Here is a 72,089-nt window from a genome sequence, read left to right on the forward strand (position 1 = left end):
GTGCCATGCTTTTGGTACTTCGATCGGTCGGATCGTGAAGACGTATGACTACATCAACCGCGTTGATATAACGCTTCCGCGAACGGTCTACGAGGGTACGTAGACAACACTCTCCCCTCTCGTTGCTATGCATCACCATGATCTTGCGTGTGCGTAGGAAATTTTTGAAATTACTACATTCCCCAACATCAACTGCTATACCTGTCGGTATTTGTGAGGATGTGCCTGTTGTGGTTGCCAAAGTTATTATTTTAACGGACTTTGTTATTCTTGATATTCCCGAGGATGATAGTATGTCCATTATTCTTGGAATACCCTTCTTGAATACTGCAGGGGCTGTTATTGATTGCAACAAAGGCAATGCCACTTTTCATGTTAATGGTAATGAGCATACAGTACACTTTCCGAGGAAACAACCTCAAGTCCACAATATCAATTCTATTGGAAAATTTTCAACAATTACTATTGGAGGTTTTGAATTTCCTATCCCTACTGTCAAGAAGAAATATGATATTCTTATTGTTGGGGACGTGCATATCCCATTGAGGTAACCTAGTGTTATTCAAAATTTCTCTGGTTTCATGTTATTTGAAATGAGTTTGTTAACAAGACTTGATCAACCTTGTTATTGGATTCCTTTTGATGAGCATGAGATGGATGAAGTTAGAAAAAACATCTCTCTGTACCCTCTTTTTACTTTCTGTTATTTATATTAAATAAAAGCAAAAATATTATTTTCTGTCTATTTTCTGAATTATCCATGCAATAAAAAATACCACGAAAATAAAAGTTCTCCAAATGCCCTGAAAATGAAATATGATTTTTTCTAGAATATTTGAGGATTTTAGGAACTGAGAACACAACCGGGGGAGCAGCCACGTGCCCACGAGGGTGGAGGGCGTGCCCCCCTGCCTCGTGGACCCCACGTGGGTCCCCTCCACTTATCCTTGCACCCAGACTCTTCGTGGCTTTGGATCTATTTATACTTTTCGAGTATATTGACAATTCTAAAAAACTGCTCATGCTATGATTATATTATAATCAAGAGCGGTTGTATATGGCCCTATCTTCTAGTGATGCCCCTATCATCTAGTTGTTCAGGACATCTCTCTTTCAAGGAGGCAGCGGGGATTCGACTTCCCCTGGGGGTAGGGAGTATTATGAAAGGAGGTTAATCATATATTAGCAAAAACCCTAGAATAAATTCTTCCTGGGTCGATGCCCGAGTGGTTAATGGGGACGGACTGTAAATTCGTTGACAATGTCTATGCTGGTTCAAATCCAGTTCGGCCCAAACCAAAAATCTAGGGCTTCGTGAGTATGAACTAAATCCTTTTGTTTTTCTTCCATAAAATAAAATGTCTAATCTATAGAAATAAAAGATAAAGAAAAAAGGGAATTTTTTTCTAATCCATATCTCTCTCGTTCCTTTCTTACAAACAAAAGAGTTTTTCTTATCGAAGGCTGGATTATTATCCATTTTTAGTGATAAAAAATCATGACATACTAGCTCCAGAAAAAAATCACTAGCCAGCTCAAACCCAAGTTCTTGCTCATCTTGCTGCCATTTTCGATCTCCTTGCTCAAAGCTCCTCTCACAAAACTGCTTTGGGGGATTGTTCTTTGGTATGTGACTCCTCCAATGGTCCAATTAGTTTTTGTTCTAGTGCTTTATTTATTGCAATTTTTTGCTGCTTAGGTGGCCCTGTTCTTGAGCTTGCATGTCAAGTTTATGTGGTCAAAAGTAGTTTGGATGCATGATATAGCCTCTAGAAACTTGTAGGAGTAGTTGCTATCAATTTTTTTGAGTTTGGATTACTTTTATTTTGAGTTACTAAAAATTTCAGGAATTTTCAAAAATATGAAGAGATTTTTGAGGGGCTCATCGAGTCGAAGATCGAAGGATAAGCAAAGTGAAGAGAACAACAAGCCCAAGTATAATCTCCCTCGTACTGCGAAGGTTCGGCCATGTGAATGGCCTTGTGATGACTTCTTGAGAGAAGCCGAGATTCATGAAGATTTTTATCATTTGGCTGAGAATGCAGGCCTCACCGCCTTCCTCCATGACCAGCGTGAACAGTACCTCTTACTCACCAATATCTTTGTGCAAATTTTTCATTTCCATGCTAGGAGATCACCACCTTCGGTAGAATTTTATTTACATGATGAGCATAATGAGATGTCACTTTATGGATTTTGCAGGGTCTGTTTGATACCCTTTGAGGGCAGCATAGAGGAACCACGTCATAATGATGTGGAGGGATTTATTGATATGATTGTTGTAGGGGAAACGAGGGAAGTTTCCGATGCGAGAATCACTAGCATACATTATCCTGTTCTACCTTACTTCGCAATATTTGCTAGTAGATGCTTAATTGGTCGCAGGAACTGTGGAAACCTTAGTGCCCCTATATTGTTATTTTGCACCATGCCTTGTTTCAGGATACTACTTTCAGTTTAGGTGCTATTGTTGCTAAATGGTTAAATCTGAACCGTACTAAGGGCCTCGTCCTAGGAGGCATCTTTGCCTCGCGCCTTGTTGCACACTTTAACATACCCATCAGGCATTATGAGGAAGAGGAAAACTTGTTGCCTCCTATTACTCTAGGTTATAAGAGTATGGTAGCACATGAGTTTATTGTTAAGGATAAGAATAAGACACTCAAATACAAATTGATATTTAAATAAAATTATTGTGAGTTTATTACCTTGCCTGCGCCCCTCATTGTTCAACATATTTTCAGGCATATACCTTATTCTGCCGGAGGCCATTCATGCCTACCGGAGCCAGATGTCAGCTGCAGAGCCGAAGCCACCATCTGACCCTCACCATGGCAATCCGGAAGAGATCGCCAGCCAGTGGCAATCTGAGGACCCTTCTCAGTACGACCCCAATTACAGTTTTGATCCATGGGCATAGACCAACTTAGGCCAAAAGCCTAAGCTTGGGGGAGTACCTATTTCTCACAGACATTACATTCATGTTCACACACACATGCCAGTTGCCGGTGCTCATACTTTTTCATTGTTTCATCGAGCTAGTTTATTTTAATTTTCACGCTTTCTCTGTGTGTCTGAAAAACCTAAAGAAAAAACAAAAAAATAGTGGTAGCATTTAGTTAGTTTACTTTTCATGCATGTAGTAGTAGTAATTAAAAAGAAAACCCAAAAAGATTTATCGTTCTTCTTTTGCTTGTTGGGAGCTTTCCCGTGTAAATAGTTTGCTTTATTTCTTTCGTTTGGGGGTCAAGAGGAGAAGACCATAATGAAAATGTTGAGTGGCTCTCATATGCATTATTGCTGATTTAACAAGAAGCCCATATTACCTTGTCTTCTCCCATGAATTGAATGCTTGCAGGTTCCAATTTAGTCCAATGCACGTGCACTATTATTATTATCCACACTATTCAGTTGTTCAAGTGAAAGGCAATAATGACAATATATGATGAACTGATTGAGATGAGAAAAGCTGGTATGAACTCGACCTCTCTTGTTTTTGTAAATATGACTGGTTCATCGTTCCTGATTTAGCCTATTATGAAGGAAACATGTTTGCAATGACAATTAGATATTATAGTTTCTTATGACATGCTTAATTGGCTAGGAGTTTATAATGGTTTACCTTGCATGCCAACATGCTATTAAAATGGTTGTGATGTGGTATGATGGGGTGGTTTCCTCCATTGAACGATTCGAGTGGCTTGACTAGGCACATGTCCACGCATGTAGTTGAAACAAAATCAACATAGCCTCTACGATATTTATGTTCATGGTGAATTATATCCTACTCATGCTTGCATTCGGTGTTGATTAATTTTAATGCATGTTCATGACTATTGTCACTCTCTAGCTAGTCGCTTCCCAGTCTTTTTCTAGCCTTCACTTGTACTAAGCGGGAATACTGCTTGTGCATCCAACTCCATAAACCCCAAAAGTTATTCCATATGAGTCCACCATACCTTCCTATTTACGGTATCTACCTGCCGTTCTAAGTAAATTTGTATGTGCCAAACTCTAAACCTTCAAATAAACATTCTGTTTTGTATGATCGAATAGCTCATGTATCAACTAGGGCTGTCTGTATCTTCCATGCTAGGCAGGTTATTCTCAATAGGAGTGGACTCCGCTCCTCACTCACGAGAAAATGGCTGGTCGCCAGGCTGCCCAGTCCCATTCTCAAATCAAATCAAAATAATTGCAAACAAAACTCCCCTAGGATTGTTGTTAGTTGGAGGCACCCATTGTTTCGAGCAAGCCACGGATTGATGCTTGTTGGTGGTGGGGGAGTATTAAACTTTACCATTCTGCTTTGGAACCGCCTATAATGTGTGTAGCATGGAAGATATCGAGATCTCTCAGTTGTTATGTTGACAATGAAAGTATACCACTCAAAATATTATTCATCTCTATTCCAAAATCGAGCTTTGGCACCTCTACAAATCCCTGCTTCCCTCTGCGAAGGGCCTATCTTTTTACTTTTATGTTGAGTCATCATCCTCTTATTTAAAAGCACCAGTTGGAGAGCATCACTGTCATTTGCATGTATTATCGTTAGTTTACATTGAGTATGACTTGACTGGATCTCTTTTACCATGAATTACAATGTCTAGTCAGTCCTTGATCTTTAAAGGTGCTCTGCATTTATGTTTTGCGGTCTCAGAATGGGCTAGCGAGATACCATCTTGTTATATCATATTATGATTGTTTTGAGAAAGTGTTGTCATCCGAGATTTATTATTATTGCTCGCTAGTTGATTATGACATTGATATGAGTAAACATGAGACCTAAATGTTATTATGAATATGGTTAGTTCATAATCTTTGCTGAAAACTTGAATGCTGGCTTTACATATTTACAACAACAAGAGCAAATAGAGTTTGTAAAAGTTTTTCCTTATCACTTTCAGTTTATCAACTGAATTGCTTGAGGACAAGCAAAGGTTTAAGCTTGGGGGAGTTGATATGTCTCCGTCGTATCTACTTTTGCAAACACATTTGCCCTTCTTTTGGACTCTAACTTGCATGATTTGAATGGAACTAACCCGGACTGACGTTGTTTTCAGCAGAATTGCCATGGTGTTATTTTTGTGCAGAAATAAAAGTTCTTGGAATGACCTGAAAATCAACGGAGATTATTTTTGGAATATATAAAAAATGCTGGCGAAAGAATCAAGGCCAGGGGCCCACACCCTACTCACGAGGGTAGGAGCGCGCCTAACCCCCTGGGCATGCCCCCTGCCTCGTGGGCCCCCTAGTGCTCCTCCGACCTCAACTCCAACTCTATATATTCGTGTTCAGGGAGAAAAAAATAAGAGAGAATGTTTCATCGCGTCTTATGATACGGAGCCGCCACCAAGCCCTAAACTCTCTCGAGAGGGCTGATCTGGAGTCCGTTCGGGGATCCGGAGAGGGGAATCTGTCGCCACCGTCATCATCAACCTTCCTCCATCACCAATTTCATGATGCTCCCGCCGTGCATGAGTAATTCCATCATTGGCTTGCTGGACGATGATGGGTTGGATGAGATTTATCATGTAATCGAGTTAGTTTTTTAGTGTTTGATCCCTAGTATCCACTATGTTCTGAGATTGATGTTGCTATGGCTTTGCTATGCTTAATGCTTGTCACTAGGGCCAGAGTGCCATGATTTTGGAATACATGCCTACATTACATTGATGAACCGGAGCTAGTTCTGTGTCACCCTATGTATTGCATGATTGATCGCATCCGACATAATTCTCCATCACCAATCCAATGCCTACGAGCTTTTCATATATTGTTCTTCGCTTATTCACTTTTCCATTGTTACTGTTACAATCACTATAAAACAAAAAATATTACTTTTGCTACCATTACCACTACTATCATATTACCTTGCTACTATATACAATGCTACAGATATTAAGTTTCCACGTGTGGTTGAATTGACAACTCAGCTGCTAATACTTGAGAATATTCTTTGGCTCCCCTTATGTCGAATCAATAAATTTGGGTTGAATACTCTACCATTGAAAACTGTTGCGACCCCTACACTTGTGGGTTATCACTGAGCTACTTGGTTAAGCTAAACAACAACTTGGAGAGTTGGAAGACAAAGCTTTGGCTTACTTAGTTCATTCTAAAGGGATATCTTTGGGTGTGTGTATTGACGAAAAATGATATCTCCATCGATTTGTCCTCGTGATCAGTTATTGGATATATTGTCTTGTCTAAACTTTGGTTTGAGTGTGGGCTATATCCTCAAATCAAATCAGAACCAACGATGTTCGTAATGTTGCCCTACTCCTGGTTGTTTCCTCGAGCATACACCATTATATCTTTTGGGTCTGACCAATGCTATCAGCTTGCTCACATAATTGTGGAATTCCATTTTTATGGAAACCTGGATGAATTGTTGTTGAGCCCATCGACAACATCCTTATCTTCTCCATAATTTTGTTGAACATTAGCTAGTGTTGGAAACTTTTGAAGGCATTTCTTCATGCTAGCTCATGAAGCATATGTCTGGATGAAATAAGTGACTTCCTCTAATTCATGTGCATTTGATGCAAGTTGCCGCCGTGAATTTGAGAAAGCTTGTTTTAGCTTCCTATGGAATCGTCCCAAGTTAGTCACGCATGTGCGAAGTACTCTATGGTTTGATAGGTTAGCCGCCTCCATTCCATATGTGTCTCCTAGCAGACCAAGCCACTCATTGACTTGTTCAAGTAGAGGAAGTTCCTTCTTAAGAGCATTCCTTATGCAAGGACTTTGATATCCTCGATGATGGTTCCCCACCTGAACTCGGTAGTGTTTTATTGCAAGACTACTACGTGGTCATGCTTGTCCGGGACAACGTGTTCACATGTATGTAGCAGAACCAACTCATGTTTTGGAGCTTGCTATCATAGTTCATTTCCCGAGAATCTTGCAATGTCATCTTGTCGGTTTGTGTTGCAAACTTTCTTTTCCAGACATGACATATGAAATATGCTGTTACCAACCAGATCTGAATCTCAGGCAGATATGATGGCTAAAAAAATTCCCAACATTTGCATTTTGTTCCCAGCTTACACCGCCATTGTGCCAATTTCGCATGGGCTGCCCCTCTCAGTAATTGTTGTTCATGATCATCTTCAAAAGTGGTCCTACCATGGGTCCCTTCGATTTCTAATGATAAGCAAAATTCATCCATTGCGTTGTCTTCAATAAGGTAGTCCACATCATCCATTCTACTCTAAGTAGGTAATTCTCTTGGATTCCTTCAAACGATCATTTCTAAATTGCCTTAGGCTGGTATGAAGAGTTTCAATGATCTATGGATTAAAAGTAATTCTTTCTGCCACTTAAGGGGACAATCCAACGAGTCACCTCTTCTAAGGTGCCTCGTTATGGAACCATGGCAATTATCTCCTCACTACTTTGAAACCATGCACCATCTTACTTACGCGTGGAGTTATTGCCTACCAAATTGAACCCTTGTCATCTGCTTCTTTCATTGCCCATGATGTGTGTTTTGTGTCTCAGCTCAAGAGATGTTTCAACATCCCATTCCGTGAGTTGAGCATGAGTTGCTCGATCCTCGAGAAGATTGATTCTTCTAGAGTTTTCCCTTTCTTCTCGTTGTCATGTTGGATGGGTTCTCAGAGCAAGACGTCAAGACAAAAATGATGAACAAATCAACGTTCTTATGAAGTGCAACCTGGCTCGTGAAGGTTGTGTTGGCTTTGTGTCCCCTTTGTCTTCTTAACTCACGTCTTTAATCTCGGGACGAGATTCTTGTTTTAGTGGGGGTGAGTTGTCACGTCACTAGCCTTGCTATGCACTTGGACTATCTTGGTTGTTGCATCATGTCTATTTTTATTTGAAACTTGAAATGGGGATGTTCAAACCCTAGCACCAAATGGAATTCAACTAGGTTCAATCTAAAATCTTTTTCAAAGAACCCAAAATGCCCTTTGAAAATTTTAATGATTTTTGATAGAGGTGAAAACCTCTGCAAAAAATGATGAATATGTTTCTAGGACATTCTGGATCTTTGAATTAACTCATATAGTATTTGAATTGGAGCATTTAAATCCTATAAATATTTTTAAATGCTCTAATAATTCTGAAACTAGTTTTGGGTTGTTGGAAATAATCCAAAAACTGCCCACAATTATTTTCAGGATTTTACAAAATGGATTAGTATTTTTACTAATTCAAAATAGAATAAAAGAAATAGAAAACTGAAACAAAAGGAAAAGAGAGCTTACCTATAACTTACCTGGACCTATCTGCCTGTGCAGCCCGCTTGGCAGCCCAGCTAACTGGCCCAGCCCACTAGGGGCCCCACCGTCTTCAACCTCTGCCAGTAGGCAGAGGCGTGTCGACGCACGCGCGCCCGAGCTCCACCTCCTGCTTCCACCTCTTACTTCCCCCTCGCACTGTCTCCGCGCGCACATGAATGGCCTCGACTCCCTCTGCATCTCCCTCACTCTAGAGCTCTATCCCTCTCCTCTAGCTCCCTCCCCGCAGCACCACCGAACACGCCATCGCCGCTGCTTGCTGCTGCCGTGGCCACCGCCACTGTATCACCTCGCCGACATGTCCAAGGGGTCCGCGTCGATGTCCTCAACCTACTCACCAAGTAAAGCATCGTTGGATGCCTTGCATCGCTGGCTACCTCGTCGTCTTCTTCCTTCGGCCACCGAGATCACCGACGACCTTGCGCCCTCTCCGACGCCTCCCCGAGCCTGCTGAGCATCTCCTCGCATCCGCCGTGAGCTCCTCCTCCTAACCCCCTATCCTTTGCCTCGTTTGCATGCCGTAGCCGCCATCTTGCCTATGACCGAATGCGCTACCACGCGCGCTTGTCGCCGGTGATGCTCCGGTGACCATATAGTCCCTGGCATGCGTCCAACATGCTTACCGCCGCGCATAGAGCCTCCCTAGCTCCTCGCTGCGCTCGTTTGCGCACCACAGCAATCGCGCCCGTGTGTCCCAAGCTCCGGCCGCCGCCCGACTCGTCGCCACCGCCTTTGCACGCCATCCCAGCACACACCGCGGCCACCATTAGATGCGCCGCATCGCGGGCTTTCTCGCGCGCCCAGCCGCGCGTCTAGCCTACACCGGAGATGGCCGGGCGAGGAGCGTCGCCTCGTCTGCTTACCGCTGGTGATTAGTCGCCGGAGTAGATGACGTGGCATAGTCTTAATTAGCGCTAACCATCGATTAGTTAAACCCCATGGGTCATTGACAGACGGGCCCAACCCCTTAATTAACCACAGGGTTATTCCCCGTTTAAATTAAGCTAATGCCCGTGGCCCACCGGTCAGTTTGACCATGCCACCTCAGCATTGACCTGGCCCCACTGGTCAGCCTCTGCTGCTGATGCTGTTACACTGACATGCGGGTCCCACTGGTCAGGATTGACCAGGGGCAGCCCAGTTGACCTGCTGATGCCAGGCTTACGTCATGCTGACCTCATAATCATTTTCTGGCGATTTTATATTTCAGAAATGAATTATAAAATCTAGAAAATTGTTTAAACATCTAAAAATCATAGAGAATAAATCGTAACTCCAGATGAAATAATTTATATATGAAAAATGATTAGAAAATCCAACCTATCCATATGTACCTTTTTCATGCATGTTAGAAGAACTTATAGCTGCTGTTTAGGACCAATCATATAAATGGCAGTTGAATATCCACATATGGAGTTTGAATTTGAATCTTGGATTCGAAGCAACTCCATTTAACCTGTTGCTAGTTGCATTAGCTGAAATCACAGCATATTGACATGTCATGAACATGCACCATATTGTTGCATTGCATTGATTGTGTTCTTTCTTGTTTGCCGGTATTTGTCCCCTCTCAGTAGAGGTGGTTCCGACGATGAGTTCGATCACACCGATGAAGAGCTATACTATCTTCTGAAGTGCTTGGCAAGCAAAACCCCCTTGTTCATTCCGATACAATCCCACTCTCTTTTACTACATTAGGACAACAACGATTCAACTGTTACATGTTGCGGTAGTTGAACCCCTTTCCTCTGCATGACCTGTCATTGCCACAGTAAGAGATGAAACCCACTAGCATGAGAAGGAGTTGTTTTGTGCCCTGATGTGCCTACACATTGATGCTTGTTTGTCATGCCTGCTAGTGCTTATAGTTGAGTCAGGTCCGATTGATCGGGGATGAATTGGAAACTGGTGAACATGTCCTACTATTGAGAGCTAAGTGTGTGAACATGATTTGGTAAAGGTAGCGGTGAGGGGCCATGTAGGAGTACATGGTGGGTTGTCTCATTGAAACCGGCCTTCGGAACTAAGTTCTGTGTTTGTGATCCATGAACAGCTACTACCACACGTTAGGACCTGAAATATGACCCCGCTCGACTTATTAATCCCCCTGTCCTCTGTCCAGGAGTTGCAAGTAGTTTCTGGTGTTTGTAGTATGCTGGAGGCCGTGCGCAGTGCTGACCCGAGGGGTGGGATGTGATGTGGTAGGCACGTGGCACGGTGTATCGGGATGCCCGTTTGGTGCCTCGGGAACCCTGCACACATCGTTCGGGGTCGTAAGTGGAAACCTCATCCGGACTCCCTTCGGATGGAACCTGAATAGGCGATAAACCTGGACTAGGGACTTGTGTGGTTAGTCAGGTCGTGGTCTACACCCGCGTCGGATTTCGCTTGAAGTCTGCCGAGCACATGTCGTGTGCAAACGCTAATTGGTGGAAACATGTGTGAAGAAGTACACCCCTGCTGGGTTATAAATGATCTATTCGAATAGCCGCATCTACAGTTCATAGACAAGTGAAAGTGGATACCCTAAAATGCGCAAGATACGCATGAGTGCTATGGATGGCGTTCTCGTAGGGAGACGGGAGCGGATCCATAGTGGTGTATTGATTGGTGAATATGTGGACTCATGTGCGCCACCTCAAAAGAGTTACTTGCAGTCGCAGTACAGGATAGCCACTGAGTCAAAGCTGGCTTGCTGCAGTTAAACTCCACCACCCACTCTGTTGATACTGATGCATATGTAGCTAGTTCTGATGTAAGTCTTGCTGGGTACATTTGTACTCAGATTTGCTTAATTTATGTTTTTGCAGAGAGACTTCACTCTCACTAGTAGTTCTGCGTGGACTTCGACGTTTAGCTTGTTACCTCAGCTACGATCTTGGGCCCTCGGCAGGGTCTTGTAGATAGTCAGGCTTCTCAGCCTTTTTCATTTGTAGTTGTCTGTACTCAGACAAGTTAAGCTTCCGCATGTGCTTATTGCTTCTATGACTTGAATGCTAGTTCATGAAACCCATGTTTGTAATATCTGGCTCCTCGAAGCCTAATGAATAAATACTTTGAGTCGTCGAGTTTTGTTGTGATGCCATGTTGTATTTGCACATATTGAGCATATTGTGTGTATGTTATTGAAATGCTTGGTATGTGTGGGATCCGACAACCTAGTTGTTTATTCTTGGTAGCCTCTCTTATCGGGAAATGTCTCCTAGTGCTTCCACTGAGCCATGGTAGCTTGCTACTACTTCGGAACACTTAGGCTGGCCGGCATCTGTCCTTCTTCGTTCCTGTGTCTGTCCCTTCGGGGAAATGTCACGCATTGTTCGTTTAAGTCCTTGTAGCTTGCTACGACTTGGGTTCATACGTTGATGACCGACACATTCGTTGCTGGGTCATGTATGCCTGTCCCTGTAAGTTATTGCCACTTTGGGTTTATGACTAGTCATGTCGGCCTGGGTTCTCTGTCATATGGATGCTAGAGACACTATCATATACGTGCGCGAAAAGGCACAAACGGTCCCGGGCCAGATAAGGTGGCACCCATGGGAATACCGTGCGTGAGGCCGCAAAGTGATATGATGTGTTACATGCTAGATCAGTGTCATTTAGGATCAGGGTCCTGACAGGGCAGATCCCCCCCCCCCGACGACCCCCAGGTATCCCATCCGGCCATGCTCCACTGCCCGTCTTCCCACGTCGCTGCATGTGGAAAATCTTGCATGTGGATCTAACATAGTTCTTTGCCCAAAACGTAGCTCGTCCAGCGTACTTTCCATATTGCAATCTCGTCCTCACACCATTTTAGACAAACACAACAGGGTTGTTATCTTCCCTTAGGACATGGAATATGCTTCTTTTTTGTCATCGCATGTGTCATCAACTGTTATTGTCCATTAATTGTTTCCTTTCTACCTCTTTTTTGCAAACAGGGCTATCCATTTCACCTCGTTGCTATTGCGACCTTTTGGTGAACTGCACAAATCACTTTTTTTTCTTAAGAGTGTTTTGTGCAGTTGTACTAAAATGTCACACGGGCAACGTCTACATTTCAGTGTGACTGCACACAGGGAGATTGGTTTTGCTCTATCCTCCTCATCCAACTCCGAGCCTAATCTTCTCCAACTAGTTAGTCTTAAGAGAGACTTCAAAGGTGACCGGTTTCTATTTGTGTGTTTATTGTTTCACCAGCAGTTCTCTATTATCGTAATCACACTTAATATCTTTGGAACAGGGACGCTCAACTCTATTTTAGTGGAACTACACAAAATGATCGGAATGTTGCATGCTCCAGACAGCTAGTTTGTTCCCAACATGCCTTGTTGATTTAGACAGAGCTGGGGGACGTTCCTGCCAATGAAAGCATGGATCAATTTTAATTTAACACCTTCTCACAACTTTGTCTTCAGTTGTTATGTAAATATTAGCTCTGATATGCTAATCATTGAGATGCATTAGCAAGGAATTTAGTTTTCTATTGTTTCCGAAAGAGCATCGATGGCAAGACACACGAAACAAAAGCTGAAAGCTGAGAGCATTGTACAATTTCATGTCACTGGAAAATTATTTGTATAGTACGTCAATTATGTAAACAAATGCTGGAATCTTGATAGCATTGCCAGAAGCCTCTTCAGCATCCGGGTCCATGTGCCATGCACAAAATTATACTTCCTCCATTCCTAAATATTTGTCTTTTTACAAATTTCGAATGGACATATTTTAGAGTGTAGATTCACTCGGTTTGCTTCGTATGTAGTCACTCGTTGAAATCTTAAGAAAGACAAATACTTCGTAGTATATTTAAGAACGGAGGGAGTAGTGCACTACCGCATGGGAGACTCAGCCCGGTTGTTGCGCTGCACTAATAGTGAGTAGTAATGAGCAGTCAATTCATAAGACTAGCCAGAGTGGAGAGTAACATACACTAGTAACATACACATATCCCTAGGCTATGTTACTACCTTCATAGTGGGTAGTAACTTAGATGCGGTGTCATGCAAAGCTTCATTTATTAGGTTATAGACTCATATTGCATAGGGAGATGTGATGTTACAGTAACTAGCTAAGTTACTAGAACTACCTCTCTCTTCATTAACTCATTGCCACACATAGACAAATTTGCTGAGTTGGACTCGAAGTTACAGCTGAAGTTACTCCCACTATGGCTAGTCTAAGCCCCACCTTTCCCACTGTAACTTGCTCGGAAGAAGCAACCGTCAATACGCTCTAAAGTCTCTCTGGTGGTGGAAATGCATGGAGAGAAATGCATCAGAATGAAGCGCACCCTGTAAACTGTGACGGATGGAGGAGTAGTATGAGGCCCTGTTTGGATCACCATTTCTCTTTTAAATACACTTGTAAAAAATAAACACCTACACCCGTCGTTTCAATTCCGGCTGGAATTTGCACAGCGGCCAGTAACTTACATGTGTAAGTTATACGCCTCTATATTGAAATACAACCATTCGAAGCATGGCCTGAAGGTGCAAAACCAAGTACGCGTATGGCCAGTCGGTCAATGCACTTCCTCTTGGCATATCACTGACATGTGGGACTGGAGTGTGAGCAAACCAATCTCAATTGACGGCAAAATTGCGAACCTGCCGTTCCTTGCGAGAGACGAGGAGCGAGAACACACAGACGGGCTCGCACGGAGGCCAAGATATATTCGAGCATGGTTGATTGATATCATCATTACATGTTTGATGTTTTTAACACTACCATTGGGCTCTCGTTTTCCGCCCTTCTCCCAAATAAATGTATACTTTATCAGACGCTCCACCATGCAGTTCTAGTAGTAGTACTGCTCATACAACTATAAACCTTGCGCTTGGCTCTTCGCCTCTTCGTGAAGTCGAACAATGATGGTACTCCGCATGTCGGGTACTACTGTGTATGCCTGTGGCAATCTGACACCGAATGAACTGCTACGTGTCGACCGCCTGGGCGAGGGTAGGTTGCATTGGTCAAAAAGTGTAAGCAAGATTCAACTTGTCCTGCAAGCTTCTCCTCGTTCTGCGAGTTGACGGGACACACCAAAAAGTAGTGCTAGTCCATACTCCCTCCTTTCTGGTTAATATGGCTTAATCTTTTTTGCGGGTAAATGAGAGAGCTTTATTCATATATAAGCATTCTTAGGACGATCAGCCAAGAGACTGGTCACTAGGAAGCGAGGTACCCCGCAAAAAACAAGAAGGAAGCGAGGTGTTTCATCAAGCCAGCTCTCGGCCACATTCAAAGTGCTGCAAGCACGGTTCACACAAAGATGCGCCACAAGGTTTGCTAACCTGTTTACATGCTGAATAACAAAAAAAGAGGAAATATTACCGAGAGCTCCTATTTGTAAAAGGATCTGAGCCAGAATTAAGCGAGAATTGTGGCGAGTGTTCCATGCAATCGACTTCCATTATCACATGCGAGAACCCTCGAAGAGAACCAAATGTGTTGAAGATTGCATTATCACATTTTAAAAATATAATAAGAGTGCAGATGCTCCTCCATCCGGTTCCTAGTATAGTATAGTACATACCTCTATCGTACTAGTACTAGTACTAGTAAACATTGCGCTTGGCTGTTCGCCTCTTCGGGAAGTTGAACAATAATACTAGTACTAGTATAGTGTATGCTTCTGGCAATCTAACACCGAATTAAATGTTGCACGTCCATCGCCTGAGCGAGGGAGGGCTTGCATTAGTCAAAAGTTTCTCCATGTCCTGCGAGCCACCGCATGCAAGCTTCTCCCATCCTGCAAGCTTCTCCTCGTTCGACAAGTTGACGGGACACATCAAAGTAATTCTAGTCCATACTGCCTCCTTTTCGGTTAATATGGCTTAATTTCAAACGAGATAAATACACTGTTTGTCACTGTATATTTGTAAAAATATGGTCAGAGGACTTCATAATACGCTCATTGCGCTAAATATATACATTTTCTGGTGTTTATACGGTCACTAGCTCACCCTGGCTAAGTATGTGTGTGCATGCACGTGTAGGTTAAGAACTTGAGCGTGACCGTGTGTGTTCCGTCGTGTGCTTGGACATGCATGCATTAGGGCGTCACGTGCATTTTTGCGTCCATGTGTATGTGTGACTATTGCATGCATGCACGAGGTTGTACTCCCTTACATTCACATGTTCATAAGTCAATGCTTTGTCAAAACGTTGCATGCAATGTTTAATCATGCATTGTTCATCCATGCATTCCCGATATTAATACGTTGGTAATGACAATTTCTTGAGGAAAACGAGCCCATGAATTGAGTACAAAGGGGACCAATAAGCCAGGATGGAGGGAGTACCAGTAGTGAACCGGAAGGAGGGAGTAGGTACTAGTAGTACAGTACTACGTAACAACATGTAGTAACAAAATTCCTCTATGCGCATCCTATCTTCTCACGTGTCATGCAAGAAACTAGAGATAAGTACAAGTGAGACTCAGGAATGGTCATACACGTAGGGGGAGTACGTGTAGGGGCCACTAAGGAGAAGTCAAATCACACAGTAAGTTAGTCGGTAGAAGCAACCATCATTTCACTCTTCAATGACATGTACGCAATATAAAATGGTTGATATGGACAGAAAAATAAAACCACTATATATACACTAGCAGGAGCCTAAGCTACAAGCCTGCTTGCATGGGTTGCTCTCTTCATAAGCAAAGAACGACGGTGGCCACACCGCTAGTCACATATCTGGCCTGATCCTGCCGCTGGGGGAAGGGAACAATGTTTTGTGTAGACGTGGTCGACATCGGCTACAGAGAAAACCCACAGTCGGTGCGTCGCAACCGCCCTTCTAGCTACAGCCCGACGTCCCAAGTAGTAGTACATCTTCATTTTGGAGCCAGCTCGCTCCACTACCGCAGCTCGCCATGTAGCTCCATCTCAATGTCGATCTTTCTCTACTTCTACCAGCTTCTATTTCTCATGAGTTTATGTATCATGAACTAGTGCCCGTACTATTATTCTAATCACACTTCTTCAATATCTTTGCCATCAGGGATGCTCAGCTCGATTTTAGTGGAACTGCACAAAAGCATCGTATGATCCGAGGGTTCCAGCCGTCTTTCCTTTGATAGGTTCTACCTAGCCAGGAAATTAAATCTTGTTTAGGGTTTAGGGTTTAAGTCGTAGTGACCCCATCAGTAGTTTTTCTTTTATACACGCTCTCACAACTTTTGTCTTTAGTTGTGAAGTAAAAATTGGTTATGATCTGTGAATCATTGAGATGCATCAGCATGCGTGTTAGTTTTCCTTTGTATTTGATGGAATGTTGTAATGGGGCAACCTTGGAGTAGGAATGAAAATGGAGTGGAAAGTTTCCGTTTTTCCGAAGAAAAAATGGATGCGGAGAGAAACCAACGTTTCGTTTCGTTGGATCGCGCCATCGAGCAAAACAAACATTTAAATCACGTCTATTGCGTTTGTGTCTCACCCTCCTCCACGGCTCCACCCCACACGGTCACTCGTCATGCCATTCACCGCAAACCGAGTATACGATAACTTTCCCGCCTGCTTGTCGATGGATCGCGCCATGGAGTACTAGCAGTATTGGAAGAGATTTATGAGTTGGGGGAGGACAACTAGCTATAGCACGGACTCCCAAGAACTTTTTACATGCATGTTGTGGCCGTCTATTGCGACATTTGAACACGGAACAGTTGCGTGCAGCGGGAAGCGGCGCGGGCGACACTTCTCTCGGCCAGTGTGCCGCTTCAATGCCGGCGCCAGTGAGATGTCGCGTCCGCTCTGGCCGGGCATGAATGCGACACTGACCGTTTCGGGCAAGAAGCACATGCGGGTGATGAAGAGGGTTCGGGTTGGTCGGGAGCGGGCGTGGCAGCGGTCCGGACGCCCGCAAACAAGAGATGTTGTACGTTAATATTGCTGCGTATATAATTAACAACGTAAATAATGTGCCAGTTGGACAAATATGATTGGAGATGGAGATGGAGATGGAATTTTACGTAAACACAGATATGCTTGTCTATGTTTTTTTTGCGGGAACAAACTTGTATTACTCACGTAGCCAGGCTACACTCGGAGTTATGAAGTTCGACAATGCCATCAGGGCCTAAACCTAGGCAAACAGCGATACGGCCACTAGTCCTACCATAATGAGCTAAAGTATGACCAACAATGTTGTTGTTTTGTCGAACATGAGCAATACAAGTATTTCGGAGTGCCATGAGCGATCTAACCTCACGCACCAAAAAACCAAACCGAGATCTATCAAGATCTTCATTCCTAATCCTCACCATATTTGTAGCTTCAAGGCAGTCGATCTCAATTCTTTTACTCCATTGTATATATAGCCTCTTGTTTGATAGGGTTTCTCACGTCTCGCTCTCTCACCCTCTCCATATCAAAACAAGATGACAGTGTCCACTCTATCTCTCTCCTCATCGGTGGTCACAGATCCGGCCGAATCCCATCCGCTGCGGGAGGTGAGGAGGTGTAGCGTTGACGTTGTCACCTTCGGCGGTGGAGAAAGCCGATGCACACCGTCCTCTCGGAGCCGGCGCTGGCACCGATGAAGGTCCTCCGCAACCTTGTTCGCTGCAGTCGTGTGGGAAGATCCCGCCCGCCTGCCTAAGCCACATCTTGCCCACCTGAGGTATAACTTCTTGTACTGGTCCAGGTCCCCAGGTCGCTGCATGCGGGTTTACTTCTATGCGACTACTCCTCAGCTCCCCATGTATAGTAGCTAGGGTTCGTCGGTTGGTCCAACATCACCTACTATTATAGAGGAAATGCCACTCGAAAAGTTGTCCTGATTTATGCCTCGATGGAGGTATACATGTTGTTTCAACAAAAAGTACGTGGTGGTTGTGCGGTCATTGTCCATATGCTCCTATTGCTGCTGCTAATCTAATACCGTCACTGGTTAAATGAAGAAATGTTTTTTTCTCGGTTATCCTGGTTTAGTTCTCATCAAGATAATCATGATGCTTCGATTGTACTTTTCATTAATTCTTAATGACAATTGAGATGTCGTTGTTAATTTTGTACCACTGCCAAAACAAAGTAACAACACTATATCCCTTTTTTATATTTTTGCAAACAACGATGTGTATCTCCATACCCGGGCATGTCTTCCTCAATTTTAGTGGAACTGCACAAAATTGGATGGCCATTGTTGTTCCGCCTCACTGTCCTCTGCCACGTGGTTCTTCCTTCCTCGAGCTTGATTAACGAGAAGAAATAGACCACGATGAGGATTTGTCGAACTTCATCGGTTCCTCACCCACACTTGATGCCACATGGATGATGCATGACCACGATGACCTATCGATGGTCATGGTTATGCCTCATGGTTGCGTCGGCTGGTGAAGCTGATCGATTTTCGACGAAAAACAAGCTGTCTTCCATCAATGCTCTTTGCTTGTTACCCACAAAGATGATATCCTTAATCGGTTCACCTTGGTTGCGTTGGAGACGCAGTCGTCTTTCACGTTGGTGCAATTTTATCACACAATTGGCTATGAACCAAATGTTTCCTCGAAGAACGATCGGCCTTGGTACTACGAGCATAAGTTTTGTATTGATTTCTAAGCCTTCTCACAACTTTGTCTTCAGCTCACCTGTAATTTTATTTGTCCATGTATTAACTTTGATTAAAAATAAGTGTGGACTAAAAACCCGGATGGACGTAGTAGCCCTCCATTTTTAATTACTCTGCATATTAGATTTGACTGAAGTCAAACTTTGTAAAGTTTGACCAAGTTTAGGCCGAACACAACAAACCATAATAATTGAGAGAGGGCAAACTTTATGTACTGTCAAACCTTTCTGATAATTGAAATTAAAATTCTTTATTTGTACACACTCTCACATGTTTCCGATAATTTGGCGCATGTTTGGTTGTTCACCTAAGGGAGGGTAGTGTACCGCACATGAAACAGGAAGTGCGATCAGGATGTGTGGATCGTTAGTTCATCGGAAGTAGTAGTTTTCTTCACTGGTACGTTAAGGGGCTGTTTGATTTGTGACCATGGTTGCCACATGTTGGCACACCTAAGGTTAGGCAACTTTGACCAACTTAGGAGGGTGTTTGGTTCAAGCCTTACCTTAGGAAATATAATTTTTACCACACTAGGGCACCACATGACATACACTCAAAAAGTGTGGCAAGATTCCCTTAGGCTTGCCAACTTGTGGCTCTCATTTTGAAGAACTAACCTTAGGCTAGTGTGGCAAAATTTGTGTGGCAAAATGTGGCATTCCTAGGCCTAGAACCAAACAGCCCCTAAATAAAGAGTTCCGTTTCGTACTTACACAATTTAAAACGATTGTTATGGAGAGAATAAGAAAACCACTCCGCTATATATTAGTAGTATACACGAGTATTGTATGGACGCAGCTTCCTTGACTTAGTGCACCTGCCGTTGGGTGTATGACAGGTGGGCCCAAAATGTGGCCGGCCCACCTGTCATACAGCCAAAGGCAGGTGCAGTTAAGGCACCATAGCTCAGTCCGTAATATAGTATATATGTAGTACACAATATAAGCTGGAGCCTCAGCGCTTGTTCGCTGGGGTATGCACTCTCCACACGCTGGAGGCTCAACATTCCTTTGCTAGGGTTTTCTATATTCACAGTCTCTCACCCTCTTCACCAGATCTAAACAATACTACGTTGTGGCCTCTGTCTCTCTCACCCCCCTCATAGATGGCGAAGGAGGCGTCTGGATCCCGTCGCACCGGGAAGGAGAGGGGGTGCAGCGTTCACTCTATCGCCTTCTGCAAGGGAGGCAATCCACTTCAGGCTGCGCTTTTCTCTTTCACCCAGCGCCTGTGCGGGAGGGCCACCGACCCCTTCTTCCTCACTGCCGTATGCAGTGTGGACAGATCCGGCCTCCTGCCGCACGCATTGCCACATCCCGACGACCCTAAGGTATAAGTTTCTTTGAAACAGTCATTTCTCTAGCTGGATGCAGATCTTTTTCGATTCTGTAGTCGAATCTAGGTCTTGGTACAAAGAGGAAAGAAGGTTGCGGCGGGTGGAGCATGAATCTAGGACATGGTTCAATGAGGAAAGGAGGGGGGGAAAGTAGTAGAGACTAGCTATCTAGTCACTTCGTTGGTCGAAAGGGGAAAAGGGGGGTGTCGGTGTCAAAACCGACGGATCTCGGGTAGGGGGTCCCGATCTGTGCGTCTAGGCCGGATGGTAACAGCAGACAAGGGACACGAAGTTTTACCCAGGTTCGGTCCCTCTCGATGGAGGTAAAACCCTACGTCCTGCTTGATTCATATTGATGATATGGGTAGTACAAGAGTAGATCTACCACGACATCGAGGAGGCTAAACCCTAGAAGCTAGCCTATGGTATGATTGTTGATGTGTATGTTGTCCTACGGACTAAAACCCTCCGGTTTATATAGACACCGGATAGGGTTAGGGTTACATAGAGACGGTTACAATGGTAGGAGATCTTCATATCCGTATCGCCAAGCTTGCCTTCCACGCCAAGGAAAGTCCCTCCCGGACACGGGACGAAGTCTTCAATCTTGTATCTTCATAGTCCAGGAGTCCGGCTGAAGGTATGGTCCGGCTGTCCGAACACCCCCTAATCCAGGACTCCCTCAGTAGCCCTTGAACCAGGCTTCAATGACGACGAGTCCGGCGCGCATATTGTCTTCGACATTGCAAGGCGGGTTCCTCCTCCAAGTACTTCATACAAGATTTTGAACGCAAAGATAGTGTCTGGCTCTGCAAGATAAGTTTCCACATATTGCCATAGAGAGAATAATATTTACACAAATCTAATCTGCTGACGTATTCCGTAGTGTGACATCACACCACGGCCAAGCTTTTATTCGAACCATTTTACTGTCCCATCTCAGCACGTTATGCGAGGCGGTTTCCTTGGCACGTCTTGTTAAAGCAGAGATCGTGTCCCTTATTCCGGGATTCTCATCAATACGGGCGTGGGTAACCCAACCGCGCCATTGATTACGGCGCTTGGAGATAAGCGAGTCTTACCAGGCTGGTGGGGACATGTAGTTGCGTCCACCCATATAAGGGGATAAGGATCCACCTTTTCACCTACGCCTTCTTCCTCCTTCGCCTATCCATTCTTGCGCACTCGAGCTCCAGCGCCCAAGTCCGCACTCCCCACCTCAACCTTCTCCAGTCATGTCCAGAGCAGGAGGCAAGTGGATGGTCTCCTCCGTCACGGAGGGGAACATAAAAAAACTAAGGAAGGCCGGATACCTGTCTAACAACATTGCGCACCGGCTTCCCGAAGAGGGGCAACTCATCCCTACCCCTAGGCCCCATGAGAGGGTGGTGTTCCTCCCCCATTTCCTTCGCGGACTGGGTTTCCCTCTCCATCCATTTGTCCGGGGGCTCATGTTCTACTATGGCCTGGACTTCCATGATCTGGCCCCGAATTTTGTCCTCAACATCTCGGCGTTTATCATCGTGTGCGAGGCTTTCCTCTGCATCCGCCCCCATTTCGGCCTATGGCTCAAGACTTTCAACGTAAAGCCGAAGGTGGTGCGCGGCAACCAGGCGGAGTGCGGAGGCGCCATGGTGGGCAAGATGCCCAACGTCTTATGGCTCGAGGGCTCCTTTGTGGAGACCCTGAAGGGGTGGCAACCGGGGTGGTTTTACATCACCGAGCCGCGCGGTGCCGAATGGGTCGCACCCCCCGAGTTCCGGTCCGGACCCCCAATGTGGCTCACGTCCTGGAAAGAGACGGGCCTGTCGTGGGGTAAAAAAGGAGAGCTGACTGGACTCCAAACATGCGTCAAAACCCGGGTGGACAAGAAGCTCAAACTTGTCAATGTAGTCCAGGTTATGCTCATCCGCTTGATCCTCCCGTGCCAACAACAAGCTTTCAACCTGTGGGAGTTCGACCCGGCGCGGCACCAAACTCTGAGCAGGCTCTTTGACACGATGTACGAAGATGCTTGGAAGGTGCTTTTCAAGGGCGCCGAGGCTCCCGCACCCGCTACTGAGGATCACGGATTCAGTGCGCAGCGTCACGCTCTCGCGGTAAGCTGTTTTTTCCTTTTACAGGGTATCAATTTTTCACAGTTTGACTCCATGCGGGATCTAAGCTCCCTTTCCTTTCACAGGATTGGCAGGTGAAGTCCGGACAGATCAACTCTCCGGCCCATTTGCCTGAAGGCCCAGCGGACGCTCGCTTGGCGAGGCTGCTGGTTCCGGCACCCTATGTGGTGCCGGAGAAGAAGGTCTAGAAGAAGGCCACGGGGACTCGAAAGAGTGCCCGACGCCCGGAGGTGTCGGATTCATCATCCGACGAATCCAAGACGCACTCCTCCCATGAAGACGAGGAGGAGGAAGAAGAGACCCCTCCCCCTCCAGCGGGGGAAGGGAAGAAAAGGAAGGCTGCCCCAACTGGGGAGGCCGAAGGGTCCAAGAAGGGGAAAACCCTTCCTCCGGACTACTCCACCGACGCCGACGGCGGCGGAGAGGAGTGGGCGCCTAGGGCCAAGCCCCTGGCCAAATCTTAAGTATCTGGATACCAGAGTAATTCATAGTATTCATTTATTGCACAGCTTTCCCTCATGTCGAATATGTTTATGCAGCCCACCCAAAGACCGGCTCGACGCGTCGTCGAGCGGCTCACTGGACTCGTCGGATGTGAACTCGCTTCCGACGGCTTCCTCCCCCCGCCCTACGGACGACACCGATGTGTTGTCCCAACAGGTTCCAAGCCGGGAGGAGGTGGTCCTGGAGGCGCCGCAAGGCGACCTCCCGGACTCCAGGAGCAAAGGGGATGAAACCCCCCAGGGCTCCAAGTCTAGCTCTAGGCCGGACACTGCTCCGGAACCTTCAAAGGTTCCAGATGTTGGGCAACGTAGTAATTTCAAAAAAAATCCTACGCACACACAAGATCATGGTGATGCATAGCAACGAGAGGGGAGAGTGTGATCTACGTACCCTTGTAGATCAACAACGGAAGCGTTAACTTGGTTGATATAGTCGTACGTCTCCACGGCCCGACCGATCAAGCACCGAAACCATGGCACCTCCGAGTTCTAGCACACGTTCAGTTCGATGACGATCCCCGGACTCCGATCCAGCAAAGTGTCAGGGAAGAGTTCCATCAGCACGACGGCGTGGTGACGATCTTGATGTACTACCGTCGCAGGGCTTCGCCTAAGCACCGCTACAATATTATCGAGGACTATGGTGGAAGGGGGCACCGCACACGGCTAAGAATATGATCACGTGGATCAACTTGTGTCTCTAGGGGTGCCCCCTGCCCCCGTATATAAAGGAGCAAGGGGAGGAGGCCGGCCGGCCCTATAGGCGCGCCAAGGAGGAGTCCTCCTCCTAGTAGGAGTAGGACTCCTACTAGGATGGGGAAGGAAGTGGGGAGGGAGAGGGAAAGGGGGCGCCGCCCACCCCCCCTCTCCTAGTCCAATTCGGACCAGGGGGGAGGAGGCGCGTGGCCCACCTTTGGCTGCCCCTCTCTCTCTCCACTAATGCCCATATGGCCCATTACTTCTCCGGGGGGTTCCGGTAACCCTCCGGCTCTCCGGTTTTCTCCGAAATCACCCGGAACACTTCTGGTGTCCGAATATAGCCGTCCAATATATCAATCTTTATGTCTCGACCATTTCGAGACTCCTCGTCATGTCCGTGATCACATCCGGGACTCCGAACTAACTTCGGTACATCAAAACTCATAAACTCATAATATAACTGTCATCGAAACCTTAAGCGTGCGGACCCTACGGGTTTGAGAACAATGTAGACATGACCGAGACACGTCTCCGGTCAATAACCAATAGCGGAACCTGGATGCTCATATTGGCTCCTACATATTCTACGAAGATCTTTATCGGTCAGACCGCATAACAACATACGTCGTTCCCTTTGTCATCGGTATGTTACTTGCCCGAGATTCGATCGTCGGTATCTCAATACCTAGTTCAATCTCATTACCGGCAAGTCTCTTTACTCGTTCTGTAATACATCATCCCGCAACTAACTCATTAGTTGCAATGCTTGCAAGGCTTAAGTGATGTGCATTACCGAGAGGGCCCAGAGATACCTCTCCGACAATCGGAGTGACAAATCCTAATCTCAAAATACGCCAACCCAACATGTACCTTTGGAGACACCTGTAGAGCTCCTTTATAATCACCCAGTTACGTTGTGACGTTTGGTAGCACACAAAGTGTTCCTCTGGCAAACGGGAGTTGCATAATCTCATAGTCATAGGAACATGTATAAGTCATGAAGAAAGCAATAACAACATACTAAACGATCGGGTGCTAAGCTAATGGAATGGGTCATGTCAATCAGATCATTCAACTAATGATGTGATCCCGTTAATCAAATAACAACTCTTTGTCCATGGTTAGGAAACATAACCATCTTTGATTAACGAGCTAGTCAAGTAGAGGCATACTAGTGACACTCTGTTTGTCTATGTATTCACACATGTATTATGTTTCCGGTTAATACAATTCTAGCATGAATAATAAACTTCTATCATGATATAAGGAAATAAATAATAACTTTATTATTGCCTCTAGGGCATATTTCCTTCAGTCTCCCACGTGCACTAGAGTCAATAATCTAGATTACACAGTAATGATTCTAACACCCATGGAGCCTTGGTGCTGATCATGTTTTGCTCGTGGAAGAGGCTTAGTCAACGGGTCTGCAACATTCAGATCCGTATGTATCTTGCAAATCTCTATGTCTCCCACCTAGACTAGATCCCGGATGGAATTGAAGCGTCTCTTGATGTGCTTGCTTCTCTTGTGAAATCTGGATTCCTTCGCCAAGGCAATTGCACCAGTATTGTCACAAAAGATTTTCATTGGACCCGATGTACTAGGTATGACACCTAGATCGGATATGAACTCCTTCATCCAGACTCCTTCATTTGCTGCTTCCGAAGCAGCTATGTATTCCGCTTCACACGTAGATCCCGCCACGACGCTTTGTTTAGAACTGCACCAACTGACAGCTCCACCGTTTAATGTAAACACGTATCCGGTTTGTGATTTAGAATCATCCGGATCAGTGTCAAAGCTTGCATCAACGTAACCGTTTACGATGAGCTCTTTGTCACCTCCATATACGAGAAACATATCCTTAGTCCTTTTCAGATACTTCAGTATGTTGTTGACCGCTGTCAAGTGATCCACTCCTGGATTACTTTGGTACCTCCCTGCTAGACTTATAGCAAGGCACACATCAGGTTTGGTACACAGCATTGCATACATGATAGAGCCTATGGCTGAAGCATAGGGAACATCTTTCATTTTCTCTCTATCTTCTGCAGTGGTCGGGCATTGAGTCTGACTCAACTTCACACCTTGTAACACAGGCAAGAACCCTTTCTTTGCTTGATCCATTTTGAACTTCTTCAAAATCTTGTCAAGGTATGTGCTTTGTGAAAGTCCAATTAAACGCCTTGATCTATCTCTATAGATCTTTATGCCTAATATGTAAGCAGCTTCACCGAGGTCTTTCATTGAAAAACTCTTATTCAAGTATCCCTTTATGCTATCCAGAAATTCTATATCATTTCCGATCAGTAATATGTCATCCACATATAATATCAGAAATGCTACAGAGCTCCCACTCACTTTCTTGTAAATACAGGCTTCTCCAAAAGTCTGTATAAAACCAAATGCTTTGATCACACTATCAAAGCGTTTATTCCAACTCCGAGAGGCTTGCACCAGTCCATAAATGGATCGCTGGAGCTTGCACACTTTGTTAGCTCCCTTTGGATCGACAAAACCTTCCGGTTGTATCATATACAACTCTTCTTCCAGAAATCCATTCAGGAATGCAGTTTTGACATCCATCTGCCAAATTTCATAATCATAAAATGCGGCAATTGCTAACCTGATTCGGACAGACTTAAGCATCGCTACGGGTGAGAAGGTCTCATCGTAGCCATCCCCTTGAACTTGCCGAAACCCTTTTGCGACAAGTCGAGCTTTGTAGACAGTAATATTACCGTCGGCGTTAGTCTTCTTCTTGAAGATCCATTTATTCTCAATTGCTTGCCGATCATTGGGCAAGTCAACCAAAGTCCACACTTTGTTCTCATACATGGATCCCATCTCAGATTTCATGGCTTCAAGCCATTTTGCGGAATCTGGGCTCACCATCGCTTCTTCATAGTTCGTAGGTTCATCATGATCTAGTAGCATGACTTCCAGAACTGGATTACCGTACCACTCTGGCGCAGATCTCACTCTGGTTGATCTACGAGGTTCAGTAGTATCTTGTTCTGAAGTTTCATGATCATTGTCATTAGCTTCCTCACTAATTGGTGTAGGTGTCACAGAAACAGTTTTCTGTGATGCACTACTTTCCAATAAGGGAGCAGGTACGGTTACCTCGTCAAGTTCTACTTTCCTCCCACTCACTTCTTTCGAGAGAAACTCCTTCTCTAGAAAGTTTCCGAACTTAGCAACAAAAGTATTGCCTTCGGATCTGTGATAGAAGGTGTATCCAATAGTCTCCTTTGGATATCCTATGAAGACACATTTCTCCGATTTGGGTTCGAGCTTATCAGGTTGAAGATTTTTCACATAAGCATCGCAGCCCCAAACTTTCAGAAACGACAACTTTGGTTTCTTGCCAAACCATAGTTCATAAGGCGTCGTCTCAACAGATTTTGATGGTGCCCTATTTAACGTGAATGCGGCCGTCTCCAAAGCATAACCCCAAAATGATGGCGGTAAATCAGTAAGAGACATCATAGATCGCACCATATCTAGTAAAGTACGATTACGACGTTCGGACACACCATTACGCTATGGTGTTCCGGTTGGCGTGAGTTGTGAAACTATTCTGTATTGTTTCAAATGTACACCAAACTCGTAACTCAAATATTCTCCTCCACAATGAGATCGTAGAAACTTTATTTTCTTGTTACGATGATTTTCAACTTCACTCTGAAATTCTTTGAACTTCTCAAACGTTTCAGACTTATGTTTCATTAAGTAGATATACCCATATCTGCTTAAGTCATCTGTGAAGGTGAGAAAATAACGATATCCGCCACGAGCCTCAATATTCATCGGACCACATACATCTGTATGTATGATTTCCAACAAATCTGTTGCTCTCTCCATAGTACCGGAGAACGGCGTTTGTCATCTTGCCCATGAGGCACGGTTCGCAAGTACCAAGTGATTCATAATCAAGTGGTTCCAAAAGTCCATCAGTATGGAGTTTCTTCATGCGCTTTACACCGATATGACCTAAACGGCAGTGCCACAAATAAGTTGCACTATCATTATCAACTCTGCATCTTTTGGCTTCAACATTATGAATATGTGTGTTACTACTATCGAGATTCAATAAGAATAGACCACTCTTCAATGGTGCATGACCATAAAAGATATTACTCATATAAATAGAACAAGCATTACTCTCTGATTTAAATGAATAACCGTCTCGCATCAAACAAGATCCAGATATAATGTTCATGCTTAACGCTGGCACCAAATAACAATTATTTAGGTATAATATTAATCCCGAAGGTAGATGTAGAGATAGCGTGCCGACCGCGATCACATCGACTTTGGAACCGTTTCCCACGAGCATCGTCACCTCGTCCTTAGCCAATCTTCGCTTAATTCGTAGTCCCTGTTTCGAGTTGCAAATATTAGCAACAGAACCAGTATCAAATACCCAGGTGCTACTGTGAGCATTAGTAAGGTACACATCAATAACATGTATATCACATATACCTTTGTTCACCTTGCCATCCTTCTTATCCGCCAAATACTTGGGGCAGTTCCGCTTCCAGTGACCAGTCTGCTTGCAGTAGAAGCACTCAGTTTCAGGCTTAGGTCCAAACTTAGGTTTCTTCTCTTGAGCAGCAACTTTCTTGCTGTTCTTCTTGAAGTTCCCCTTCTTCTTCCCTTTGCCCTTTTTCTTGAAACTAGTGGTCTTGTTGACCATCAACACTTGATGCTCCTTTTTGATTTCTACCTCCGCAGCTTTCAGCATTGCGAAGAGCTCGGGAATAGTCTTATTCATCCCTTGCATATTATAGTTCATCACGAAGCTCTTGTAGCTTGGTGGCAGTGATTGGAGAATTCTGTCAATGATGCAATCATCTGGAAGATTAACTCCCATTTGAATCAAGTTATTATTATACCCAGACATTTTGAGTATATGCTCACTGACAGAACTGTTCTCCTCCATCTTGCAGCTATAGAACTTATTGGAGACTTCATATCTCTCAATCCGGGCATTTGCTTGAAATATTAACTTCAACTCCTGGAACATCTCATATGCTCCATGACGTTCAAATCGTCATTGAATTCCCGGTTCTAAGCCGTAAAGCATGGCACACTGAACTATCGAGTAGTCATCAGCTTTGCTCTGCCAGATGTTCACAACATCTGGTGTTGCTCCAGCAGCAGGCCTGGCACCCAGTGGTGCTTCCAGGACGTAATTCTTCTGTGCAGCAATGAGGATAATCCTCAAGTTACAGACCCAGTCCGTGTAATTGCTACCATCATCTTTCAACTTTGCTTTCTCAAGGAACGCATTAAAATTCAACGGAACAACAGCACGGGCCATTTATCTACAATCATACATAAACAAGCAAGATACTATCAGGTACTAAGTTCATGATAAATTTAGGTTCAATTAATCATATTACTTAAAGAACTCCCACTTAGATAGACATCCCTCTAATACTCTAAGTGATTACGTGATCCAAATCAACTAAACCATGTCCGATCATCACGTGAGATGGAGTAGTTTCATTGGTGAACATCACTATGTTGATCATATCTACTATATGATTCACGCTCGACCTTTTGGTCTCCGTGTTCCGAGGCCATATCTGTATATGCTTGGCTCGTCAAGTATAACCTGAGTATTCCGCGTGTGCAACTGTTTTGCACCCGTTGTATTTGAACGTAGAGCCTATCACACCCGATCATCACGTGGTGTCTCAGCACGAAGAACTTTCGCAACGGTGCATACTCAGGGAGAACACTTTCTTGATAATTTAGTGAGAGATCATCTTATAATGCTACCGTCAATCAAAGAAAGATAAGATGCATAAAAAGATAAACATCACATGCAATCAATATAAGTGATATGATATGGCCATCATCATCTTGTGCTTGTGATCTCCAGCTCCGAAGCACCGTCGTGATCACCATCGTCACCGGCGTGACACCTTGATCTCCATCGTAGCATCGTTGTCGTCTCGCCAATCTTATGCTTCCACGACTATCGCTACCGCTTAGTGATAAAGTAAAGCATTACAGCGCGATTGCATTGCATACAATAAAGCGACAACCATATGGCTCCTGCCAGTTGCCGATAACTCGGTTACAAAACATGATCATCTCATATAATAAAATTTAGCATCATGTCTTGACCATATCACATCACAACATGCCCTGCAAAAACAAGTTAGACGTCCTCTACTTTGTTGTTGCAAGTTTTACGTGGCTGCTACGGGCTTAAGCAAGAACCAATCTTACCTACGCATCAAAACCACAACGATAGTTTGTCAAGTTGGTGCTGTTTTAACCTTCGCAAGGACCGGGCGTAGCCACACTCGGTTCAACTAAAGTTGGAGAAACTGTCACCCGCAAGCCACCTATGTGCAAAGCACGCCGAGAGAACCGGTCTCGCGTAAGCGTACGCGTAATGTCGGTCTGGGCCGCTTCGTCCAACAATACCGCCGAACCAAAGTATGACATGCTGGTAAGCAGTATGACTTATATCGCCCACAACTTACTTGTGTTCTACTCGTGCATATAACATCAACATATAAAACCTAGGCTCGGATGCCACTGTTGGGCAACATAGTAGTTTCAAAAAATTTCCTACGCACACGCAAGATCATGGTGATGCATAGCAACGAGAGGGGAGAGTGTGATCTATGTACCCTTGTAGATCAACAACGGAAGCGTTAACTTGGTTGATGTAGTCGTACGTCTCCACGGCCCGACCGATCAAGCACCGAAACCACGGCACCTCCGAGTTCTAGCACACATTCAGCTTGATGACAATCCCCGGACTCCGATCCAGCAAAGTGTCGGGGAAGAGTTCCGTCAGCACGACGGCGTGCTGACGATCTTGATGTACTACCGTCGCAGGGCTTCGCCTAAGCACCGCTACAATATTATCGAGGACTATGGTGGAAGGGGGCACCGCACACGGCTAAGAATATGATCACGTGGATCAACTTGTGTCTCTAGGGGTGCCCCCTGCCCCCATATATACAGGAGCAAGGGGAGGAGGCCGGCCGGCCCTATAGGCGCGCCAAGGAGGAGTCCTCCTCCTAGTAGGAGTAGGACTCCTACTAGGAGGGGGAAGGAAGTGGGGAGGGAGAGGGAAAGGGGGGCGCCGCCCCCCCCCCCCTCTCCTAGTCCAATTCGGACCAGGGGGACGAGGCGCGCGGCCCACCTTTGGCTGCCCCTCTCTCTCTCCACTAAGGCCCATATGGCCCATTACTTCTCCCGGGGGGGTTCCGGTAACCCTCCGGCTCTCCGGTTTTCTCCGAAATCACCCGGAACACTTCCGGTGTCCGAATATAGCCGTCCAATATATCAATCTTTATGTCTCGACCATTTCCAGACTCCTCGTCATGTCCGTGATCACATCCGGGACTTCGAACTAACTTCGGTACATCAAAACTCATAAACTCATAATATAACTGTCATCGAAACCTTAAGCGTGCGGACCCTACGGGTTCGAGAACAATGTAGACATGACCGAGACACGTCTCCGGTCAATAACCAATAGCAGAACCTGGATGCTCATATTGGCTCCTACATATTCTACGAAGATCTTTATCGGTCAGACCGCATAACAACATACGTCGTTCCCTTTGTCAGCGGTATGTTACTTGCCCGAGATTCGATCGTCGGTATCTCAATACCTAGTTCAATCTCGTTACCGGCAAGTCTCTTTACTCGTTCTGTAATACATCATCCTGCAACTAACTCATTAGTTGCAATGCTTGCAAGGCTTAAGTGATGTGCATTACCGAGAGGGCCCAGAGATACCTCTCCGAAAATCGGAGTGACAAATCCTAATCTCGAAATACGCCAATCCAACATGTACCTTTGGAGATACCTGTAGAGCTCCTTTATAATCACCCAGTTACGTTGTGACGTTTGGTAGCACACAAAGTGTTCTCTGGCAAACGGGAGTTGCATAATCTCATAGTCATAGGAACATGTATAAGTCATGAAGAAAGCAATAGCAACATAGTAAACGATCGGGTGCTAAGCTAATGGAATGGGTCATGTCAATCAGATCATTCAACTAATGATGTGATCCCGTTAATCAAATAACAACTCTTTGTCCATGGTTAGGAAACATAACCATCTTTGATTAACGAGCTAGTCAAGTAGAGGCATACTAGTGACACTCTGTTTGTCTATGTATTCACACATGTATTATGTCTCCGGTTAATACAATTCTAGCATGAATAATAAACTTTTATCATGATATAAGGAAATAAATAATAACTTTATTATTGCCTCTAGGGCATATTTCCTTCACCAGAGTCCGGCGGGCGACCTCCTTCCAAGAGGAGCCAGCCCACTGTGCCTGTGGCCCCCGTCCAACCGGAGGCGCCGGATAATATGTTGGAGGCGTGTAACGCCCTCGATGCGGCTATATCTCCCACATGTCGAAGCACGACTTAGAGGCATATTCGCATTGAAAGCAATGTCGCAACTGAGGTAATCTTCACACAACCCATGTAATACATAAGGGAAAGAGATACATAGTTGGCTTACAATCGCCACTTCACACAGTACATGAATACAGCATTACAACAATCAAATACAATCAAGGTCCGACTACGGAACCAAAATAAAAGAAGAACCCCAAAAGCGACAAGGTCCCCCGATCGACCCCAACTGGGCTCCACTACTGATCAACTAGAACGAAACAACACAAAGGACAAGATCTTCATCGAGCTCCTCCTTGAGCTTGGTTGCGTCATCTGCACGGTATCCTCGGCACCTGCAAGCTGGTTTTTGGAAGTATCTGTGAGTCACAGGGACTCAGAAATCTCACACCCTCGCGATCAAGACTATTTAAGCTTATGGGTAAGGTAAAAGGTATGAGGTGGAGCTGCAGCAAGCGACTAGCATATTTGGTGGCTAACATACGCAAATGAGAGCGAGAAGAGAAGGCAAAAGCACGGTCGAACAACTATGATCAAGAAGTGATCCTAGAACAACCTATGTCAAGCATAACTCCAACACCGTGTTCACTTCCCGGACTCTGCCGAGAAGAGACCATCACGGTTACACACACGGTTGATGTATTTTAATTAAGATCAACTTTAGGTTTTCTACAACCGGACGTTAACAAATTCCCATCTGCCCATAACCGCGGGCACGGCTTTCGAAAGTTCAATCCCTGCAGGGGAGTCCCAACTTAGCCTATCACAAGCTCTCACGGTCAACGAAGGATATTCCTTCTAGCGGGAAGACCCGATCAGACTCGGAATCCCGGTTAGAAGACATTTCGACAATGATAAAACAAATCCAGCAACACCGCCCGAATGTGCCGACAAATCCCGATAGGAGCTGCACATATCTCGTTCTCAGGGCACACTCAGATTGTCTAAACTTCCGGTAGGCCAGCCCAGAGTTGCCCCTGGTGGTCACCGACGGCTGATGAGGTGGACCAACACTCAGAGGAGCACTGCCCGGGGGGGTAAAATAATGATGACCCTTGAGTCTGCGAAACCCAAGGGAAAAAGAGGCTAGGTGGCGAATGGTAAAACCAAAGTTGGGCATTGCTGGAAGAGTTTTATTCAAGGCGAACTGTGAAGGGGTTCCCATTTTTTTTGAATATGTACTGCAAGGCAACAGCCTCACAGCTCTTTATTGAAAACAACAAAGAATAAAGTCCTATTACAAGTCCATACAAGTTAAGGAAAGAGGAAGACAGAAATACTTACAAACTTACAACCCAAGCAGGGCAAAGAAAAGCACTACCTAAGGAAGGTTAGAGATCCAAGTTAGAAGGCTATCCTTGTATTTACATTTTATCCTATGAGAAAGAAGGGTTATGTCATGGATGAAGCTATGTCTCCATGCGCTGAAAGAAGGTGTCTCATTCCTGAAAACCTTGCCATTCCTCAAGATCCAAATGTTCCAAGCTGCTGTAAAGACCACTTCAGTGAAGAAAGAATTCCCAAAATCCTTCCTAGCCTTTACTGCCATGTTGTATGTTGTCATCCCAGGCTGAGGGTCCCAGATAATCTGCAAGTAATTCCAGACTCTAATGCTAAAATTACAAGAGAAGAACAGATGTGCACGATCTTCATGGATCAGATATGGACATAGAACGCAAGTATGATCTTCCACATGCCAATGCCTTCTGAGTAGCATGTCTCTGGTGTTTAAACGATCTCTTAGCAGTAACCAACCAAACATTTTGATTTTCAATGTACATGAAGATTTCCAAATCCATTGGAAGATTGGATCAACAACAATATGCTGATGCTCATACACATAGAAGGATTTGGGTCTGAAACAACCCTTATGAAAAGGCCAAATCCATGCGTCATGAGTTGCAGAGCAAGAATAAGCATGAGTCAGCTGTTGAAGACATTCAAGCTCAACAAAGGCTTGTGTAGAGAGGGGCAAATGCAAATTTGACAAAAACTCCTGGGAAAGCACATCAGACACTGAAAGCTTCTCATCAATAACAAAGGAGAAGAGCCTGGGAAATTTTTCACTGAGACAGGAACCCTTAAGCTCAACCATCCATCTGTCAGACCAAAAGAGAATGGACCTGCCATCACCCAATGTTGGAGTAGCCATCTAACAATATTTGTCAGCTAATTTAAACACATCATGCCACCAAAAAGATCCACAGAGTGTGGTAGTATGAGGGACAGAGTTGGCATAGTAGGCATTCCAAATAAGGCCAACCCAGGGGATGTCATGATGATTATAAAATTTGTGCAAGAACTTCATAAGCAAGGCCTCATTCTGCACCCTGAGATTAAGCACACCAAGACCCCCTTTGTTTTTTGGTAAGCATACCAAGTCCCAAGCAGCCAGAGATTGTCTTGGAGTATCAGAGTTCCCTCTCCATAGACATTGTCTCTGAATCCTTTCAATTTGCTTCAAAATTCCAGTTGGGATGACTAGTGTGCACATGAAGTATATGGGCATTGATGTTAAAAAAGACTGGAGCAACTACAACCTGCTACCTTGATTCAGAAAACATGAAGTGGCAGACAATCTTCTTTCAATCCTATGCACAAGGGGCATGAGGTCTTGGATTGAGGGCCTTGTAGTCCCCATGGGTAGACCCAAGTAAGTAAAAGGCATGGTTCCTATACTACATCCAAGAATTGAGGTCAACCTGTTAGCTTCATCAGATGACATGTTCATAGGCACCATAAGGGATTTTGTAAAATTCACAGATAATCCTGTTGTGGCAGCAAAGACATCAAGCATGTCTTTAAGAGCAAGCAGTTGATGATCAATAGCAGGCAACACAATTAGTGTATCATCAGCATACTGAACAATGGGGTAATCCTGGCTGTTGGAAGGGATTGGCAAAGTCAGAATTCCTTTACTGCACATGTCATTGACAACAGACTGAAGCAGGTCAGCAGCAAGGACAAAAAGAAGAGGTGACATTGGGTCTCCTTGCCTGACTCCTCTCTTACATTTAAAACGGTTACCAGGAACACCATTAAGAAGCACAGAAGAAGAACCAGAAGACAAAATAGTTTGCATCCAGGAAATCCATTTGTCATTAAAACCCTTGTATCTTAAGATTCTAAGAATGGCATCATGCTCAATAGTGTCAAAGGCTTCAGTAAAATCCAATTTCAGCAGCACTATTGGTTTCTTTGAAGCATTACACTGGTGGATATACTCAAAGCACCAAGCTAGACAATCCTGAATTGACCTGGATTTAATAAACCCATATTGGTTTTTATGAATACAGGAAAGGATGACCTTCTGCAACCTGTTTGCCAAAAGTTTAGTGAGGAATTTCAAACAGGTATTTGTCAAAGATATTGGCCTGTAATCATTCAAACCCTCAGGTGAAAGCTTTTTTGGAATCAAGGTTATGAGAGAACTGTTGATACACTCCAAATCAAGGTGCCCCTCAGACAACTCTTTGACCAGTTGATGAAAGTCATCTTTAATTATGTGCCAACACTTCTTAAGAAAAAGGCCAGTGAAACCATCTGACCCAGGTGCTCTGTCAGGAGGCATTTCCTTAATAACACAATCAATTTCCTGCTCAGAAAAGGGCTTGGTCAAGTCATCTAGTCCTTGAACCTTCTTGATAATATTTGGCATATCAAAACCCATTTGTGTATTATTTGTGCATCCCATCCTCTGCTTGAACTCCTGCAAAAATAGTCCAGCAATTGATGCATGATCAGAGGTCACTTGCCCATCATCAGAAGTTATACTAGAAATAGAGTTATTCCTGTATCTCTCTGTGGCCATGGCATGGAAAAATTTGGTGTTTTCCTCTCCCACTTTAATGTTTCTAATGGTACATCTCTGCTTCCCGTAGATAAATTGCAACCTTAGAGTTTCCTCCAAATGCAACTTTACAATTTTCCTGAAATTTTCCTCAGGCCCAGACAAAGGCCTTAACTCCTCAAGACCATCCAGACAAAGAATTACTTTATTGCAGTTGGAAATTAGAGCCTTGACGGTGGAAAGGCTAATGTGCCAATGTTTGAGTGCCTGCCTGAGAGCTTTGAACTTTGCAGATATTATAGGAGTAGAAGATCTCTTATGAACTAGCCTACTCCAAGATTCACTGACACAATCAAGAAAACCAGGAAAATTAGTCCAGTAATTTTCAAATCTAAACACTTTGGCCTTGGGAATAGTGGTTTTGATTTGCACCACACATGGCACATGATCTGAAGTGGTTCTAGCCGGAGGTAGGACCATAGTGTTAGGATAAGAACATGTCCATGAAGGGGTTGTAAAAAACCAATCAATCTGTTCAAGCAAAGGAGCAGTTTGCATATTTGTCCAAGTGTACTTTCTGCCCTTGATAGGTAATTCAATTAAGCCCAGATGCCCAATAACCTCATTAAAGATGAACATGTCATTAATATCACCACCTGGTTTATTCCTATTTTCCATTGATCGCATGAAATTGAAATCACCCAATAACAGCCAGTTAGCATCATCAGTGATAATTATATCATGCAACCAATTAATAAAATTATCTCTAGCTGGGTTTTGACAGGGTCCATAGACTGAAACTAGAGTCCAGGTTTGGGAGTTATGAACAGACTTGAACTCCACCATAATACCAAAACTATTGGACTCAATTAGCTTTCCAGCAAACAAAGCAGTATTCCATACTACTAACAACCCACCCGAAGCTCCAGACGAAGGCACATGGATAAACTGATCGAAACGTCGTGGACAACACTTACGGATGAAACGCAGATCAATGACCTCACATTTTGTTTCTTGGAGGCAAGCAATGGAACAAGCACTTTCATCGATTTTCCAATGAATTGCACGCTTTCTGTCATCTGAATTCAGACCTCGCACATTCCAACAAAGAACTTTCCAATCTCTAACATCATTCTGATTCATTACAGACCATAATAAAGTAACAGCAAAAGACTGTCACATAATGATAGTACCAGTTCAGCCAAGGGATAGCATAAAAGTTCAGACAAAGCCTAAAAGATAAGTGTAGATAAATGGTTTTCACAAGGGTTAACCATAAACCCCACCAAATGAAACGATCAGCTATCATTGGAACTAGGAGGAGCAGAAGACTTGCAAGAAGAAGCCTCAAGCTTATCCATAGTGAGCTTCTCCGGCCCAATGCCGAGGCGAAGACCAACCTGCTGCAGCACATTGATTGGCGTGGGCGGCGGCACAGTAGGTTGATCTGCATCGTGAGGAGGAGCCCGTGGTAGTTCGCCATCCACAGTAACCTTGCGCTTCTTCTGAGGCTTTGTTGCAGGTTTCTTCATAGGGGACTTGGCTGGATTAGAATGCCTGAAGCCATCACGTAGGGCTGAGAGCCTGGCACTGCGCCTAACCTCAGACTCAACAATCACAGACTTTGGTTTACGAGCACGAGCTGGACGCTGACTTGGGGCCGTAGAGAAATTGAAGGCATACATCTCAATAGTAGAAAAAGCTGGATCAACCATGGCACAATCCTCAGCAACATTGTCAAAACAAAGTGCACGAGCAACAGGAGGTTTCCTTGGAATATTCACCATCCGACAAACAGGTGAAGGATGAAAAACCAGCTTGTTCTTCATAGCAGAGTAAGAGAAAGATACCTCCCAAGAGCGCTTAGACAGTAGAATTGGTTTAAAAGGACTGTAGAACTGAAACCCTCGAGGAATTTGCATTGTATCAAAGACTGGCATCATACACTGAAAAGATCTTGTCCATTGCATTACCGGAGGAAGCTCTGCTCTGAAAACTGTCAGAACTTGACCAATAACAACATGAGGCTGGATCAGAGGAGGAACATAGGCTGCCACAACACCTTGCTGATTATTGACAGATCCCTCAGCAGAATCAACAGGCCCCGAGTTCTCTAAAACCACTGACTCTTGAGAATCAGGTAGTGCTTCATCCTCATGAATCTCCTCAATAATGACATTGTCATGCTGGTTATGAGGCTGCAGATCATCATTGTGAGCATGAGGGTCTTCATTCCAGCCCAGCTCTGGAAACTCAGGCATGACAAAGTTAACATCATCAAAAGGCATGTTCCCGGGCAGCGGATGAGGGTTTCCATTGAAAGGCATCGGATCTTCATTAGCTGGCATAATGTCAGCAAATTCTGCAGAGAGCACATAGATAGGTGCTGTCCAAGAAAGACGCGTAGCTCCAAAGTCTGCATACTCACGATAGACAACATCCCTAGGTACTTGCTGAGGGCTTGGGAAAGAAACATAAACAAGAGTCCTGACTAGCCGCGGATCATCCTGATGCCAGATATGAAAACGACCAAAGGTGCTAACTGCCTCAGAAATATGCTGTGTTGTGCGGTAATCCAAAGGAACACCTAACATCATAATCCAGCCCCTACGAAAACCCTGAATAGCTCTGTGATTGATGCCTTGATCATGAGGAACAAACCGAACAAAATGACCATTGCCAAGATCATAAGGAGGATGATTTATAATGGCATGCCTAGATGCAGGAGATCGGAACTCAAACAAACCAACACCCTCAATCCATTGCTGATCACTAAGAACGTCACGGTGAAGCTGAGTCATCACAAAATCACTAACCAGTTGCCGGAAGTGATGAATCTGTCCAGGTGGCGGCGGAGGCTCAACAAAGCCAATGGCAAACTGCTCATGGCGACGGTCCGGCGCAATGGCTGGAGAGTAGAAAGTCCGAGGCACGCGGGTTGGCCCTCCATCGATGAACTCGAACCCCGGTGGAAGGAACTCAAGAGGATCCAGGGGAAAGTTTGCCATGTCTTGCTCTGGTGGAGGTGGAGCAGGTTGGTGGTGCACGGGAAGGGGTGAAGACGTGATGGGACTCGTCTGCACCGGCGCGTGGGTCGTCTCTATACTCGAGGAGTCCCTAGGCGATGGAGTAGGAGGCTGACTCGTGGCGGGCATGGGAATCAAGGGGTTCCCATTATTACCCAACCACGTAAGGAATGCAAAATCCGGGAACATAACACCGATATGACGGAAACTAGGGCAGCAAGAGTGGAACAAAACACCAGGCATAAGGCCGAGCCTTCCACCCTTTACCAAGTATATAGATGCATTAATTAAATAAGATATATTGTGATATTCCCAACAAGTAAACATGTTCCAACAAGGAACAACATCTCCATGTTCCAACAAGGAACGAACTTCAATCTTCACCTGCAACTAACAACGCTATAAGATGGGCTGAGCAAAGCGGTAACATAGCCAAACAACGGTTTGCTAGGACAAGGTGGGTTAGAGGCTTGGTTCACAAAATGGGGGGCATGATAAGCAAGTGGTAGGTATCGCAGCATAGGCATAGCAAAAGAGCGAGGATCTAGCAAGCAAAGATAGAAGTGATTTCAAGGGTATGGTCATCTTGCCTGAAATCCCGCAAGGAAGAAGAACGAGTCCATGAAGAAGACAAACGGACGTAGTCGACTGGTTCCTCACAAACGCGACGTTATCGGAACCAACCCGAAGAAGCAACACCGGAAAGAAGCACACAACATAGTCAACAACCACTACAACAACATGGCATGATGCACAATCAAGTATGATGCATGTCCGGTTTAAAGAGGGCATGGCATGGCAAAGTGCAACAAACAACACTACAAATTAAGTGGAGCTCAATATGCAACGAGTTGCATATTGACAGAACACCACATGCCTTATTTAGTTCTCTCTCGTTTATGTACCCAACAATATTAAATGTTGTTAGCATGGCAAGAGGTGAACCATAATGAAACTATCTATCTAGGCAAGTTTAAATGAGGCCGGAACAACAAGACAACAAGTCTGGAAACTCCTCATGTGCATATATTAGGTTTGGTACTGTTCTGCCCTAAACACAATTTTAGAGTTATTAAACATGCAAAACAAGTACACCATGTTAAACTAGGCATTTTTCCACCCCATTTACATATAAAGTTTGTTAGGTTTGGAGCTACGGTTATTTAGTTATGAATTAAACCATTTTAACATGACATAGGAGCAAAATTTAATTAAACATCATTTTAAACATTTCAAACATAGATGAAAGTGGCAAATTATTTATCTACACAAAATCTAAGCAAGTTTCATATTTAAAGTTTTTACATATGATGCACCGTTTGTGAGATAAGATATGCATGATGTATGAGGGCTGATCTGCAAAGTGCAATGCCCTGGAAATTGATAAAATCGCAGCTAAGGAAAAAACCTAACGGGCTGAAACTAAGCAGAGGCCCAATAGAGAATAAAGAAAGAGAAGAAAGAACAAAAAAAATACACAGGAGGCGTTGGGCCTCACCATGGGCTTCAGCCCAGATCTAGAGAGGAACCGTTGGGCTGAGGAAGAAGCGGCGCGTGGCTGGGCCTTCCTGGCGCTGGGCGATGGAGGGCGAGCTGGGCCTGGGACGAGGCCGACCCAATCGCAGTCAATGGGCGCAGAGTCCACGCGTGGGCATTGACGAGAGGACAAAACGGATCGGGCGCTTCTCGTCCTCCTGCTCGAAGCAGAGGAGGAGGCGGTGGTTGATGACGTCGGGGACATAGACGAGCACAGCAGCGGCAACCGCGGCTGCAAAGGGCCGGCGGGGGAGCGGAAGACAGTGAGGATGCAGCTACAGGATGGGCGCGTTCAATGGCTCGACCTCAAGCTCGCGCTCGACTCGGGCATGGCACGGCGGCTTCAGGTGACGCAGGGCGGCAGTACTGTTCACCGGCGAAGTCCGACAGCGACGGCGAGGCCTTGAGGTGGAGCAGAGGCGAGGTCTTGGCGCGGACGAGCAAGGTAGCAGGGAGGCTGGAGACGTCGGATCCGAGGCTGGGGCCAGAGGAACTTGATCCCGGCAATGACGAAGCTTTCGCGGGCGGCCATGGCATATCCCACTCGTTCCCTGTGAAGAGAGAGAGAGGGTGAGGCAAGAGAGATGAGAGATTTCGAGAGAGCGGCACAGGGAGGAAGGGAGTAGGGCACGACCTGGTGGCGCTGGTTGCCGGCGGCGGTGGCCCGAGGGGACGAGGCCGAGCGCTCCTGCTCGGGGCCTCGAGCAGCTACACGATCCATTCGGGATCAAGGGGAGAAGTGGCTTGCACTGGTTGGTGGGCTGGATCGAGAGGGGATCCCGAGGAAGAGGGGACTGGAGGAGTGGCGGCGGCATGATGGGATTGATGGGACAAGGCTCCTAGGATCTAGGGTTAGGCAGTATATATAGCAAGGATTTTTGGTCAGGGGCTAATCGGACCCTCCGATCACAATCAGACGATCGCGAATAAAATAGCTAGGGAGTCCAAATAAGAAAACGGTGATGTTTTGTAGATGTTTGGGGATGATCCGTACACAGCGGTAACGACTGCTCGGGTCGGGTCCGGGACAATTTTCGGACGCACGCGAGGGGGGGTGCGGGCTGACGAGAGAGGTTAGGTTGGACCTGGCGGTAGGTAGTGAGCTGTGTAGACGGTCTCGAGCTGAGAGAAAGAGAAGAGAGGGAGGCCCAGCGACTGTTTCCGGAGACCGAAAGCGTCTGACGTTAGACCGGCTATATTGCTGCTATAGTTTAACGGTTGGGCTATCAAACGAGCTCCGAATGCGATGAAACTTTGCGGGCGACCTACTAACAACATAACAACACCGCACGCCAACTTTCAACCCATTCCGAGAACATTTTCCGGCCACTTATAAAATACTATTTCGGACATGCCGCGGGGGCGTGCAAGTGTGTCTGGACTCGGAAGGGACAACAGAGAGAACTGGGGAAACCCGGATGGATGCAAGTTTTGAAAACATGATGATGCAATGACAAGATGCAACACGCAAGCGAATGACATGGCAACGACGGCGAATAACTGGAAGACACCTGGCACATCGGTCTCGGGGCATCACAACACTCCACCACTACAAGAGGATCTCGTCCCGAGATCTAGAATGGCACCGGAGGGAAAACGGAAGAGAAAGAGAAGAGGTAAAACTAAGTTGCTTCTTTGACAAACGAGTGAAACCATGAACCTTGAAAAGGTTAAGCCATTTTGAGAAAAGAAAACAACGGGGATGATCGAAGCTGAAAACACTCTGTTAGAAAAGAGGAACAAGGGAGAACAACTTCGGGCAGCACTCTGATTGAAAAGAAAAGGAATTAAATAAGAACTTGATAAGATGAGAAGATACTTGATGAAATCACAATACACTGCCTCCGTAACTATTGTATGAATGGAACAAGGGGTAAGAAAGATCTCGGACAGCACTCCGGTTTAGAAGAGATGAAAAACTAGATAAAATGAAAGAGCTTGAGAAAAGGGACACAATACTCCAGTTAAAAGGATAAGCAAAAGAAAGAAGCATGATCTTGACAAAGCAAAATGATGGGTTGAGAAGAGCAACATCGCAATGCCTCCAGAACAAAAGTAAGAATGGAATGGAATGAACGAAGGGAACCAATATCTTGAGAGAGCACGCTTACAACAAATGCTAGAACGGAGTTGTTGGAAAACCAACAACGAAAAGAGTAAGCTTGTTGTGGGCTTATGGAAAACATCTCGAAACTATGAGGTGCAATTCTGCCACTAACAAAAACAATGGATTTGGATTGATATGAACAAGGAGACGAGAAACTTATTCACCGGGAGGATAAAAAGAAGAACTTGGGTCCTTTATGAGCACCCTCAATAGCAACAATCCTTAGGGAAGGCTTTAGGTGAATTGTAACCCAAGATAACTCCAACAAAGAGGTTGATGAATTTAAAATATCTCAATCTTGACAAACATGGGAATCATGAAACACAAACTCAAATTGTCAAGAGTGACATAACAGCATCTCAAAAGATGAGGAAAAAAGAATTGCGCTCCGGATTGCGAGATGAAGGATGCTTGAGCTCCTCTAAAAATAATCTAGATGAACACTTCGAGAAGGAATTAAATCCTTGATGAACCAAAATGTAGAGCCTCCATGAAGAACTCTGGTAAACAAAAGAATGATCAATCAAAATGAATGAGAAATTGAAAACACAAGGTGAAACCTTGCACTGATTTAGATGGGACTTTGTGACGAGATAAAATGGAAAACTTGGGGCTCCGGAAAAGAAAGATGAAGCAATTGAAAAGCGAGAACTTGATGAGCCTCCGGAATACGGAATTGAGTTTACTCGATGAGACAAGAATAAGAATTACATTATGCGTATCCTTCACCAATTAAATTGATGACACCCAATGGATTTGGCACACTACTTATTCTCGTAGAATGGATTAAGATAGATATAGCACAAACTTGAGACGGTCTTCAACAAGCCATCGGTAGGATTTTGAAAACAATGAATGAGTTGATATGATAACCATGGAATAGAATCTTGAGCAAACCACCGTAAGAATTGAAAATGGATAGAGGAAAGATAGAGAAACACCGGGAAGAATTAGCAAATGAATGAAGATGCTTGAGGGAATTTAGATACAAGAGAACGAAGAGATCACGGACTGATTAGAGAATCCTTGATTTAAGCAGCGGTATGATTTAGAGTATGAGAGCTGAAAGCTGGAATGAATAACTCTGAGATGATGGGCTCCAGATAATCAAACTGAAAAGACTCCTGAATTGCTCCGGGAGGGTGAAAAGAATTCTCACAACCAAAAATAATTATGAGAGAATGGCATAAAGCTAGAATCACGAATCTTGAAGAGAAAAGAGCAAGATTGAGAGAAAAAATCCTCTTCGGTCTTCAAAATCCGAGAATGACGACTGAAACACCACCATGAATGGTTGAGGCACTCCGGAATGAAAAATTAGAAAGGTTGAACCAACGATGAAAAGAATTTGAAAGATCTTGGAGAAAGGCATTTGACTGATGAAAATTCATACTTACGTCAAACTTTGACAAGAATTTAGGATAGCTCCAGGAAAATAAGAAGAGTCAGGTAAGATCCTGGAAAAAGACTTGTGGGTTAGGGCCCATTCAAAAGAAAACACCGTAGAACGATTTGAAGGGGAGATTGCACCGGTTGAATTAAATGGCTTGAATAAGATAAGACCTCAAAATAGGTTGAACGGATCTTGAATGACAAGACAAGCCTTCTGAGATACCTTGAGCACTCCGGGACAATAGGATAGCGAGAGGTGAACGATTAAGAATTGCACCAGCATGAGAAAACCTTGAAATGAGGAAAAGGGTATGATCAACAAAGCTTGACTTGAAACCAGCGGAGAAGAAAAGAACGACGAATGATGAACTAGAAGCTCCGTTAGTATCTTCATGAGAATCACCGGATAAGAACATTGAAGGAAAAGAATGGAGAGGCTTCACAACAATAAAATGATACTTGAATAAGAAATATGGTTCCTCGAAGAAACAAGGGTGGGAGGGAGGGAAAACAAAGGCAACTTGGGACGGATGAAATGAGCACCATTGAGAAGAACTGATAATTGATCTTGCGGATGTTGAAAAGATCGGATCCACTTGAAGAGAAAACACGCCGGTTGAAAAAGGATTGACATGGCAATCTCGATTACCAAGAAGGATTAGTATCCACATCGGAGTATGAGAACACCGCTTAGGAAAGGTATGGAATCAACATTTGACTTCGAAGCAACTCGAATACCACAACTCAAAACAAAAACAAAGGATTGGCTTGCAGAATAAGCCGGAACAAACATATGATAGAGATTTCGTCTGAAGTTTTCGTGATGGGGCCTACACGGGCTCGATCGTACAACACCATCATGTACAAGGCAGTGCACATGTCATACGAAGCGTCCCCGAGTCGGCATAGCCAAGGACTCTTTAAGACACAATGAGACAACTGTAAAACCGACCGTGAATAGGCGGACCACTAGACGTCGAACCCCAATTTCATATCATACATCTGTCGGAAAGATATCCTAAGAGCTACTTGAATTCCCACTTATAAACTCCCAAAATTTTCTGGTTATGCAATCAGGTGTTGGGGATACAGGGGAAGCATAATATCTCACCCAAAACTAACAAATCCTACATCCAGCTGTATCCATCCTTCAACACATAACCAAGAAACCTTCGAAAATCATCTACCTCAACCTTCGAAAAACATCCGTTATACGAGTTATGGCAATACTCCCGAACACCCGCCCCAGTACTGGGTGGCGTCGAGGTTATCTCACCAACAACTGCATCAAAGAGATTTTCGATGTCGACGAACTAAACTCAGGTATGCCAGAACTGCAACGATAAAATTGTGACGACAACACCTCGGAGCTCAACTCCCCGGGACACTGCCACAACCCGTAAATGACAGGAGGCACCAAGAACAATGTTCTCGTCACAAATTGATTGGAACGATTCCAAGATACCCACGTGATCCTAAATTTTTTTTAGTGAAATTTGAGAAGAGAAGAGTCAAAACTCTACGTCAGGATGCCTTACCAGAGCGATGAAGGGACTGGGGAGTAAAAGAATTCCTAAACTCTCCGATATATAATTCCTAAATGACTCAAAACATTTTTTCTAGACTCAACTCGTCAGCTAATTCGATCAAGCAGGGGGGCTCCTAAGGTCGGGGAAGGCTCTGATACCAACTTGTAACACCCTCGATACGGCTATATCTCCCACGTGTCGAAGCACGACTTAGAGGCATAACCGCATTGAAAGCAATGTCGCAAGTGAGGTAATCTTCACACAACCCATGTAATACATAAGGGAAAGAGATACATAGTTGGCTTACAATCGCCACTTCACACAATACATGAATACAGCATTACAACAATCAAATACAATCAAGGTCCGACTACGGAACCAAAATAAAAGAAGAACCCCAAAAGCGACAAGGTCCCCCGATCGACCCCAACTGGGCTCCACTACTGATCAGCTAGAATGAAACAACACAAAGGACAAGATCTTTATCGAGCTCCTCCTTGAGCTTGGTTGCGTCATCTGCACGGTATCCTCGGCACCTGCAAGCTGGTTTTTGGAAGTATCTGTGAGTCACAGGGACTCAGCAATCTCACACCCTCGCGATCAAGACTATTTAAGCTTATGGGTAAGGTAAAAGGTATGAGGTGGAGCTGCAGCAAGCGACTAGCATATTTGGTGGCTAACATACGCAAATGAGAGCGAGAAGAGAAGGCAACAGCACGGTCGAACAACTATGATCAAGAAGTGATCCTAGAACAACCTACGTCAAGCATAACTCCAACACCGTGTTCACTTCCCGGACTCCGCCGAGAAGAGACCATCACGGTTATACACGCGGTTGATGTATTTTAATTAAGATCAACTTCAGGTTTTCTACAACCGGACGTTAACAAATTCCCATCTACCCATAACAGCGGTCACGGCTTTCGAAAGTTCAATCCCTGCAGGGGAGTCCCAACTTAGCCCATCACAAGCTCTCACGGTCAACGAAGGATATTCCTTCTAGCGGGAAGACCCGATCAGACTCGGAATCCCGGTTACAAGACATTTCGATAATGATAAAACAAATCCAGCAACACCGCCCGAATGTGCCGACAAATCCCGATAGGAGCTGCACATATCTCGTTCTCAGGGCACACTCAGATTGTCTAAACTCCCGCCCCAGTACTAGGTGGCGTCGAGGTTATCTCACAACAACTGCATAAAAGAGATTTTCGATGTCGGCGAACTCAGGTATTCCAGAACTGCAACGATAAAATTGTGACGACAACACCTTGGAGCTCAACTCCCAGGGACACTGCCACAACCCCTAAAAGTCAGGAGGCACCAAGAACAATGTTCTTGTCACAAAACCATCAGAACGATTCCAAGATACCCACATGATTCTAAATTTTTTTTAGTGAAATTTGAGGAGAGAAGAGTCCAAAATCAACGTCAGGAGACGTCACCAGAGCGACGAAGGGACTGACGAATAAAAAGAATCCTACTCTCCGATATATATAATCCTAAGACTCAAAACATTTTGTTCTAGACTCAACAACGTCAGCGATTCGATCAAGCAGGGGGCTCCTAAGTCGAGGATGGCTCTGATTACCAACTTGCAACACCCACGATGCGGCTATATCTCCCACGTGTCGGAGCACGACTTAGAGGCATAACCGCATGGTGGACATGTCACAAGAGGGGTAATCTTTACACATCTCATGTACTGAATAAGAAAAGGATAAAGAGTTGGCTTACAATCGCCACTTCACATAATACATAATTATAGCATACATCATCCAGAATACAATCAAGGTCCGACTACGGAACCAAAATAAATAAAGACAACCCCAAATGCTAGATCCCTGATCGTCCCAACTAGGCTCCTCTACTGATCAACCGGAAAAGACACAAAACAACGATCAAGATCTTCACTGAGCTCCCACTTGAGCTGGGTTGCGTCACTTGCACTGGCATCATTGCCACCTGCAACTATTTGGAAGTATCTGTGAGCCACGAGGACTCAGCAATCGCACACCCGCAAGATCAAGACTATTTAAGCTTATGGGTAGGAAAAAGGTTATGAGGTGGAGCTGCAGCAAGCACTAAGCATATATGGTGGCTAATATACGCAAATAAGAGCGAGAAGAGAAGCAATGCAACGGTCGTGAACTAGAAGTGATCAAGAAGTGATCCTGAAATTACTTACGTGCAAACATAACTCCAAAACCGTGTTCACTTCCTGGACTCTGTCAAAAAGAGACCATCACGTGTACACACGCGGTTGATGCATTTTAAATAAGTTAAGTGTCAAGTTCTCTACAACCGGATATTAACAAATTCCCATCTGCCCATAACCGCGAGCACGGCTTTCGAAACCAAGTATGATGCATGTCCAGTTTAAATATGCATGACATGGCAAATGGCAACAACAAAAACTACAAACTAAGTGGAGCTCAATATGCAACAGGTTGCATATTGACGGAACACCACATCAATTATTTAGGTCTCTCCCATTTAGGTACCCAAAAATATTAAATGTTGTTAAACATGGGAAGAGAAGAAGCAAAAGTCAAACCTCTATCTAAACAAGTTTAAATGAGGCCGGAACAAACAACAATTCCGGTAAATCCCCATATGCATTTAGCAATTTAATGCAAACAACAATTTTAAACATTCTAATTGTTGTTATCATGATGCGGATGACATGTGCATGTTTATGCAATTTTTATTAAAAGTTGACAAGAGCATTATGAAGCATTTGTCACCGTGGTGGAAAGAAAAGGGGTCCCACGACAACAATAACGAAAACGGTGCCACGACAACGTTCCGGTTCCGGTAACTCAATTGAGATATCGATGCAAAGGAGGAGTGTGCGAATGCATGTAAAAGATGGTGGGGCGCTCCCGGATACCGGGTTTCCCATGAGTCGATGGCATGGAAGCGAGAGACACTACGGATACGGTGCAGACAAAGGGTACATCTCGTACACCACAAGCAATCGTTCTCGGACGATCGTCTCGGGGTTATACCTTCCAAATGAGCATTCTCAGAGCGGTTCGAGTTCGTAGAGGAAGTAGTGGTTCACGTTCGTTTTGGGAGAGGCACTTGACGAATCCAACATTTTCGGGGCGACGGTAGTGGTACACGGGTCGCATAGGAACTTGACGAAACCCAAGGCGACGATTGTGGTACTTGGCAAAACGCATGTCAACGGTTGTTGTTCTCCTATCGTCGTGGAGGTAGTCGTTCACTCGACGGTCTTATAGGAACCTCGTCAGTGGTAGAGATCCACCTTGGCGTTCGGAAGGGGTACTTGGCGTCATGGTACGTGGCGATTTCCAAGGCGGCGGAAAACGAACTTGGAGGTCTCCGTTGACCTGGTACTTGGCGAATCCCTGTTCGATGGTCTTCCTTGGTGGTTCAGGGCACGGTGCATGTACTTGGCATGATGCAGGGGCGATGGCCACAGGACACTAGGACCCGAAGCAGAGGAGCAGGGGATCGAGGCTCTAGCCATCTCCTACATGTGTTGAGCTGGACGGCGGTGGTAAGGTGACAGCGGCAGAGCTACCATGGACGGCAACAACACCATGGAAGAAGCAGGGGCGTGAGGGCGGTGGAAGCAACAAGGTGGACTTGGGCGCTGGAGGAAGCAGCAAGGTAGCGCCATGGAGATCCTGGATGACGGGGCCAGATCGGCCGGCAGGGCACCAAGGGACGTCGATGTGGCGGAGGTCACAGGTCAGGCGTCGTGCTTGAGATGCAGGAGGACCACGGGCGGTGGCGAGGATGGCCGGCGGCGAGGAGGCAGCAGAGACGCGACGAGGTGCAGCGGCGGGAGCTTCGAGCTTGGCCGGCTACGCCCATGGAGGATGGCGGCGCGGAGGCGGGCCCCTTGAGGGTGCGGCGCTCGGGATCCGGTGTCCGGCAAGGTCGCGGTAGCGGCCTCCTCTCTGTGCGGCGGCGCCAGGAGGAAGGGGGAGAGAGGCGGCGCGAGGCCAGGAGAGGGCGTCGGGGAGGATGGGATCGAGGGAGAGGGTGAGGAGGCGCTGGATGATCGAGAGGGAGAAGGAGGTCGAGCGCACGGGGATGGGATCGAGGGAGAAAGAGGCTGGCGGCGCGAGGTGGAGACGAGGGAGAGAGGAGAGATGCGCTAGGGTTACGAGTTTAGGTGGGCTGGCTTCTGCTGGGCCTCGTGGCCTGCTGGGCTAGAAAAGAGAGACCCAAGGCACTGCTGGAGGCCCTATCTCCTTTTCTTTCTTTTCTAAAGATTTGGAATACCCAGGTTTAGAAAAAAGAAAAGGGCAGCAAGTTTGAAAAGGAATAAGTACCCTTGGGCTCCTAGATTTATTCATTATTGAAAAAAATGCCTTGGGAATTTTTAGAGGCTGCAAAATTTATACAAGTTTGAAAATAACTGAAACTCGAATAAATTCTTAGCCCAACCAAAACACTTCCAAAAGACCTGCAAAAAGGAGGAGGTGGTCTTGGCATTATTTAGGATTTATAGGGAAAAGTTGAACATTTTCCGAATCAGGAAATATGTCACAAGTAGGAAAAAATGAACAAAGAAGAAAGGAGAAGTGTCCAATAATGATGAGACTTTTGGAGGAGCCTCAATAAATGGAGAGAGAAATGTTGGCAAAGCTTGGGGAACAAACTTGAGATAGAATAGGCATGCATCTACTTTGCTATATAGCCAAGTGCCAGAACTTCAAATGGATTCAGAAGAGGAAAGAGCAAGGATTAGGATATGGGCACACAGAAGGAACTTTAAAATGCAAGTGTGTTGTGGTTCATTCCAAATTAATGAAATATTTAATATAGCTCCCTAAATATCGAGAGGGTATGTTATAAAGAGAACTCACCATGTGAATTTCCTCGATTTAAATGGATCAAAGATCCATGCCACTTATTTAAAAGAGTTTTGAAATGGTTGCAAAACTAATGGCATGATGACACGATGCAAGGCAAAATATGCAATGATGCAACAGACAAAATATGCGATGGTTGATTTCGACTAGTAAAATATACACTGGTCTCTCAAATTACACGCGTAACCCGCCGGTTTTACTTCCAGACGTCGGGCCCTCGATTTCATTATGGCTGTATTTTACGCGTCGTTTCTGATGAAGAGTAAATTACACTTGTATCTTAATACATGTGTGAAATAAACCAGAGCTCCCAAGCTCGGCCTTACCGTTTCATGCCGTCTCAGTCTCTCGAAGGTGCTCATAGGTGTCTGATGATCCTGGCTTCTTGAATGAGCAACTGATGCTGTATCAGACCATCCGTAGGGCCCGCGAGGCCCTCTCCGTCGTCCTTCGAGTTGTTGTGCTCGCCGTGGCGCCGAGCATTGTCAACATGGTCAATGAACATGAGGATTTTGGAGATGACTTTATTTTGACTGGATGACAGTAGGGACCCACTAAGGCCATAGCCATACGTACGCAAGTGCCTCTATATTTTTTGGCTTCCTCCTGGTTTCCTGACATCATGGTCCCACAACATTGTCAACCTACGTAGTCAATAAACGACAGAATTGCACAAGGAACGGCCGACAGTTGGGACCAAGCAGCTCGAGTAGTATTTGTGTTTTTGAGGTGTGAGCACTACAGAGTTTTTCTTGAGCGATGTTTTTGTTGTTGTTCAGAGGAGAGCAGGGTATTAACTGGGCGGGCCGTGGCCCGTCTAGCCCAGGCCAGATATGCAGCCCAGATATTATTGTTTTTCAAGCTGAAAATGGCTAGCCCAGCTATACTTTTTTTAGGAATACCCCGGCAAGGTCAACTTGTTATTCTTAGCCCCACTTGGCATCAAATCTTTCCTAGGAGGGATGCATTAGGCTCAACAGGAAAATGGGCTTTAATAAATATTAAATGGGATGTAATTATAAAACTGGGAAGTAACTATAAAAAATGCACCAAACACGTAACTAGTTTATAAAATATTATTTTTGGAATTTGAAAATTTTACTTTCACTAATTGTTGTGCGCGCAATGTTTCGTTGGATTTTTACGTAATCCAAATTTATATTGAAATTTTATTTAATCTGACTAGAAATTTCGGGATAAAAATATTTTGTACCTCATCAAAATGTGGTATTTTTTGAATTCTGTTTTGAACGGTTGGATGAAATTATTAATTGTTGTCCTTGCTATGAAATGGGTTGTACTTTTAACAAACTGTAAATTGGCTGTCCATTGTTACAAATCACAAATGGGATATAAGTTCTCTACCACACACTAGTGGGCCTACTAAGTTGACGCGTCCCCTAAAAAAGTAAGTTGACGCGTATGCGAGGCTTTGTCAACTTATAGTTAACACACGGTTCTAGCAGAAGTGGCTGTTGGATGTCCATCCAACGGATTTCGTGCTTCTTCTTCAATCTCGGATATTCTAGCTTCAGCCGCCCAAAAAATGATTCCTCCCCCTGACATCTGGGGCGCACTGTTTTGGAGGCTGACCTATGGGCTTCCTAAGTTGACACGTACCAAGCACTTTGTCAACTTAGTCAATATAAACGATGCTAGCTGCAGTGACCGTACGATGTCCATCCAACGGTCGTCGTGCTTCTTCAACCTCTGGTCTTCTTGCTCCAGCCGCCCAAAGCAGCAGCGGTCATGCCGCCTGCTCCTGCCTCTAGTGGCCGGTTGTGTGCTACCACTTGAGCACTGCGTTGGTTTTCCCTTGAAGAGGAAAGGGTGATGCAGCAAAGTAGTGTAAGTATTTCCCTCAGTTTTTGAGAACCATGGTATCAATCCAGTACGAGACTACACGCAAGTCACCTCATACCTACACAAACAAATAAGAACCTCGCAACCAACGGGATAAAGGGGTTGTCAATCCCTTCACAGTCACTTATGAGAGTGAGATCTAATAGAGATAATAATATAAATATTTTTGGTATTTTTATGATATAGATTGAAAGTAAAGATTGCAAAATAAAATAGATTGGAAACTGATATGATAGAAGATTGACCCGGGGGCCATAGGTTTCACTAGTGGCTTCTCTCAAGATAGCATAAGTATTACAGTGGGTGAACAAATTACTGTCGAGGAATTGATAGAAAAGTGCATAATTAGAGGATATCTAGGCATGATCATGCATATAGGCATCACGTCCGCGACAAGTAGACCGAAACGATTCTGCATCTACTACTACTACTCCACACATCGACCACTATCCAGCATGCATCTAGCGTATTAAGTTCATAAGAACAGAGTAACGCATTAGGCAAGATTACATGATGTAGAGGGATAAACTCAAGCAATATGATATAAACCCCATCTTTTTATCCTCGATGGCAACAACACAATACGTGCCTTGCTGCTCCTACTGTCACTGGGAAAGGACACCTCAAGATTGAACCCAAAGCTAAGCACTTCTCCCATTGCAAGAAAGATCAATCTAGTAGCCCAACCAAACAGGTAATACGAAGACACTTGCAAAGATAACCAATCATACATAAAACATTTTAGCGAAGAATCAAATATTGTTCATAGATAATCTTGATCATAAACCCACAATTCGTTGGATCTCGACAAACACACCGCAAAAAAGAATTACATCGAATAGATCTCCAAGAAAATTGAGGAGAACTTTGTATTGAGATTCAAAGAGAGAGAAGAAGTCATCTAACTAAAACTATGGACCCGAAGGTCTGTGGTAAAGTACTCACACATCATCGGAGAGCCTATGATGTTGATGTAGAAGCTCTACGTGATCGATTCCCCCTCCGGCGGAGCTCCGGAAAAGGCCCCAAGATGGGATCTCTTGGGTACAGAAGGTTGCGGTGGTGGAAATAGGGTTTCGTGGTGCTCCGGGATGTTTTCGGTGTATATGGATATAAATAGGAGGAAGAAGTAGGTCGGTGGAGCTAGGAGGGGCCCACGAGGGTGGGGGCGCGCCTCCCTGCCTCGTGGCCTCCTCGCTTCTTTCTTGACGTCTACTCTAAGTTCCATGGATCACGTTTGTTCCAAAAATAACTCTCCCGAAGGTTTCATTCTGTTTGGATTCCGTTTGATATTCCTTTTTTGCGAAACACTGAAATAGGCAAAAAAACAGCAATTTGCACCAGTCCTTGGGTTAGTAGGTTAGTCCCAAAAATAATATAAAACTGTATAATAAATCCCATTAAACTTCCAAAATAGATAATATAATAGCATGGAACAATCAAAAATTATAGATGCGTTGTAGACATATTAAGCATCCCCAAGCTTAATTCCTGCTCGTCCTTGAGTAGGTAAATGATAAAAACAGAATTTTGATATGGAATGCACCCTAGCATTATTTTCAATGTAATTTGCTCTATTGTGGCATGAATATTCAGATCCGAGAGATTCAAGACAAAAGTTTAATATTGACATAAAAATAATAATACTTCAAGCATACTAACTAAGCAATCATGTCTTCTCAAAATAACATGGCCAAATAAAGTTCATCCCTACAAAATCATATAATTTGGTCATGCTCCCTTTTCGTCACACAAGAATGCTCTCATCATGCACAACCCCGATGACAAGCCAAACAATTGTTTCGTACTTTAGTAATCTCAATCTTTTTTCATTTTCACGCAATACATGAGCATGAGCCATGGATATAGCACTATGGGTGGAATAGAATATAATGATGGGGTTCTGTGGAGAAGACAAAAAAGGAGAAAGTCTCACATCGATGCGGCTAATCAATGGGCTAGGGAGATTCCCTTCAATTGATGTCAATGTAAGGAATAGGGATTGCCATGCAACGGATGCACTAGAGCTATAAATGTATGAAAGGTCAACAAAAGAAACTAAGTGGGTGTGCATCCAACTTGCTTGCTCATGAAGACCTAGGGCATTTGAGGAAGCCCATTGTTGGAATATACAAGCCAAGTTATACGATGAAAAATTCCCACTAGTATATGAAAGTGACAAAACAAGAGACTCTCTATCATAAAGATCATGATGCTACTTTGAAGCACAAGTGTGGAAAAAAGGATAGTAGCATTGTCCCTTTTTATTTCCTTTTTTCTTTTTGGGCCTTTTTTTATTTGGCGTTCCCACTTTTTTTATTTGGGACAATGCTCTATTAATGATGATCATCACACTTTTATTTATTTACAACTCAATGATTACAACTCGATACTAGAACAAAATATGACTCTATATGAATGCCTCTGGCGATATACCGGGAAGGGCAATGAATCAAGAGTGACATGTATGATAACTTATGCATGGTGGCTTTCCCGCAAATACGGTGTCAACTACATGATCATGCAAGGCAATATGACAATGATGAAGAGTGTCATAAATGAAACGGTGGAAAGTTGCATGGCAATATATCTCGGAATGGCTATGGAAATGCCATAATAGGTAGGTATGGTGGCTTTTTTGAGGAAGATATAAGGAGGTTTATGTGTAATAGAGCGTATCATATCACGGGGTTTGGATGCACCGGTGAAGTTTGCACCAACTCTCAAGGTGAGAAAGGGCAATGCACGGTACACCGAAGAGGCTAAAAATGATGGAAAGGTGAGAGTGCGTATAATCCATGGACTCAACATTAGTCATAAAGAACTCACATACTTATTGCAAAAATCTACAAGTCATCAGAAACCAAGCATTACGTGCATGCTCTTAGGGGGGTAGATTGGTAGGAAAATACCATCGCTTGTCCCCGACCGCCACTCATAAGGAAGACAATCAAAGAACACCTCATGTTTCAAATTTGTTACACAACGGTTACTATACGTGCATGCTACGGGACTTGCAATCTTCAACACAAGTATTTCTCAAATTCAGAACTACTCAACTAGCACACTTTAATATCACCATCTTCATATCTCAAAACAATCGTCAAGTATCAAACTTCTCATAGTATTCAATGCACCTTTTTATGATAGTTTTTATTATACCAATCTTGGATGCCTATCATATTAGGACCAATTTTATTGCCAAGGCAATTACCATGCTGTTGTAAAGGACTCTCAAAATAATATAAGTGAAGCATGAGAGATCAATAATTTCTATAAAATAAAACCACCACCATGCTCTAAAAAGATATAAGTGAAGCACTAGAGCAAAATTATCTAGCTCAAAAGATATAAGTGAAGCACATAGAGTATTCTAATAAATTCCGATTCATGTGTGTCTCTCCCAAAAGTTGTGTACAGCAAGGACGATTGGGTAAACTAAAAAGCAAAGACTCAAATCATACAAGGCGCTCCAAACAAAACACGTATCATGTGGTGAATAAAAATATAGCCTCAAGTAAAGTTACTGATGGACGAAGACGAAAGAGGGGATGCCTTCCGGGGCATCCCCAAGCTTAGGCTTTTGGTTGTCCTTGAATTTTACCTTGGGGTTCCTTGGGAATCCCCAAGCTTAGGCTCTTGGCACTCCTTATTCCATAATCCATCAAATCTTTACCCAAAACTTGAAAACTTCACAACACAAAAATCAATAGAAAATCTCATGAGCTCCGTTAGTACAAGTAAACAAACCACCACTTAAGGTATTGTTATGAACTCATTCATTATTTATATTGGTGTTAAATCTACTGTATTCCAACTTCTCTATGGTTCATATCCCCCGATACTAGCCATGGATTCATCAAAATAAGCAAACAACACACGAAAAACAGAATCTGTCAAAAACAGAACAGTCTGTAGTAATTTGTTGGTTTGGAATACTTATGTAACCCCAAAAATTCTGAAATAAATTGCTGGACGTGAGGAATTTGTATATTAATCATCTGCAAAAATAATTAACCTAATCGCACTCCCAGTAAACAATGGCAGCAAATCTCGTGAGCGCTAAAGTTTCTGTTTTTTACAGCAAGATCGCAAAAACTTCCCCCAAGTCTTCCCAAAGGTTCTACTTGGCACAAACACTTATTAAAAGAATAAAACGACATCTAAACAGTGTCTAGATGAATTATTTATTACTAAACAGAACCAAAAAGTAAGAAACAAAAATAAAATAGGGTTGCCTCCCAACAAGCGCTATCGTTTAACGCGCCTAGCTAGGCATAAGATTTCAACGATGCTCACACGAAAGACATGAATTGAAGCACAAAGAGAGCATCATAAAGCATATGAAAAACACATCTAAGTCTAACATACTTCTTATGCATAGGCATCTTATAGGCAAACAAATTATCATATGTCGGTGGGAACGACACCTATGGGATCACAAGAATCCCTACTACGGTTAGCGGGGCGCGGGGTCGTGAGAAGAGCAGATCAAACAGATAGTACACAATTTGTTTATCTAGGTTCGGGCCGCGAGGATGCGTAAAAACCTACTCCTGCTTTGGTGGATGTATATTCCTGTTCTTGAGCTAGCTCTGGGGCATTAGGAGCTCCAAAAAAAGCCGAATCCTCCTCCTGGTCGCCTTAGGCCCCCTTTTATAGAAAAAGGGGTTGCCACAGTGGCACGCAGGAGGTGGAAAGGGTACAGTTATGCGAGGTTGTCCCTCGCATTACATGACAAGGCGCATTTAATGCGTCTTTCTTAGGTGTCCTTGATTTATCAGGGACGGGGGAGAAACCTGTCTCGTCCGTCGCCGCCCCTTCTTGTGTCGACACGCGCCCTGGCCAACGATGCCTGTGATGCCATGTAGGTAGGCAGGAAGCTGAGGTAGCGCAGTGGAGGGTCTTCACGAAAATCTGCATGCCGCCACGTAGGTGCCTGCCCAGCTGGTTGGGTCGGCAGCTGCATGCGTACGGTGGTGGAGGTTTAGTCGGCGTGGGCCTGATGGTGGCCCTGTGGATGTCCTTGGCAAGGGCCTTGCCGGGGCCCCGGCAAGGGTCTTGCCGAGGCGGCTAATGTCATCCCTGGCAAGGCGCTCGCCGGGGGTCTCGTGGTCTTCCCTGGCTGGTATCTCGCCAAAGGTCGTCGTCTTCTTAGTGCGTATATGATCTTGAATGTCTTCATAAAGATCTGCATGCCACCACAGGGATGTCTCCCGAATCCTTGCCCCTTGGGGGCAGTGGACTCAAGGGTTGTATGCTACGTAGGCGTGGGGCGAGTCGCCGCGGCAAGGGTCTTGCCAGGGTTGCCAAAGCTGTCTCCCGGCAAAGATCTTGGCGGGGGAGACCGCTTCGTCCCTTTTGCTCTTCGTGGTCTTGGCCTTGGCGTCGTCCTAGATCCCTTGAGCTTCGGTCTTACCCTGGCTCACCTCCCTTGCCTCGCTTGGTGTGGTGGTGCCGGTGGCTCAGACTGTTCGTGCACAGTTATAGGGGTAAAAAAAGTGTACCCCTCTTTTTCTACACCGACAGGAGCCCGCGGGCCTGGGCCACACATAAGCGCAACGCGTTGTTGGGCTAGGCCCAAAAATGGTGCGCGGGCAGGCGGGGCGGTTTTTTACCGCGGTAATATTTTTCGCGCGCTGCGCTTCCCACGAGTCCCGCGCGTGGCGCAGCGTGGGGAGGTGCGTCTGACGTGGGCGGCATGCGTGGGGTTGGTCTCTGCATGCATGCGTCACGTCGTAGTAAAGGGGCGGTTCGCGTCTTCCCATAAACGGAGGGAGGCGTGGAGGCGTGGCCCATTTACTGAATGGGGCCGAGGCGCGGTCCTCAAGGCGTCCACTCCCCACGATCATGGGGTGGGGAGAGGTCGCCTCACCCGTCCCCTCGGTTCTGCACGTCCGCCACGTGTCTCCTATGCGCTTGGGGTGGCAAACGGAGGAGGCGGGAAACCGGGCCGTCGCTGGTTGGGGCAGCGGGTCAGTCCTGGCTCCCTATGCCTTCCGTGTTCTGATTGGCCGAGCGGGGCGGCCGAGCCCCAACCCCGTTCCTTTATAAAGAGCGGGAGGGGGGATGGTGTCCCGCATTCTTCCATCTCCTTCCTCCTTCAGCTTCTGCTCCTCTCTTCCATTCGTCATGGAGAGAGAAAATCCCGGTCCTTGAACGGTGGCAGCGAGGGTCGCCGCTCAACAACGCGTCCCTCCTTCTCCTGTGCCTATGGTGGCAGGGCCCGCCGCGAGGGGAAGGGGGAGGGGGCGAGCCCGTGGGCGAGGCCGGGGCGCTCGGGGAAGAGGAGGACGGGGTGGCGCGCCGGCCTCGCCTCCGCCAGCAGCTCCTCCTCCAATGAAGGGCCATGTTGGGGATGACCCTTGTGAGTTCTTCGTCAGGCTGCGCCGGCCGCCGCGCCGTCGCCTTCGTCTCCCGACTCCATTTGCGCGAGAGATGGAGCTGGATCCGCCGGAGTCATTGCGGCTGCACATGAGGGGCTGCGGGATCAGTGGCACGCGGGTCCGCGTCGACTTCCCCGCTCCTCACGTGATGTATCTTCGTCGGTGATGGAAGAAATTTGCTCATATCCACAGCTTGACGGAGGGGCTCACTCTCCATTTTAAGCTGATGGAGGGTGGCCTTCTCTCTGTCAAGGTCTTTGGGCACTTTGGGACTCGTACAAGGTGCTGCGTGGAGAGCTCTTCTGATAGAGAAGACTCCTCCTCGGGAGGGAGTGACGAGGAGGACAGCGGTAGCGACGACGAGGGCGGTAGGCGGCAGGATGACGGGTCTGACTAGGTGTCGGGTGCCGCTCCGTGCGGCACCGGCGACCCCATCATCCGTGTCGCCGGCTCCTCGAACTTATCGGGGTCGTCTCCTTGGGCGACAGGCGTTGGGAGGCTGCGGAAGAGGAAGAGGGCGGGCGGCAAGGCCGTCAAGTCGGAGTACGCGGGCACCGGCGCCTTCGACACATACTGACGTCCTGTCGCCTCGTCTTCGAGCTCTACTTCCGGCGCCGCCATCACCACCCAGCCTTTGGACGGCCACCAAGATGTTCTCCTTGCGTCTTCTGCCACCCGTAGCTTGCCTAGGTGCTCCTTTTGCCCTTCTCGCCTCCTTGACCTGCCTCCTGAGGAGAGGGACAAGAAAGGGATTACGAGCACCTTATCTCTTTTTAGTTTGTAAGCCTTCGGGCCTTTGTTGAAATTAAAACTTGTAATCCCTTCATTCATGTTATTCATTCCCTACGGACTGTACCTGAGTGGAATGTTTTTAATGAAAAAGGGATGCTTGCCGGGTCATTTGTTTGCGGGTGGAACCCACGACAAGGAGTAAATCCTTGATATCTCTAAGATAAACACTTTCTCGCCCGGCAACAGGCCTTGCCGTCTCCCCACTTCGCTCGACCTTTCTCATGCCTTTGGCGTAGGCAGGGATGAGGCGGGTTCAGGCTCCTTGTTTCATCCTTTCGCTGCCGCGACTACAACCAAACTTGGTCCCAAGAATGAGCCCTAGGGCCTAGAGTTAGGGGAGCATGGTAGCTTAAGGAAAAACGAGGTTTCACATACCTCTGTCCATAATGGAATGCATGATAAGGGATGAAGAACTTATCTGAAGCTGCAGCCCCCGGCAACCCTGGTTTGCCGTGGGTGAATCTTTGCTCTTGCAGCCCCCGGCAATACTGGCTTGCTAGGGCCTAGATGCTGGTTTGTTCCTTTTTTTCTCCCCAAGTGGTTCGGCAAGGATATCTGTGTGTCATGTGAACGAAAGAAGACAAAAGAAAGACAAAGAGACGCACACTCGACCTCTAAGCTAGGGGTTAGTCACCGCTAAGCACTATCAACCCTAACCAAGGACGAGACTCGACCTCGCATGCATGCTATAACTTAGGGCGCCAGCGCTTCATTTATTTATGCTCAGGGTCTGCGCCTGGCTTTGTACAAAAGGTTACATGCTTCAAAGGCAAGGCTCGTACAAAAGGTGGTTTGCCGAGGGTCCCGGCAAGCCGCGCCTCACGGGTAAAACTTGTGAAGATGCTCAATGTTCCAGGAATTACTCACCGGAACGGCATCTTCGGTCTCCAGGCAGACTGCGCCGGGCCTGGTGACTCATATTACCCGATAAGGGCCCTCCCACTTTGGTGTCAACTTGTTGGATTCTTGGCCGATTGAACGCGCCGAAGAACAAGGTCACCTTCCTCAAAGCTTCGGGCATGAACCTTGCGGCTATGGTAGCGGCGCAAGGCTTGCTGGTAGCGCGCTGCTCTCACAGCCACCCGAAGACGATCTTCCTCAAGGAGCGTTGCGTCATCTTGCCACAATTGCTCTTGCTCAAGCTCGTTATAAGCAAGTACTCGAGGTGACCCATATATGAGTTCCGTGGGGAGAACTGCTTCTGCCCCGTATACCAGGGCAAAGGGTGTCTGGCCGGTGGCTCAATTTGGTGTCATTCTGATTGACCAAAGAACCGCCGGCAATTCATCAATCCAGCATCTTCCACTCTTGTGCAGTCTGTCAAAGGTCTTTGTCCTCAGGCCTTGCAGTACTTCAGCATTTGCCCTCTCAGCTTGACCATTGCCTCGTGGGTGAGCAACGGAAGCGAAATAGACCTTGCTGCCGAGGTCTTGAATATATTGCATGAAGGTGTGGCTTGTGAACTGCGTGCCGTTGTCGGTGATGACGCTATTGGGTACACCAAAACGGCACACCAGTCCTTTGAAGAACTTGACGGCCAACTGTGTTGTGACCTTCCTCACTGCTTCCACTTCTGGCCACTTTCTGAACTTGTCGATTGCAACGTACAAGTACTCAAAGCCCCCGACAGCGCGGGGGAAAGGGCCCAGTATGTCGAGCCCCCAGACCGAGAAAGGCCAGGATAGAGGAATGGTTTGAAGAGCTTGAGCTGGCTGATGAAGCTTCTTTGAATGGAACTGACACGCTTCACACCTGGTTGCGTCCTGGAGGGCGGTGGGCCAGAAGAAGCCTTGCCGAAACGCTTTGCCGGCAAGGGCCCTCGACCCTATGTGGGATCCACATATGCCTCCATGTATCTCCGCCAACAGCCCCAGTCCTTCGTCTCGAGGGATACACTTCAATTTCACACCGTTCGGCCTCTTTCTGTACAGGACGTCATCGACGAACTGGTACATAGTAGAGCGACGGGCTACTTTTTCCGCTTCTTCCTGCTCCTCAGGAAGTTCCCCTGTTTGGAGGAATCAGACATTATGCTGTGCCCACGCTGGAGCCTGGGGCTCCACGGTGAGGACTAAAGTCATTTCCTCCGCTATAGGTGCGGCTGTCTCCACGGCAAGAGCTTGATGCTCCGTCGGAGCTAGCCGTCCTGTGGCGGGCTCAGTGTCTCCGGCAACATCCTTGCCGGCGGCTTCGGGGAGCTCGGCGGGAAAGTACTTGACGGGCCCTGATTTTCTCCTCTTGTTCTACTCTGTTGATGGATCAACGGATGGCTGAGTTAGCCGAAGCACAAAGGTACCTGGTTCCACAGGTAGCTTGAGGGCAGCGCATTTTGACAGGTAATCGGCAATGTCATTCTCCGTTCGGGGAACGTATTCTGCCTGTATACCGTCAACACGCTCCTCCAGCTTTCTCACTACATCGTTGTAGGCCTTCATCAATGGGCTCTGGTAACCCTTGTTGACTTTCTTGACGACAAGTTGCGAGTCGCCTCTGACGACGAGTTTCTTGATTCCGAGGTCCACCGCGATCCTAAGACCGGCAAGCAGCCCTTCGTACTCAGCCTTATTGTTTGTTGACACCTCCCTGGGGAAGTGCATCTGGATCACATACTTGAGGTGCTCTCCGGTGGGCGCGACAAGTAGTACGCCAGTCCCGGCGCCCTGTAAGGAGAAAGCTCCATCAAAGTACATGATCCAGTCGCAACTTGCCTCCTTGCAGGGGAGAGCAGTCTCTTGGGCTTCTTCGTCAGGCATCGCGGTCCATTCTGCAACGAACTCCGCTAGGACTCGGCTTTGAATCGTCAAGGAACTCTCAAACTTGAGGCCAAAGCTGGACAGTTCCAGTTCCCACTCTACTATTCTTCCCGTTGCGTCTGGATTGTGCAATATCCGTTGCAGAGGGAGGCGTGTGACGACAGTGATTTCGTGCGCCTGGAAGTAGTGACGCAGCTTCCTCCAGGCCATAAGAAGGCCGAAGAGCAGTTTCTACACACCGGAGTACCTTGATCTAGCCCCCTACAGGAGGGAACTAACAAAGTAGACCGGGTGCTGCATCATTTTCTTCTTTGGCGGTACTCCAACTGGCTGTGTTGTCTCTGCATCGGTGGCATCGGGCTCTGTCGCTGCCATTACCTCATCATCAATTTCTCTCTGCGCCACTAGTGCGGCGCTGACCACCTGGTTCGTTGCCGCCAAGTATAGCAGCAATGGTTCCCGTGGCCTAGGCGCAACTAGTATTGGCGCGGAGGAGAGGTACCTCTTCAAATCTTGTAATGCTGCTTCGGCTTCTGGTGTCCACTCCATTGGGCCCGCCTTTTTCAAAATCTTGAAAAAGGGAAGGGCGCGCTCGACTTGGAAATGAACCTGCTCATGGCGGCAACGCAACCAGCAAGCCGACGCACATCCTTGACTCGCTTGGGTGCTTCAATCTGCTCTATAGCTTTGATCTTGTCCGGATTGGACTCTATCCCGCGCTGCGACACAAAGAACCCGAGAAGCTTGCCAGACGGGACGCCGAAGACGCACTTCTCAGGGTTCAGCTTGAGATTGATCTTGCGTAGGTTTGCAAATGTTTCTTGTAAATCCGGTATGAGGGTTGCCCTGTTCTTGGTTTTGACCACTATATCATCAATATAAGCTTCCATATTTCTATGGAGCTGGGGTTCAAAACCAATTTGGACCGCCCTTGCAAACGTTGAACCAGCACTCTTCAACCCGAAAGGCATCCGTATGAAACAATACGTACCACATGGGGTGATGAACGCCGTTTTCTCTTCGTGTTCTCTTGTCATGAAGATCTGGTGGTAGCCGGAGTAGGCATCGAGGAATGACAACAGATCACACCCAGCCGTGGGTCAACAATCTGGTCGATGCGCGACAACGGAAGGGGTCTTTGGGACAAGCCTTATTGATATCTGTGTAATCAATACACAGCCTCCACTTCCCATTTGCCTTGCGCACTACCACTGGATTGGCCAACCACGTTGGATGGAGCACTCCTCTTACCAAACCCGCTGCTTCCAGTTTCCGGATCTCCTTTGTGATGAACTCTTGTCGTTCCAAGGCTTGCTTTCTGACCTTCTACTTGACGGGCCGCGCATGAGGACAGACAACAAGGTGGTGCTCAATCACCTCCCTGGGAATGCCGGGGATGTCGGATGCTTGCCATGCAAACACATCGACATTCGCCCATAGGAAGGTGACGAGCGCGTCTTCCTATTTGTCATCAAGGGCGGAGCATATGGTAAAAGCCCCTCCCGTGCCATCCTCCTTGACAGAAATCTTCTTGGTTCCCGGCGGTGTGGCCGTGGACTTCTTGTTTCTGTCAGTGGAGCTCTCTGGCACGTCCTCGAGGGAGCGCTACACTCCGAAGAGGTGCGCTTGCCGGAGTGGGTGCCTGAGGTCTCACCGGTCTTCTTCTTTTTCCTTCCCGGGGCTCCAGTGGCAGGAGCAAGCGCCTTAGCAGTGGCAGCTGCTGCAACTGCTCGTTGGTAGAGTTGGTCACCGCAAATTAGTGCATCCTTCTTGTCTGATGGGACGGTGGTGATCGTCACAGGCCCCGGCATCTTCAGGGTGTTGTAGGCGTAATGTGATGCCGCCATGAGCTTGGCCAGCGCTGGGCGACCAAGGATGCCATTGTAAGGCAAGGGGATCTTGGCAACGTCGAACACAATCCTTTTTGTCCTGTAGTTCAGATCACTCCCAAAAGTCACGGGCAACGTGACCTTTCCCTTTGGTTGACTTCTTCCCGTGTTGACCCCCTGAAACGTGCTCGTCTCTTCGAGGTCTTCATCAGGAATCTGTAGTTTCTCGATCACAACAGGCGAGATTAAGTTCAGACCGGCCCCGCCATCGACTAGCATCTTTGTCACCTTGAGGTTGCGTATTGTTGGTGAAACCAACAATGGCAAGCACCCGACTGTAGTAGTGCGATCAGGGTGATCCTCAGTGTCAAAAATGATGGGTGTGCTGGACCACTTCAGCGGCCTTTGGGCATCAAACGACGGCTCTATCACTGTAATCTCACGCGCCCACTGTGTAAGCTGACGGTGAGAGATATGCAGCGAGGCGCCGCCATCGACGCACATGGCCTCCGTAGCTTTCTGAAATTCTTGGTCACCAGACTCATCGTCTTCTTTGCAATCATCGTCTTCTGGCTTTTTGTCACGGCCCCGGGCGGGCCTCTCCTGCTGTTTATCTTTGCCGCGACGGCCCGCCTGGCCGTCACGCTTCTTGCCGGACCCCTCAGCACCATCCTGGCCTTTCTCCTTGTCCCGCCTCTCATATTCAGCCCTCTGCTTCTCAGCAAGGAGCTCAACCTGTCGGCAGTTCTGGAGATCATGGCCTTTGGTGCGATGGATCTTGCAGTATTGCTTGTCGGAGTTTCCTGGCTTCTCGGCAGCCGCCAAGGCCCGACAGGCGACACATCCGGCAATTTCCTTGCCGGGGTCATCTGCCTTGGTTTTCTTGGCGGAGACGGCGTCATCAGATCCCTCGACGGCAAGCACAACTTTACCTTTGCGCTTCCTGTTGCGGCGCCATCCTTTCTTCGCTGGGGCGGCAGTATCCTCATCTGAGGAGTCGGTTCCCACGCCGGCATCTTCGCCGGGGTACTTCCTTCCCTCTTCAGCTCGGGCACATCTGTCAGCAAGAACATAGAGTTCTGCCACATCTTTCACCTTGTTCATTGCCAGCTCTTCGCGCATCTTGCGGTTACGCACGTTCTGATGGAACGCGCTGATGATGGCGGCAGGGTGAACATCAGGGATATTTTACTGTACCCGGCTGAACCTCTATTTATACTTGCGCAGACTCTCGCCTCCCTTCTGGGGAATGACGTGCAGGTCGCTTGCTTGGCCATGGGCTTGGTGACTTCTAGTAAAGGCGCCCACAAACTCATGTCACAAATCCGACCAGGAGGAAATAGAGTCTACCGGCAAGTGCATCAACCACGACATGGCGTTGGGTTTAAGAGCCAATCAAAAGTAATTCGCAAGCACCTTATCATCGCGGGCTCCGGCAGCTTGCATCGCGATGGTGTAGACGCTGAGGAACTCAGAAAGGTGGGTCTTGCCGTTGTACTTTTCGCCAACGTCAGGTTTGAAGGTGCGGTGAGTGGGCCACTGGAACTACTGCAGCTCACGGGTAAAAGCCGGACAGCCTACCTTGTAAGGTAGGCCTCCAGGGCTCTCCGGGGCCGGGTGGTTCGTAGCAGGTCCTCCTCGCCTGTCTGACTGGTGGCGCGCTCCACGCCGGCGCTCGATAGTGGTTCGAGCGTCTTCATGCGCTCGTTCCCGAAGAACTTGGTGCTGGTCACAGTGGGTCCGTGGGTCAGACGACGCTATGGAGATGTTGCCGCCCATGACGTCGCGACAAGCCGGCGTCAGCGGTACCAGATGGGGAAGAGGTGAATGCATCGTGGTCGCGACGCCGCTGGCTTTTCCGCCACTGGTGCGCAGGACTCCATCGGAGCGTCGACCCGGGGGACCCACCGGACTTGGTTCGTCTTTGTTAGCCACCGCATCAAGGCTTCGGATAGTGGCAATCCATTCGTCGAGTTTCCCCGTAGTGGGAGGAAAGTCGAGGAGCAACTGCGCGCGCGCCAGGGCCTCTGCTGGTGTCGGTGGCAGCGGAACCTGCACGGATCATGACCCTGCGGTCGCATGCCATTTTCACCAGCACTTCGGCGAGCGGGCAGGTCTTCTACGTCCCGGGAGTGGCGCTCGGGGCTCTTCCCGCGGCGACGCCCGGGATCTTCGGCGTGATTACGCCGTTCGTCGTGCGCTGCCTGGGAGGAGCGCGCTGTTGGCGCCGGCGTGGGAGTCTTGGAGGCCCTTGCGTCGCCTTCGGGTGGGGCGGCGATGACCTTGGAAGGCCCCGCTCGACCCGCGGAGGGCATGGCTCCGCCTTTGGATTTGGCGATGTGTGGCCCATTACCAGGCACACAAACATCGCTGCCTCCCAAACTCCGGCTGCTGGGATGGTGTTGGTGTTCGCGAGCAGCGCCCCGGGTCCTTTCTGCGACCGGTCCGCTGCTCGCCCGCGTCGGGACGAGCTGTCCGGCTTCCGACTGGCCAACCACCATCGTCGTCTTCTTCTTGGGCGCCATGATGATGAAGAAGCGTCGAACTAACTGCTAAAGCCGATTCTCACAACTGCGCCCCCTACCTGGCGCGCCAAAGATGTCGGTGGGAATGACACCTATGGGATCACAAGAATCCCTACTATGGTTAGCGGGGCGCGGGGTCGTGACAAGAGCGGATCAAACATATAGTACATAGTTTGTTTATCCAGGTTCGGGCCGCGAGGATGCGTAAAACCCTACTCCTGCTTTGGTGGATGTATATTCCTGTTCTTGAGCTAGCTCTGGGGCATTAGGAGCTCCAAAAAAAGCCGAATCCTCCTCCTGGTCGCCTCAGGCCTCCTTTTATAGAAAAAGGGGTTGCCAAAGTGGCACACAAGAGGTGGAAAGGGTACAGTGATGCGAGGTTATCCCTCAAATTACATGACAAGGCGCATTTAATGCGTCTTGCTTAGGTGTCCTTGCTTTATCAGGGACGGGGGAGAAACCTGTCTCGTCCATCGCCGCCCCTTCTTGTGTCGACACACGCCCTGGCCAGCGATGCCTGTGATGCCATGTAGGTAGGCAGGTAGCTGAGGTGGCGCAGTGGAGGGTCTTCACGAAGATCTGCATGCCGCCACGTAGGTGCCTGCCCAGCTGGTTGGGTCGGTAGCTCAATGCTACGATGGTGGAGGTTTAGTCGGCGTGGGCCTGATGGTGGCCCTGCAGATGTCCTTGGAAAATGGCTTTGCCAGGGCCCCGACAAGGGTCTTGCCGAGGCGCCTGCTATCATCCCCGGCAAGGCGCTTGCCGGGGGTCTCGTGGTCTTCCCTGGCTGGTATCTCACCAAAGGTCGTCGTCTTCTTAGTGCGTATCTGATCTTGAATGTCTTCACAAAGATCTGCATGCCACCACGGGGATGTCTCCCGAATCCTTGCCCCTTGGGGGCAGTGGACTCAAGGGTAATTTGCTCTGTAGGCGTGGGGCGAGTCGCCGCGGCAAGGGTCTTGCCGGGGTTGCCAAAGCTGTCTCCCGGCAAGGATCTTGCCAGGGGAGTCCGCTTCGTCCCTTTTGCTCTTCGTGGTCTTGGCCTTGGCATCGTCCTAGTTCCCTTGAGCTTCGGTCTTACCCTGGCTCACCTCCCTTGCCTCGCTTGGTGTGGTGGTGCCCGTGGCTCAGACTGTCCGTGCACAGTTATAGGGGTACAAAAAAGTGTACCCCTCTTTTTGTACACCGACATCATACCAAGCAAAAACTAGCATATTCAAGGAAGAGGAAAGAAACAATAGCAATCTCAACATAACGAGAGGTAATTTGGCAACATGAAAATTTCTACAACCATATTTTCCTATCTCATAATAATTACATGTGGGATCATAAGAAAATTCAACGAAATATCTATCACATAATATATTTTCAACACGATCCACATGCATGCGAAGTTGACACTCTTCCAAAATAGTGGGATTAACATTAACTAAAGTCATGACCTCTCCAAACCTACTTTTATCAAAAACTTCATAAGATTGAACATTCTCCAAATATGTGGGATCTAAAGTTGACACTCTTCCAAACCCACTTTCAATATTATTGCAAACATTATCAATCTCATATTCATCATGGGGCTTAAATAAAATTTCAAGATCAAAAGAAGAATCACCCCAATCATGATCATTGCAACAAATAGTAGTTCTAGCAAAACTAGCACCCCCAAGCTTAGGGTTTTGCATATTATTAGCACAATTGATATTAAGAGAATTTATAATAACATCATTGCAATCATGCTTTTGATTCAAGGAACTAATAAGTATGGGTGCAATAGCAACAATCCCATGTTTAACATAAGGAACTATAGAAAACTCATCTTCATAAATATTGGCATCATGTCCACAAGAATAGCAAGCATCATGTTCATCAAGGGATATTTCAATCAAATCATCGGAATCATAATTATCTATAGATTCATGCATATCATTATTTTCTTCCGAAGCAACGATCATTCTTTCAATAAATTCTTTGACATAGACAATATGAGCATAGTTTTCATAGCAATATTTAAGTATGTCAAAATTTTCAGATTCGTAAAGAGTAACATCATACTTTTCAGTCAAAGAACCAACTTCATAAGCACCCTTAAAAGCAACAAATTCTTTAATTTTTTCGATGTTGTAGTAACTATAAACACCCTTTGCATAAGAAGATAAGATTTCATTATCATCAAACTCACATAGGTAGGGGAGGTGTTTTTAGGGTTCTTAGAACAACAAGTAAAATCACAAATTTTACAAAGATTCCAAGCATAACACAACGATTTGTTTATTTGATCCCATAAGAGTCTCCCTTTTTCAGAAAAACAGTGACGCACAAAATGAGCATGCTCATCTAAAGATTTCCCATCAACTAGGCTAGTTGGGGTTTTAGCATGAGCGCATAAGGATCGAAGATGATCCAAGTAGAACACTTTAAGTGGATCCATATCAATAGATTTTTAGCAAGCAAAGATGCAAGAAAACAGAAGGCACATGGAAACACAAGCAAAGATACATACGAGAAGAAGCCGAAGAAAAGGCAAAGGTTTTCGAAAGTAGTTTTCGAAGTGGGGGAGAGGAAAACGAGAGGCAAATGGAAAATAGTGTAATGCGAGAGTTAAGAGTTTGTGATGGGTACTTGGTATGTCTTGACTTGTGCGTAGATCTCCCCGGCAACGGCGCCAGAAATCCTTCTTGCTACCTCTTGAGCACTGCGTTAGTTTTCCCTTGAAGAGGAAAGGGTGATACAGAAAAGTAGCATACGTATTTCCCTCAGTTTTTGACAACCAAGGTATCAATCCAGTAGGAGACTACACGCACGTCACCTCGTACCTACACAAACAAATAAGAACCTCGCAACCAACACGATAAAGGGGTTGTCAATCCCTTCACGGTCACTTACGAGAGTGAGATCTGATAGCAATAATAAGATAAATATTTTTTTGTATTTTTATGATATAGATTGGAAGTAAAGATTGCAAAATAAAATAGATTGGAAACTTATATGATAGAAGATAGACCTGGGGGCCATAGATTTGACTAGTGGCTTTTCTCAAGATAGCATAAGTATTACGGTGGGTGAACAAATTACTATCGAGCAATTGATAGAAAAGTGCATAATTATGAGAATATCTAGGCATGATCATGCATATAGGCATCACGTATGCGACAAGTAGACCGAAACGATTCTGCATCTACTACTATTACTCCACACATCGACAGCTATCCAGCATGCATCTAGAGTTTTAAGTTCATAAGAACAGAGTAGCGCATTAGGCAAGATGACATGATGTAGAGGGATAAACTCAAGCAATATGATATAAACCCCATCTTTTTATCCTCGATGGCAACAATACAATACGTGCCTTGCTGTCACTTGGAAAGGACACCGCAAGATTGAACCCAAAGCTAAGCACTTCTCCAATTGCAAGAAAGATCAATCTAGTAGGCCAAACCAAACTGATAATTCAAAGAGACTTGCAAAGATAACCAATCATACATAAAAGATTTTGGCGAAGAATCAAATATTGTTCATAGACAATCTTGATCATAAACCCAAAATTCATCGAATATGGACAAACACACCGCAAAAAAGAATTACAACGAATAGATATCCAAGAAGATTGAGGAGAACTTTGTATTGAGATCCAATGAGAGAGAAGAAGCCATCTAGCTAATAACTATGGACACGAAGGTCTATGGTAAACTACTCACACATCATTAGAGAGGCTATGGTGTTGATGTAGAAGCCCTCCATGATCGATTCCCCCTTCGGCGGAGCTCCAGAAAAGGCCCCAAGATGGTATCTCTTGGGTACTGAAGGTTGCGGTGGTGGAAATAGGGTTTATGAGGTATATGGATATATATAGGAGGAAGAAGTAGGTCGGTGGAGCTGCGAGGGGCCCACAAGGGTGGGGGGTGTGCCCACTACAAGAAATATGTCAACTTGTGACCTTGACTATTGGTCACTGAATGGTCATTATTTGCCATTTGTGACCTTTTTGTGACCAAAAAAAGATGGTCAAAAGCTAGCGGTCGTAAACTGAAATTAACGACCTTCTCTTTGAGAAGGTCGTAGACGTTTACGACCAAAATATGCCTACTGTTTTGTTTTGGTCACTAGCAGCCTCCCCAGGCCACGTAGGCATCCGACGTGGCAATCTGTTGTGGCACAAGAATCAGCCCGGTCCAATTCGGTGTTTTACATGGGCCGAGCCCATTAATTCAGCCCATTTATATATTTTTTTCCTATGAATTTTTTCTCAGCTAAATGGACCAAGCCCAACATTGCAGCCTTTTTATTTTTGGGCCATGGCCTTTTTGTCTCAACAATTTCATTTTTTTCTAAATTAAGTTCACTAATCAGGTGGGTCCCCATTGTCAGGTTCTAGTACTGGGTCCTAGCCATCAGGGCAATATTCTTCATTTTTTTATTTCACGCAAATAAATATCTGGTATTCAAATTTTCACACACACGAAATACTTCAAATATTATCAACCATCAAAGTGCTACATCATATAACACACATACAATGTGATCAGCATCTAGTTTACAATCATATAACAAGCTCCACAAGTGTACAATCACATGAGCCAGGTTCTGCTACATCATACACACATACAAATAGGAGCTGTATAAAGGGTTTCATTAATGCAAAACATGACAGTTGACAGCAATGTTAGAACTATGCTTCCTCCGACTTCTTTGTCCTGATGCTCACGAAGAAACATGAAAGCCCAGCATGTGCACGTTACAGATCAAAATGTTAAGGAACAAAATAGAAGTAAATCTAACAGCATATTTAACAATAAATAACAGAATAATGAAGTCAACTTGACAGTTGACAGCAATGTTTGCATTGGACACATCCAAAACTAAAATAATACATAAATGCCTAAATTCCAATGCCCAATGCCTCAATTTAGTAAACACTAAGCATGGTACATAGTAAAGATTTGACACAACCAGAACTGAAATCATTTACTGTATCAAGCAACAATGATGCAACACACAAGAAAAGAGAGATGCACAACGGAGCAGCATCGTATATCACACAATATGGACACTGCCAGCTCACCGAAGAACTTGTGGTCATCGCCGTACACAGCCACCATAATACCGGTCACCTCATTGATCTTGTCCTTGAAGTTCTCTAACTCCGGGTTGTTCCACTACAGCTCAGTATTTGCTCAACCGTATGTGTACATGCATCATGGCATACATAAAATATTCTAGTCAATATTCTCAGCTAACTGTGATGTAATGAAAATAATTACTTAAGGACTTGGGGTAAAAATTGATTTTAGACAACAAAATTAGCAGCGCTCATTTCAACCATGTTCAGATAAACTTGAGATAAATTAGCAGTAATGATATTAGTTACAAGCTACGTGTGTAACTGCTGTCAACACCACCACCACCAGAGACACGCAAGATAAGCATCAACACCACCATGATCTTGATATTAGCCACCCCATATCACCAGAGCATCACTGGGGCACATATATAAAGCAAGTACACATGGGCAGCTACTGACAGACCCTAGAACCGCATGAATTTATGACCAGAGAGCTCCAGTAGGAGTTGATGCTTGGTTACAGCATCTAGCAGCAACTAGTAGAGCCCCACATCCAACCCAAATCATGGAGAAGGCCATGCAGGAGCTACATCAGAGAAGTAGGCACGGGGAGGAGCTCACCAGAGGGAGGTTGTAGCCGTAGTAGAGGCTCAGCCACACCACAGCTGTGGTGTGACCATCACCGCATCCAGGAGAGGGTCTGGAAGCCGCCGAAGCACCACCGCGGTGACCAGGGCAAGCGCCGGGCAC

The sequence above is a fragment of the Triticum urartu genome, chromosome 4A, assembly GCF_056163025.1.
Source record: "Triticum urartu cultivar PI428250 chromosome 4A, HENAU_Tu73, whole genome shotgun sequence".
Lineage (NCBI taxonomy): Eukaryota > Viridiplantae > Streptophyta > Magnoliopsida > Poales > Poaceae > Triticum > Triticum urartu.